We start from the raw sequence: 72,089 nt of genomic DNA, 5'->3' as shown, positions 1-72,089 counted from the left end.
CCTGATCATCAGTAGATTTCTGTACACCTGAAGTACAGACTGAGGGCTTGCTAATGAGTCCCTATTTCGATTACCAGTGCCTCTGGAACAATTCAGTACATTAGTTCTATTTTTGTCTCCACAGGCACTGCCTGACCTTTTGAGATTTTCAAGTATTTTCTGTTTTTATTGTAGAATTGCAAAATTGACAAACTCCTGGAGTCTCCAAATTCCATGGTTTTATTCACCAGGATATGGGAAAAAGCATAAAGAAATGACAGTGCAGATTGAGAAATATTAGATCATGTCGTGCAAATGCTGGAGCTTGTAATCCAGCCAGATTTAGGGTTACTGATGATAAACTCTTGTTGAAATCTGGAGAATTGTACTTTCAAACTGTGTCCTTGCTCAGAGGTGCTGAGTGAAACATTGCAAAATATTGAATTAGTCCAGTTTAGAGGATAGAGTATCTGACAACAAAAGTCTCATTACATAGAAAAGTGGCTGCTACCATTGACAGCAGAATACGGAAGTGAGCAAGTGTTGTAGCATTTGGAGAGCTGAAATGGGTCAATATCTTTGCATTAAAAAGATATATAATTCTGACCATTTTCTTAGTCATTTGAGATGTTTTAAATTTGGGTGGAAATAAATTATTCCTTCCTAGTATTTTGATCAGGAAACTTGGCTGGTGGTGGGTTTTGTGTTTGTGCATCAACATATGAAGCAAATCTATTTTATATTTTAAAGGAATATGCAGCAGAGCACCAAATTTGTGCTCAATCTCTGTCTATGAGTTATGTTATGCCCCAATTCTCTTTCCCATTCACACTAACTCATATCAACAGCCATTAAAACTGTCTACAAGTGAATATAATTATAATTAGGATGTTCGTCATCTGAAATGTCTCAATGTCAGTCCTTTTTCTGAGTGTTAGCTGGTGGCTATATCTCTTCGTGTGCAATCACTTAGCTGCAATGACATGTTAAAATTGGAAAGAAGATCAAGAGAATATGTTAAAGCAACCCCAGGCAGTTTTCTAATTGTCTTGATGCATATTAGTTTGCTAGCTATAATGAAGCTGATAATTAGGAGAGAGATCTAGCAGTATTAAACACTTATTATTGCTGGCAAAGATTTCAGAAAGGATTATCTCTGCAAAAGTAACAGGTTTGGAAAAGGGAACCATAGTTTAAAATGGCCTATCGCACTTTGATTGCCAGGTCTTATAACATTAGAAAGAAATGAAAGAGTAAAATCACCATATTCTTTGAAAAAGATTGTATTTATTAAGGCATGCATAATATAAGGTTGCATTAGCAACAGCAGCATGTAAGTGCTATGAAGTAAGTAATTTTGCTAAAATTTGGTCTAATGTAGAGCATTATTCACAAAGCCAAAATGTAGCCAATGCTGTGTTTGAAAACCTTCTAAGATCACAGATCACATGTTATCAGCCTACTGAAGATGGACTTGGAGATGTATGATTTTGTTAAATGGTAACAGAAGACATTATGGTAAGGAGATATTCAGTTTCTCTCCCAATGTAATATTCCTAGAAGTGGATACATAAGTGGCTTTATTGCTCATGGACCAAAAGGTGCAGCGCAATTAATTCAATTAAGAGTCCAATTGACATCCTCTCTATCTCTCTGCTGACACTGGCATGGACTCCTGCTGTGTGGAAAGACGGTGTGGTACATGCATTTTGATTCTCTGGAGAGCAATTAGGACTCTAGGTATAACTGAGGAAGAAACCTACCAATTACAGTAACCATTCCTGTAATGTGCACTCCCACTGGAGGATTCATCGCTCCAATCTGAGGGGTGATGTCGGACACAGAAAATATTTCTTACCTAATCTTCAAGGGTGCCTCTAAATATGGACATGCCTTCTGCTTCTTCCTGCAGCCTCAGCAGTGGTTGCTATCATTAGTGGTGTTATCAATGCTGCTGAGCTTCTGGTCTCCTTATTCAAATCCCTCCAATCTTATCTCTCTGTCCAATCTCTGTAATCTCCTCCATTTCACAACAGAGCTGTCTCAGCTAAACTCTTGATTATACTTTTAGCTACTCAGATCTTAAGCTCTGGAATATTTTCCTACACCTTTTTGCCTTTCAATTATTATCACCTTCAAATCTACACATTGGGCTAAGCTTTAGGCTTTCAGACTTAATTTTCCATGTGGTCTGGTTTCATACTTTGTTTTATTATGGTCCTGTGAAGTATCTTGGATTATTTTTGTTCTTTAATTTTGCTATATAAATACAGGTTGTTATGTTATAAAATCTAGAGTGTACTCATATTATAAGAAGCCAGTTTCATTTCTGATGCGTTCTTGACCATATATTACTCAAATGTTCTGTTGATACAAACCAGATTGTTATTATGTATATAGATTAAACTCCATGTATTCATTACAACATAGCCTCAAAAATAATTTACAATAGTCATTTACTATGTAAAATATTCAGTGGGATTACAAAGATGTCACAAACTAATGTTTCTTGTCTATAAAGCAGTAAATACTGTTACAATTCATTTATGCAAATATTACATTTAACAAGCATCATATCAATAACGGAGCATAACCTTCTCGTTTTACAGTGTTTACAGTTTCCAGGTCCCAACCCTACACAGGTCAGAATTGCTGAGGTGGGTCAGGCCACCTCTGTGCTCTAAGCAAACACACAGCCCTGATGCTGTCGGTGGTCAGTGGTCGGTGGTCGGTGGCCCCATTGGAGGTTGCAAGTGTTGATGAAGGAGGTAGGGAAGTGCAAAGATGCTTCAAGCTGGTGACGCCCCTGCAAACCTGCTGAAGATTTAAATCATCAATGTGAAGGGAAACAGCCCAATCTGCAGTCTTTGGCTTGATGGGGGCTACTAAAATGAGGAAGTGCTCAATTTCTTGCAAGTCTCTGTGGGCTCTTGACTCAACAGAGGACCAATTCTGCAACTGGAGAACCTCAGTATCTTCTCCATCTTGGACAATACAGAGAATCCTTACTTAGCTATTACCAGCCTTTATTGGGTGAGGATTTGTCCTTTAGAGCCTCTCCATGGAATCAGTCAGCATTGGGAAACCAGCTCGTTAGAACTTTATCCCCAGTCTCATTCATAAAGCCATCTCCGCATGGGTGGGAGAATGCCGCCCAACAAATTCAAATGCAATTTTCAACCACTTTCGTGAGTTTTCATTTAAAAAATTACTAGTCTGGGCATCCTTGTTCCTGCTTTTTTTCATTAACAGTGAGCCATCATGATTGGGTTCCAGGCCAGACAAGTCTATCATAGGCTCTGACATAGCCCACAAATCTTGATGTTGTTGTGACTTTGAGGTTTATTTGATGCGAAGAAAGAAGATAAATCTTTGAATGATTCACACTTTTAATCAAAAAAGAAACAGCTTGCTCATCTCTAATTTTCACAAAGGTCAAAACCCAGTTTGGCAGTAAGAATTTGGCGTTTACAATATAATCTAATTACACACCAAATTGAAAACCTTGCTTTTCTACTCTGTGATTAAAACCAGGATGAAATAATTCCGTTATATCACTCAGTAGTCTTCCATTTAATTATACAGAAAGTTTTGTTTCCTGGCAGTTTTGTCTTTCTATCTCTCTTTCTAATTGAGCCTGATGTTTACGTGTGTTCTTTTCCGCACCTGTGAATCTCTTGTTTTTACGTCACTGCAGCATCTTCACTCGCTCTGTAAGTCGTGACCGTTTGAACTCCAGTAGCAATAAGTAATATCATTTCTTCAGGTAATCATGTTATGCCATAGCATGTGCAATAAGCAAATATCAGAGTTTCTTGGACGGGAGTTCCTTACTTATGATAAACGAGATAGGTTACTCGATATATCTGGTCATCTTTAATAGTTGTTAGAATGCTGGTGTAAATTTAGGAGGGATGGCTGCCTGACGTGTCATTTTTTCCTACACTAGAGTGTTGACAGAGGAGAATGGCATGCAGCATTTGAAGGGATTTAGCAGGCTTCTCAAGAAGTAGTTGATAAAAAATATATTAACGATTTGACATATAAGTTAAATGCACATTGGTTCAATTCCCATAATTATTGAAAGGCATCGGGGGAATATTGAGTCAAACCTGAAAATGAGCATGGGGATCATAATAAGCCATAAATATCCTGTGGTCATGTCTGCTACTAGTAGCCTGCAGCCCAGCACAACATGGTGAATGGCTTCATAATTTGCAGAGGGCTAAATTTTGTGCACCATTTAAAGGTAATCAACATTGTTAGCCTACTAATTCTGACTGCAGTAGTTATAGGACTTGGTTGCAGAAGACATTCCGAGCAGGAAGAAGGATGGAAAAGTCGCAACAAGATAGCATGCACCAGGGTTCTCAGGCACATTACTGAAGTCCTAGGCACAGGAGAAGGACAGGAGAGAAGTTCTCTGTTGCAGGAAGCCCACAAACCAGACCCTTGGATGGCATTCAGAGCAGGTGGCCACCCCTTCAATGGTAACAGTTTTGCCTCAGAACACATATCATCCTATTAACCTTCCATGGCACCATGCCAAATGTATGCCCCACGTTTCAATACTTCATAATATGTCATGACTCATGCCAAGATATACTCTGGCAAAAAAAAAGACATGGTCCCTGCCATGATATGGCACTTCCATGCTCTGTACACTGTACAGAAGCTAAGAACCCTAAAGTGGCTGGTGATGTGTCAGGGAAAATAGAACTTTAAAAAGATACACATTTAATTTTTCATTGTGTGAGAAAACAGTCTGTTTTGCTCCAGGGTAAACAATCCAGACCTTTAATCTTTCAATACTTTAAACTGAGCCATTTGAACTAAATGAGCATTATATTAATAACTACTGTGAAATTTCATAGCGATCAGCCATCCAGAGATGTCAATCAAGCTGGGGCTCAGAATTTTCAGCTCACTAACAGTAATAATGTCACAAACTTTCCAGAATATTGGGGCAGATTTTCGCTCAATTCAGTGTGACTTAAGAAATCTTGAAAGAATGGTGAAGAGTTATGAATCTGGGATCCCTAATCCCATTTTCGAGCTGTACAGTTTTTCAATCAAGCAGGATTTTTTAAAATCTAAAATTAATGAGGCCTGTCCATCAAGCCTTACTATTAAAAGATTTCATTACTTCATGGAGCCATTTTTATCGCAAAAAATAGGCTTTCATTTCGATATCTAAATGATCAGAGGCCCAAAAAAGTGTACATTGTCAATTGAAGTGATTCAAGACACTGTCATGGCATACATTTCATTGTCTGCATCACTCTGTCTCACTTAATCTTACAGATTGTGCATGACTGCATAACAATTATTTATAGTGGACAATGTATCATCCCATGTTATCAGTTATCTGAGAAAGAGAATTCTTCTGCTAGGCCAAGTTGGAATTTATCTGCAACGTAAACGTGATAATTTTGAGTTTTCTGCACTGTTTGGTAACTTCTACTGGGATAACTAAAATCTCATATTTCTGATATTAAATACAATTGTATTTATTAAGTTCATTAAGCTCAGTTTATTAAGGTTTCAATTCTCCTTTTGGATTTAGACCATAGACCATAGAACAGTACAGCACAGAACAGGTCCGTTAGCCCACAATGTTGTGCCGACCATTGATCCTCATGTATGCACCCTCAAATTTCTGTGACCGTATGTATGTCCAGCAGTCTCTTAAATGTCCCCAATGACCTTGCTTCCACAACTGCTGCTAGCAACGCATTCCATGCTCTCACAACTCTCCTTGTAAAGAACCCGCCTCTGACATCCCCGCTATACTTTCCTCCAACCAGCTTAAAACTATGACCCCTCGTGTTAGCCATTTCTGCCCTGGGAAACAGTCTCTGGCTATCAACTCTATCTATGCCTCTCATTATCTTGCATACCTCAATTAGGGCCCCTCTCCTCCTCCTTTTCTCCAATGAAAAAAGTCCAAGCTCAGTCAACCTCTCTTCATAAGATAAGCCCTCCAGTCCAGGCAGCATCCTGGTAAACCTCCTCTGAACCCTCTCCAAAGCATCCACATCTTTCCTATAATAGGGCGACCAGAACTGGACGCAGTATTCCAAGTGCGGTCTAACCAAAGTTTTATAGAGCTGCAACAAGATCTCACGACTCTTAAACTCAATCCCCCGCAAATGAAAGCCAAAACACCATATGCTTTTTTAACAACCCTGTCCACTTGGGTGGCCATTTTAAGGGATCTATATATCTGCACACCAAGATCCCTCTGTTCCTCCACACTGCCAAGAATCCTATCCTTAATCCTGTACTCAGCTTTCAAATTCGACCTTCCAAAATGCATCACCTCGCACTTATCCAGGTTGAACTCCATCTGCCACCTCTCAGCCCATCTCTGCATCCTGTCAATGTCCCGCTGCAGCCTACAACAGCCCTCTATACTGTCAACGACACCTCAAACCTTCGTGTCGTCTGCAAACTTGCTGACCCATCCTTCAATCCCCTCATCTAAGTCATTAATAAAAATTACAAACAGTAGAGGCCCAAGGATAGAGCCCTGTGGAACACCACTCATTTCCAGGCAGAATATTTTCCTTCTACTACCACTCACTGTCTTCTGTTGGCCAGCCAATTCTGAATCCAGACAGCTAAGTTCCCCTGTATTCCATTTCTCCTGACCTTCTGAATGACCCTACCATGGGGAACCTTATCAAATGCCTTGTTGAAGTCCACATACACCACATCCACAGCTCGACCCTCATCAACTTTTCTAGTCACATCCTCAAAGAACTCGCTAAAGTTTGTGAGGCATGATCTCCCCCTCACAAAGCCGTGTTGACTGCATTTAATCAAGCCATGCTCTTCCAGATGGCCATAAATCCTATCCCTCAGAATCCTTTCTAACACCTTGCAGACGACAGACATGAGACTTACTGGTCTGTAATTGCCAGGGATTTCCCTATTTCCCTTCTTGAAGAGAGGAATTACATTTGCCTCTCTCCAGTCCTCAGGTATGACTCCAGTGGAGAGCGAGGATGCAAAGCTCTTCGCAAGTGGCAAAGCAATTGCATTTCTCATTTCCCAAAGCAGCCGAGGACAAATCTTTTCCGGGCCTGGTGACTTGTCAATCTTAATGTTTGACAAAATTTTCAGCACATCAGCTTCCTCTATCTCTATCCATTCCAGCATGCACACCTGCTCTTCAAAGGTTTCATTCACTACAAAGTTTGTTTCTTTCGTAATTGATTGCATTTGCTGATCTAGATGTGGCTATCCACTAACTAGGACTGAACACACCAGTCATTCATCTCTGGAAAATCCTTCAAGTTCATTGCCCAAAAATAAATGTTCTATTATTGTTTGTAGTATTGATTGCAATGAGCTTTCATATCACTAATCTCAGCCTTTAATTGTTTTGACTTTGGGGTCTCTGTTTGCCTTTTAATTGTTTACTGTTTGAATGAGTTTGTTCTTTATTTGCATCGAGGATTATGAAGTGGAAAAGCTCACAGCACACTGCCTTTGTGCTTCCTGAATGATGTCGGCATTGAAACACATCTTCAGAGTGCCAACTATTACCATAACTTGCAAGATTGCAGAGATTTAGCCTGGATTCTTTTCATTTCTATCTCAATAAAAAGTTGCCCCGATTTATAAATTGGCTGCAGAGGCTGATTTCATCTTCCTGATACCTTGCAATCTACTTGTATCGAATTTTTATCAGCTTCTGTGTTCAAGGTGGGTAGATTGTGTCTAGTGGACCAGAAAGCTATTTATACCATTATCACCACATGCTCATATTGTGCAAACTCCCTGCATAATCCATTGCATGGCAGAAAATGAGTTTTGAATAATATCTTGCATCTATTTTTATTATCTTGCTTTAATAATTGAATTTACAATTTTTTGTAAACGTAATTTGTTAAAAATTCACTTTCCTTCTATTATTCTACAGAACTGTTAACTATATCAGGCTTCATTCCAGGAAGATAGTATGTTGAACCACTGGGTGGACACTTCCAGACTTAGTCCACCAGTATCATTTGCCAGCCAATAGCCCACTGGTGGAGAATTGGGATTAGCCATTGTTCTTTTGCTGGTCTATAGCATGAGGATTCCACTTCTGGATATGTATTACCATGCGTTACAAGATTTCATCAGTGCTTGAATTTCTGAGGCTGCAGCCACCATGGGATGCCAGGAAAATCTATCCCTTCAAGTATCTCACTCTTACCTGGAGTTTCTCCTGTGAGATCTGAGGGACTGAAATGTTGTAAGTTTTCCCAAAGTTAGGATAAAGAGGGCATCTTGTCCAAACATGGAGGCAGAAGAGATGGAAGTGTTTGAGGAAGTCAGTTGCAAAGACACCATCACTTCAAACTGGAGACAATGCAAAAATAGGATTGCAGAATCAGATCAATGGCATAACACTTCCAGGCATCAAGCCCCAAACTCCAACTACCTATATGACTTGTACCAATGCATGCTTAAGCTCTTTGAATACCTCACATCACCCTCTGAGCAACCAATCCACAGTTTCCTCCTTCACCCATTGCTGTCTTGCACCAATTCTCATAATACTCTGCATAAACGGTGTCCTTCATTCCTCTATCGATAAACTGTACTAAATAATCTCTTCTCTGCATTGGCAAGTGAGAAGGAAGGAGAGGTCAATCCCCCTTTTTACAACAATAACTGTGCATTCAGGTATGTTTTAATACAGGTTTCAAGTCTTTCAATAAATGACTAATGGATGGGTGGGTGAGCTGCGTAGGTAATGTGTTCAGGGGCAGGGAGTTACTAAGATAGTTCAAGGTAGTTGGGTCTTATTGGATTGTATTTGCGTGGCTAGGGAGCTGGTTAAATCTGGTTGGGTTGTGTTTGGATGACTGCAGAGTGGTTGACAGATGAGCAGATGTGCAGTTGGGGTCAAAGTTTAGTAGTCGGGTGTTGTTGGGTAGTCAAGGGAATACTCAACGTCGGTGGTGGTGATGGGGTGGGAGGAGGCGTGGTCATGGATTTGAGGGATGGTCAATCCTGGTTGCTGTAAAAGCCAGGTGGTCCGGGGAGTTATGGTCTTTGTTGGGAGCCTAGTTGGCTCAGGATCATTGGGTCTACTGACTACTGGTCAGGTGGGTGGAGGACCTAGTCAAGTCCAGTTTGGGGGTTTGTAATTAATTTTGGTTGGAGAGGTTTGTCAGATCTAATAGGAGTGGTGGTGGATTTCCACTGTTTGCTTAGGGCAGTCTCTGTTAGACTGTGTTACATTTCCTGAGTTAAGTGTCCAGTTAAATGTTTCTGGTGTGGAGCTTTGGCTCAGATGTTTGCAGAGTGTACTAGGCAACAGGGAATCAGGACTTCTGCTCGATCAAGACATTCATCGCCCAACTTAATTCCCACCTCTGATGATGTGAACACCTGAAGATCTGAGTCAGTCTTGTCTGTGAATCTGAGATTTTGGTCCAGGAAAGAGACAACTTCTGCTTTTTAGTTTCAATAAGTATGCACTTTTCTTTACAATTTATACTTGTCTAATATTTGCCACTTTGGTGATTCTTTTCTATTTTTGGTTATGTCTTTAACTTTGAATTGCCTATATCACTTCCGTTACTTTCACTTTGCCTACCTTCTTCTTCTGGTGCAATGTTACTATAGGAAATGACAGTCGACAGATGTTTTTCTCAGTTCAGTTGTCATTAAGTGTTAGATTTTTGTTGGTGTGATTGTATCTGTCAGCACATAGTGTAGCTACATCACGTTCTTTTTCTCTCAAGAAGAATTGATATTGATACAACTCACACTTTCATGACCAGAAAATAAATCATGCATTTCTCTGCACCAGGCCCTATATGCAGAGATTCTGTGATTTTCCTGAGTTGGCCACAAAAAGGTTTAAAATTTGAAATGATTCCATTCTGTGGAATTGTGATAAGATATGATGCATTTGTAATCAATAGATCACAATCTTGTTTGGTTTTCTTGCTTAAGCAACAACTTGTCATGAGCAAGCACTTTTGTGAAACCATCCTGTTTCTAATTCAATTTAGTTTACTCTCCACTTATGGAATCAACAACTCAGTAAAGTGGTTTTAGACATTCATAACTGTCAGCTGAAGAGATAATAATTTACTTGGCTATCAAAATCCTATGCACACTGTGAAGGCTCTCTTTCTCTGCTTTACATGTTTCCTTCTTACTCACTCATTCTTCATGCTCTTCCAGCCCAAATTATGCTATCTATGAGCTTCATCCCATGTTATTGGCTATTTTGATTGTTGAGCCCTCCTATGGTCCTGAATCTCAGAGCTGATTTCTCTTCCACTAACCTTTGTTCAAGATTTTCTGACCTAAGTCTTATTCCCCAGAGGGTATTTATTGAAACTTTATGTAAGCAAAACAAAATAGTTTTCTCCCATTTTCTTCGGTGCTACAAGCATGTATCAAGCTCCAAAATGGCATTGACAGCATATACACATTGGTGGGCTGAATCACACTGGATGCTGTGTTGGTGAGGGCATTAACATCCATTTAGTGAACACTGGTTTTATTATGCAGAGCAAGAGGGTCATGGCATCAATCAGTGTGCAATTTTGATTTGACACCAGTGATGTCACCCTGCTCAGTAGTCAACACAGCACCCTCATAACGTCACCAAGCTAAACAAATGTTCAGCAGCAGGAAGGAAACCTCCACCAACACTACTTAAATGACCCATCAAGCAATTACAAATGAGTTGCTGCTTGATTTTTCTTCTCTTATGAATTCTTCAACTGTTTGGCAACTTTAATGAACTTTAGAAAGCACCAATATCTATAGAGAGTGTATCGGTAGTAGTGAGGAACTTTTGCTGACTTGAAGGCTTCTACATGAAGCAGTTGTTCCCAGACACGTGTGCTATAGTAGACATTTCTCCCAGAATTAGACTGGGAAGTTGAAGAGATGTCACACACTGTTCGGTTTTCTGCTGGAAGAGTGAAGAAGACTGTCAGCTAGAGATCGTCACTGCCCAAGGTTATCAGGAATAATTCTCCAACTTGGTTCTCAGTAATGGATAATGTGTGAGATGTTTGCACTTCAGTCAGAATGCCTTCACTGAAACTCACTACCAACACAGCTACAAATACTGTCATAACCCAATGCAATGATGCACCTGGTTGTAGCAATGACTAATAATGAATTTTTATACATCTGATTTCTTCCAGAAATTCAGATAGTCTATTGGCACACAGATTTATGGACTAATACTCTGCAAGCTCCATTGTGGGTGATGATAATGATGGCAACATCTGAGCTAGCGTGAGAGTAAGCCCACCTTGCATCACAGAACCTGAGTTTCTACTGTAGCATTCAGGCACTGGCAGTGTGCTATTTGTGCTGCAAAGAAAACTGTAAAATCAGCACAAGATGAGTGTGAGTAAAGTTGGCCAATGGCTTATAAACTTGATGTGAAAGTCTCCAAACTCAGTAGAAAGCCCTGTGACAAGTTGGCACAGAATTCATTTAGGAACTTTGACATTTACAGTAGCCTTTCTGGTCGGCCTGCAAAGTCATCAAGCATTTCATTGTGCATCGCCCTAAGTGTGCTCCTGTACAATATCCCTTGGCATCTGTGTCTTCTGCAGCAGAACTAATATGTGAACATATGCACAGGAACCAGCTCTGCCTTTGTCCTATATCCCAGCTATTCTCACTTATGCTCAGTCTCTCAACATGCTCAGATTGCACTTCAACGCTATTATTTAGTTTATGCGCAGTATCGCTTATTGAGTTGATGACTGTCAGTGTAAAATTGAGTGTTTTTTTTCCTCATCATTACTAGCTTCTTTCTCCACTATCTGACCAGGCTCCACTTCTTGGATCGCTGAAAGGAGAGAGGCACCAGAGGACAACAGTAGCACGCAGAGACAGCTAAAGTGAGGGCGATATGCTGGCATCATCTATAGCTTGTAAGTCATAAGAGATAGTGGGATAAGAGATATCATCGTACATAATCTATCACCTTCAATGGTGTCAGCATCTGAAAACTATGGAACCCAACATCCTTCCCAAGTGGTGCTACTTGTTGATATTTTCTCTATCAATTTGTTTTTACATATTCAACCTGTCCAGCTATGTTATGAAACACCACTAGTGGGGTGTGGCTTGATACAGGGCCTTCTGGTCTAGAGGCAGGGACATTACCACTGCACCACAAGGGTCCCTATCTAAGTCAAATTCACTTCCTAAGCTAGTTCCAACATCAGCTCTGCCCATATCCAGTCTAACCATTTAAGAATCAATAAACAGTATAGACAAGTTGCAACTTGTCCTAACCCCTGCTGATGTATCTAGCTCATCAACAGTGTGGCTGCTGTTAGCTGGAGGTTGAAATCAATAAAATGAGTAAGCAGTATGAAGTTGGCATGCCACCTGCATCACAATCAGTGGGCTGGTTAAGCATGCATTGCAATGCCTGAAACAGTTTTCAGACTGTTTGCTTTCCCATCTCAGTGTTTTTTTTAAATCTTTGTTTTGGACTCACCATGCTGCAAAGCATTCATGGACTTTTTACTTGGCCCTGAGTCATTTTTTAATTAATGGCTCTCTATGGCTAACTGTGAGCATTTGTTGGTACAAAGATGGTGCTATCAATCTTCTTTCGTTTGACTGCGTGTAAAGACCTAATTGGTTTACAGTGGAAACGGATCACCATTTCTGTGTCTTGTTTAGCTGCAATGACTTGGGGTCATATAGCGCTGTGCTAGTGCCCCTTCTTCTAGACCAGCACCTCTAGGTTCATGTTCTACCTATCCTGGAAGTATGCCATAAGCAGGTTCAAACAGGTGGATTTTAAAAGAAATGTACAGGCTTTTGTCTTAAGATGTAGTTTATTGCATGATAGTAATTAGTTACAAGATAAGATTCAGCTGATCAATATCCTCCGACACTTCCGCCATTTACAATCCGACCCCACCACCCAAGACAATTTTCCATCCCCACCCTTGTCTGCTTTCCGGAGAGACCACTGTCTCCGTGACTCCCTTGTTCGCTCCACACTGCCCTCCAACCCCACCACACCCGGCACCTTCCCCTGCAACCGCAGGAAATGCTACACCTGGCCCCACACCTCCTCCCTCACCCCCATCCCAGGCCCCAAGATGACTTTCCATATTAGGCAGAGGTTCACCTGCACATCTGCCAATGTAGTATACTGTATCCACTGTACCCGGTGTGACTGCCACTGCCCCCTCACAGGCCCCACTCTTACCGGCCACTGCCTGCTTACTGGCCCCACTCTCACCGCTCTCTACTGCCCCCACACCAGCCCTGCTCTCACCATCCACTGCCCCCTCACCGGCCCCATTCTTGCTATCCACTGCCCCCTCACCAGACCACTGTCACCAACCACTGCCCCAACACAAGCTCGTTGTCACTGCCGACAGCTGCCCCCCCTCACCAGCCCCATTCTCACCGTACACTGCTGCCCCCTCACCGGCTATCTCTCACTGGCCTGCTATCACCGCTGAACTGGCCTGCTGTTGATTTGCCGCCATTGCTCTGGCCCATACTCAATCCACCGTCACTACAGGGCACAGCCTGCGCGTTCAGCTCTCGCCATGCAATTCCCTGACTCCTTAGGTAGGTACTTAAAAGGGTTGGGATGTGGGAGATAGAATTACTGCAGAGACAAGACAGACAGGAAGAAGAGAAAAAGAAAAGAAAAGAAAAGGAAAGGGAATCGACTAGCAGAGTGGAGCTCCGAATGGTGTGACTTAGGACCTGGGCATGCAGGTGTACATTCCCTAAAAAATGACAACACAGATGGTCAAGGTAGCTAAAGAGGCATATGGCATGTTTGCCTTCATTGGCTGGGGCACAGAATACAAGAATTGGCAAACAATGCTGCAGCTATATAAACACCCTTGTAAGGCTGCATGTAGAGTACTGTGAGCAGTTAGCATCGCCACACTACCAGAAGGATGTGGAAGCTTTGGAGAAAGTGCAGAGAAAGTTCACCAGGATGTTGCCTAGTCTCAAAAGCATTGGCTATGAGGAAAGGCTAAAAAGACTAGGAATTTTTGCACTGGAAAGATGGCGGATGGGAGGAGACCTGATAGATGTTTACAGAATTATGAGAGGCATAGGTAGGGTGGATAGTCAGAGACTTTTTCCCAGGGTAGAAGTTTCAATTACAAGGGGGCACAGGTTCAAAATGCAAGGGAGAAAGTTTAAATGTGATGAGCAAGGGAAGTTTTTCATTCAGAGATTGGCAGGAGCATGGTATGTACTGCCAGAAGAGATGATAGAAGCAGGCACATTGGCGACATTTTAAGAGGCATCTGGGTGATTACATGAATAGGGAGGGAATCATGGGATACAGACTGAATAAGGGCAGAAGATTTGTTTTTTAGTTTAGACAGGGCATGATGATCAGCATAGTCTTGGAGGGCTGAAGGGTCTGTTCCTGTAGTGTATTTCTGTTTTGGTCTTTGTTCTTTTATTCGTAGAGGGCCATGAATATCAGGTACGAGTCAATATGTGAAGTTTTAACACATGGGCAAAAGAGGACATTGGACCACTGGAAAATGACAGTAGAGTGATAGTAGTGGGGAACAAGGAATTGGCTGAGGAACTGAATAATTACTTCACGTCAGTCTTCATGGTGGAAGACACGAGCAATATCCCAAAAATTCAAGAGAGTCAGGGGACAGAGCTGAGTATGGTGGCCATCACCAAGATAAAGGTGCTGGTAAAACTGATTGACCTGAAGGTGGACAAATTACCAGGACCAGATGGACTACACCCCAGAGTTCTAAAGGAGATAGCTAAAGAGATAGTGGAAGCGTTACTGGTGATCTTTCAGGAATAGCTAAAGTCAGGGACGGTCTCAAAGGACTGGAAAATTGCTAACGTGACACCCCTGTTTAAAAAGGAAGTAAAGCAAAAGATGGAAAATTACAGGCCAATTAGCCTAATCTCGGTTGTGGTTAAGATTTTGGAGTCCATTGTAAAGGATGAGATTTCTGAATATTTGGAAGTGTATGGTAAAACAGGGCAAAGTCAGCATGGTTTCACCAAGGGGGAGGTCATGCCTGACAAATCTGCTAGAATTCTTTGAGGAAGTAACAAGCAGGGTAGACCAAGGAGAGCCAATGGATGTTATCTACCTGGACCTCAAGGAGGCCTTTGATAAGGTTCCACACAGGAGGCTGCTGAGTAGGATAAGGTTCCACTGTGTTACAGGCAAGGTGCTAGCATGGATAGAAGGTTGACCACCTGGCAGGCAGCTATCTCTGGGGATAGGGGTCTTTTTCAGGATAGCAGACAATGATAAGGGTCAGTGCTGGGACCACAACTTTTCACTTTACACATTAATGATCTAGATGAAGGAACTGTGAACGTTCCGGCTAGGTTCACAGATGATACAAAGATAGGTGGGGGGACAGGTAGTACTGAGGAGGTGGCAAGGCTGCAGAAGGGTTTGGACAGGTTAGGAGAGTGAGCAAAGAACTGGCAGATGGAGTACAATGTGGGAAAGTGTGAGGTCATGTACTTTGGTAAGAAGAATAATAGCATGGACTATTTTCTAAATGGGGAGAAAATTCAGAAGTCTGAAGTGCAAAGAGACTTGGGAGTTCTAGTTCAGGATTCTCTCAAGATAAACTTGCAGGTTGAGTCAGTAGTCAGGAAGGTAAATGTAACGTGGCACTTATTTTGAGAGGACTTGAATATAAAAGCAGGGATGTACTACTGAGGCTTTATAAGGCTCTGGTCAGGCCACATTTGGAGTATTGAGCACAGTTTTGGGTCCCATATCTCAGGAAGGATATACTGGCCCTGGATCAGGTTCAGAGGAGGTTCATGAGAATGGTCCCAGGAATGGAAGACTTAACATATGAGGAACATTTGAGGACTCTGGGACTATATTCATTGGAGTTCAGAAGGATGAGGTGGGATCTAAATGAAACTTTCAGAATACTGAATGGCCTGGACAGAGTGGATGTTGGGAAGATGCTTCCATTGGTCGGAGAGACAAGGCCCTATGGGCCCAGACTTAGAGTAAAAGGAAGACCTTTTAGAACGGAGATAAGAAGAAACTTCTTCAGCCAGAGAGTGGTGAATCTCTGGAATTCACTGCCACAGAAGGCTGTGCAGGACAAGTCATTGAGTACATTTAAGACTGAGAAAGATAGTTTCTTGATTACCAAGGGGATTAAGAGTTATGGGGAGGAAGCAGGAGAATGGGGTTGAGGATGTTATCGACCATGATTGAATGGCGGAGTGGACACAATGGGCTGAATGGCCTAATTTCTGTACCTACGTCTTATGGTCCTATGGTCCTATGGAGTTGGAGTTGAATGTTTTTGTAGAAATCTTGTGGAAAGAGTTGTGGGGATGTGGGATGAGGACTGAATGGTAGGGACAGCTTTAGTAGAGAGATTTAGCTAAGCGATAGTAGAGAGACAGTTGTAATGGGCTTCTGCCTTATGTCTTCATTTTTTAGAGTCCAGTGTTGGATGGTTCCAACGCTAATCAATTCAGGGATTTTTTTTAACTGAAATTATGGAAATTTACAGCACAGAAAAATACCATTCTGCCCATCATGCCCACACCTGCTGCCGAGGATGTTCTGGTGATCATTCCTTATGGCCTATAAGCTTTAGAGGTTTAAGGTTTCATTTGTGCAGGTCATCATCAAGTGTCCAAACCCTTACATGACGCTGATAATCAGTCTGTTTAACCATCGGAAACACCGGTCAAACTTGATCCTACCTTCACAAAGCTCTTATACATGATTGTTTTTAACATGGAATTGTTTACCAATCCAAAACCTTGACTAACCAAAATGTCCTTAATCAGGAGATAGAACTATTAGCAACACCTTGACGAAGGTCAAGTTAACAAGATCAAAATAACAAGACTTAAGTTGTTCACTGAATAAACGAATCATCAAGCCACTTAAAGAAATTTGTTGTAAATTTGTGGATACCCATTATAGTGGAAACTTACTCTCACATTTGCTATACTTGGTAATTCAACTACTTAAAACATGAGTACAATCTGGAAAACATCTATATTTAAACATATTTATATTTAATAAAATAGAATATTTTAGATTTTTTTCAACATTCTGTCCATTACAAAGAGTTTTTAACCATATGATTTTTTAGCTGGGAAGCTGAAAGGCACCTACTATTTGGACTGGTAATCAAATGACTTAGGGAAATAATCAGAGCATTCAAAGAGATAAGAGATGGAAATCATTGTGTAGCAGGTCAGAGAGTAAGGGAGGTGTTGCAGAGACTGCAAGATGATTTCATGAAATCCAGTTTTCAATGGATGTCTCTGAGAACCTGATAGAATTTCCAATTACTAGCCTTTCTGTCCAGCTGATGATCCCCAACTAACTGTGACCATTTTCTGGTGACTTAAATCCAAGTTAGTTAGAATCAGAATGAGATATTCATGATTAATGTGTAGTTGTCAGCAGTTTGTCTTTGTTAGTAGGGAAAATTGGTTATGAGAAGTTGTTATATTCTATTCTGTGTTTCCATTCCTTTGGTCCACAGAAGTTGTTTCACAACTTTACCTTTTTAAATAACAAAATCATCTCTGCAGTCTTGTGTGGGTTAGAGGGATGCAGATTTAATTTCCAGAAGACAGCTGAGGTGTAAATCTGTAAGTTGTAACTTGCTTCAAGAGAAAGTTTTGTTTACGATAAATAGATTATCTTGGTTTCATTTAAGAAGCCTGGTGAATGTTTCTTTTATTCTGGGTAGTGTCCAAAAGGTGGAATTGGCCATTTTGGTAATTGAATCAACACATTTACATGAATGGTGTGACTGGTAGAGTACCGTGGCTTGATAATCAGTGCAGTCTTCCTGTGACAGTCATAACATGACGTGATAGCTGATTGCAATTTATTCAAGTGTACCTCAGGAAGCTATCAGAATTCTGCACATATTAACGAAAAAGTAATCGATAATTAATTCATTTCCTTAGAGATGGACTGATTCCTCACTCAGCTCAGAGAATTGGTGAGATGCCCAGCTTTGGGATCACTTTCAACAGCTCAAGGATGTTTCTAGTGTTTGTAATCTCATACTTTCTATGATAATAGTCTACCTCTGATCACTTTTAAGGCTAAACGTGCATATCAAAATCAATTCGGTTAGGAAGCGTAGTTACAACATCTAAACTAATGGTATTCTGCAATCTGAGCCAATCAACCATCTGAATAAAATGTTGGTAATATGGCACAATTAATTTTGTTATTCTCCTCTCCCTCTGCTATCTATGCTCTTCATGGGCAGTATGATACAAACTTGAACTATTTTTGGTTCCTGCAAGTTTCAAGGGAATAATCTCGGGAAATGGTCAGTTAAGAGGCAGCTCCCCATTCACTGTCCAATGGTGGATGGCAGATAGGGTCTCGAGGTGGGAGCACTGGATATTGCAGTATACTCCAGTAGAGAGAGAGGCTGTCCCCATTGTGAGGCTGGAGGGACTGATGCTGAATGCTGGCCTTGGAGGATAGCTGAGAGGCCAGTACAGCTGATATTAGCATTCATAGGCTAGCTAAGAAGTTTCATGTATGTGAGCAGACAGCAATCTTAGTATTTTGCTATCACTGAACTCTTCCATGGCCTGAAAGCTTATAAGACTCTGACCTCCTGCATTCTAATGATTTGGTTCAAGCTCTCTAATCAATATCTAAGTTAAGCTTCAAGCACCTACCTGCTACTGCCAGGTAGGTAGCAATGCTGTGATTAATTGAAAGCATTTACCATTACAGAAATACAACCAGGTACAGAACTTTGTAAATTTATTCTTGCCTTCAATTTGCTTCGTTTCTAAGATATGAACTCTCACCAAATTCCTTGTATGAACTGGAGCTTTACTGGATCCTTTTATTGTTACTGTTTACTACTTGTTTCAGTTTCTTTAACCACAATAATTGGAGCAGGAGTAGTTTATTCAGCCTGTCTAGCTTGCTGTAACATTCAGTGAAATGGTTGATTTTGTGGCCCTACTCTGTACACCTACCTTTGGCCTCTATCCCTTAATACCTTCACTTAACAAGAATTTATCTATCTCAGAAATAATCTCCAAGCAGTGAAAATTGTTTATCTTTATCTACTCTGTGTTTCCTGCTAATAACATGAAGGCTTTGATCAGATCACTCCTTAACTTTCTAAATTCTACAGAAAACCAGCCTAATTTGTATAATTGTTCCTTATCACTTAACCCCTGAAGGTCATGTAATATTCTTGTAAATCTATGTTGTACTCGCTCCAAGGCCAACATATCCTTCCTAAGTATTCACAGACTTGACTCTCAGCATTATGAGTAGTAAGTGCCTACATCTTGTCAAACATTAAACAATTGAATACAACACATTTTCCTCATTGTAAAACCAAATTACTTTATTTTAAACTTTCCTAAGTATCAAACATTAGACACAGGGCAATTTGTTAGATTTGAGAGTGTTTATTTTCTCGAAGTACAAAAATCATCTTTGAAATATGAAGGTCGCTGATTGTGGTTCTGAGCTGTACGAACTTGAGCTTTTCTTTTGTGTATTCACCTTGATGGTGAGCACCGTTAACATAATCAGAAAAATACTTTTTCTTTATACATTCAATGGATGTAGGCTGTGCTGTCTGGGCCATACCTAATTGTTCTTGTGTGGATGTTGATGGCCTTCTTCAAATGCTGCAGTCCTGGTCTTGCCCCAATCACAGTGAGGTTAGGGAGATAATCCAGGATAATGACCCAGCAACAATGAAGGAATGATAATGTAGTTCCAGTTGTGAATGGCGCATGGCTTGGAGAGGAACTTGTAAGAGGTGGTGTTTCCATATATCTCCTGCATTTGTCCTTCTAAATGGTAGAAATCATAGGTTTGGAACTTGTTGCCTAAGGAGCCTTGTCAAATTTCTTCAGTGCGTTTTGTATATGGCATACACAGCTGCTTACTGAATGTTAATTGTGTAGGCTGTAAATATGTATGTATGTGCCAATCAATCAATTCATTGCCATATCCTGATGTAACTAACAATGTAAATAACACTTGATAGTATGGAAAGTGAATTTTCTTCCATAGATATACATATGTCATTGTTACAAGTATAAATGGAGGGGTTAGTGCTTTCCAGTCTGAAGTAGAATAGTTGCATTGCATTTCAATAATCACTGTAACATATCTGTGGTTGGCCGTTCACTTCCTTCAATGTACTGTGAAAGTACAGCTCCAATAGAATTTGCTGATGCATCTGCTGTGACATATGGTTCTGTATTAGAGTTGTCATGAATGAGGATGGCTATCTTCAACTTCAGCATTTTATAGTTTGCTGTGTGATTGTCTGTTCCTATTGTACTCCTTGTGTTGTCTTTTCCAAAGGTGCCCTGAAATCTCTGCATACTTAGGAACAAATTTGTGATAGAATTGATGGCACTGAGGTATAATGCCAACTGTTTTATTAGTTGGAATTGGAAGCATGTGGATGGCCTGACATTGTTGTTTATAGACTTTACTCCTGCCGCTTACTATATCCTAAGAAATCAAAATGGATGGGATCAAATTTGAAATGAGCATCAAATTGTGTTATGTGAGTCATGTGAGTGCCACTGATAATCATTGATTGGTTCCGTTTTGTTTCTTCATGGATAATGACAGCATCAAGTAAGTGGAGTCTTCCCTCAACCTCTGACAAAGCTAAAGAAACAATCTGCTAGAACGTGTTATGTTCTAAACTTAGTCCATAGGCTGTTTTGTGATACAACCACAGCATCAGCTAAACTTCTTAGCTAGCCTATGAATGCTAATATCAGCTGTACTGGCCTCTCAGCTATCCTCCAAGGCCAGCATTCAGCATCAGTCCCTCCAGCCTCACAATGGGGATAGCCTCTCTCTCTACTGGAGTATACTGCAATATCCAGTGCTCCCACCTCGAAACCCTATCTGCCATCCACCATTGGACATCAAGATAGCATAAGACAATCAATATTGAAGTGTCAGTCTGAAGGAACAGAGCCAACATCACTCAGATAACATGTGACTTAGATCCGTAATGGGCTCAGAATGATGTGTAGGCAAAGGTGGAAGATATTAGCATTGCTCTACTAATGCCACCTGAAGATAGCTCCATCACAAGCTGGGCTTCATGTAGACCACGAAGCCACAAAATGTTGCCAAAATTTCTTGGATTCTTGGAGATGGACACTTGTCTAGAATTATTACTTTGTTAACCATCTAAAGGCCATTTTTATGTTGTACAATGACTCATCTTGGGGATGAATCTATTTCCTTAATGATACTGTCTGCTTCAAGTCACTTTGGAATCCTATGACACTTCAGCGTGATCACAAATGGCAGCCATCTTACATTTTACAACAACCGACAAAACATTGTGTCAAAATGAGGAACATGTCAGGACCCATTTTTCTCCCCAAATCCGGTAAATAAAAAAGGATACTGTGATTTACATGAGTGCGTTCTCCAGCAGGGTTTTCTAGTTTGAAGCCAACCATTCTGAAAAAATTGACTTACATATTGTTTCTGCCACTGGTTACATACTGTACAGCATGAAATGTGACTGTTCACAAAACATAAATTATCGAGACATTGTAAGCTTGAAGAGTTTCTGTTGTAGGAATGAAAGTTGCAAAAATTCACGATTGTACAGTTTGTCACTTTTTATAAATACTTTCACATCAACATTAATAGGGTCTGACACTGAAGTGCCCATGACCTCAACTGAACAATCTTTAAAATGGCCTGGTGCTTTGCCGTCAGTGATTGGATGTAAATGCTGCACTTCACCCTCAAGAATACATTTCTCTATATGTCAAACTGAGGAAGTTTTCTTCACTCGCCTGCCCGTCATGATGAATAGATTCCTTTTTGATTTGAGCACTAACAATATTATTTCACTCGAACTGGACATGGTACTGTGAACCAACGGATGCCTCCACAAATTGGACATAGTTTTGGAGGTAGCTGACCTTGATGGGGCAAGTGTGGATGAGACTGTTGAGGCATCTTTATCCAGAAACTTCCCATTTGAGCTGCTTGAATAAGGTGTGTTTGTAACTCTGAGACTATGGGTTTTTTTTTCATTCATTCACAGGATGAGGGAGTCGCTGGCTAGGCAGCGTTTATTGCCCATCCCTAATTACACAGAGAGCAGTTAAGAGTCAACCACATTGCTACTGGCCTGGAATCACACGTAGGCCAGACCAGATAAGGATGTCAGTTTCCTTCCCTAAGGGATATTAGTGAACCAGATGGATATATCAGTGAATGCTCTTTAAATAAAACCTGGCAGATACATTCTGGAATGATATGGCCAGAGCTTTTTCCAAGGTCACACCAACATCCTCCATGAGCAGACATTCCCAAGTTTATGGAACTGATGTTTTCAAATAAGTTGGTCATGAATTGGTTCATTAGTGTACTAAATCAATACACAGAAATTGATTGTCTCAATGCTTGCATATATTGTTAATGGGCTCACCATTTCCCTACCGTGTCTGGCAAAGTGTGCTTCATGAGCACTTGCCATCCATGTTGAATGTGGGCATATTTTCTGTATGTTTCAGAAAGATGTGTTGGCCTTTTTCCTCAAGACAATGGAGGAGCATTGCCCTTTGGCAGGTTGCTGTCACCTGCAGCCCATCTATACCTGTCAATTCCCACAGTTTGTCTGGTTAATTTTAACTTAACAGAACATAGAATGGTACAGCACAGTACAGGCCCTTTGGCCCATGATACCTTCAGCATTTTTATTCATTTTAATTTTCCTTTGGTCTTTTTCTTCCCACAGGGATTGTGTCTACATAAAAGCCCTCTAAACCTTATCAGGCTGATAAACTTACCTTCCCACTGCAACACAAACTAAATCCTGAACTTCCACCTGTCCTATCTTTAAATCTATTTTCTTTTTAATTTCTTTGGCGGGTAATTAGTCATAATGGAGATCTGTAATCTTATTAAGAATTTAAATAAAACTATTTTTCTTGAAAACTCAAGCATATTTGTAAAGTTGTGTGTGTTATTTGAGTGGACTTACACCTTAGAGTCAAGGAAAATCTATATTACAGGACGTGGTTTGATTCTGACATTCAGTGTGTAACTACAGTAAGTGAATTTTGGAATTTGTCCTGTGCTAGATAAACTATTCAGTCAAAGACATCAAGATAGCATAAGACAATCAATATTGAAGTGTCAGTCTGAAGGAACAGAGCCAGCATCACTCAGATAACATGTGACTTAGATCCGTAATGGGCTCAGAATGATGTGTAGGCAAAAATCAGTAGATCAAAGCATGCTGATGGCATACATTCTCACAGGGTGACAGACTAGGGCATGTCATTTTGCTGATTCCTGTTGACTGGCAGTGCTTGGGGAAACAAAATCTTGTTTCCACTTCTTAGCTGGAGGTACAGTACTGTCGTCTTTAACTGGAGTTTGCATCTTATACCTTCTATATTCTCATTTCTTTCAACTCGTTTTAGAGATAGCTGGCAAAAATTAAAGGTTTAATGTCCCTGGCTAAAAATAAATGATCCAAACAGCTGGCTGACATTTGCCTTTTCACTGTAGGTGTAGATAAGGTTATAATTATATCTGCACTTAATTATATAATGCCAGTAATCTTCTTGAAGTGCCTCTGCTTTCTTTTTAAGCTGGTTGTATAATTAAGGGCTTGTTATATTTTTTAAAAAAATGTTTCAGGGCCAGTTACAAGGAGTAAGGTGAAACAACATTGTGACAAACATGCAAGTATTTCCTGGAATTTAAACTTCTGACAGTTATTTGGTGACTTCATCTGTATAAAAGAACACTGACTCAGTTTTGATAGTTTAAAAATAAAGAACATCAATGAAATAAATGAGTTCTGTGCTCATAATTGTTATACAAGTCTTACTGCACAACTTTTGATGAGGAAAGGTTTGGAGGCGTATGGGCCAAGAGCAGGCAGGTGGGATTGGTTTAGTTTGGGATTATGGTCACCATGGACTGGCTGAGCTGAGGGTCTGTTTCCATGGTGTATGACTCTATGACTCTATGATACTAGGATGTAAAATATGCTCAATCCACCTTGAATTGTGCAATGATTCATGAGTTGGTAAAGAAAGATGACCAGGTAGAATTGAAATGAGTAGGTATTAATAAAATACGATGGACTAAAAATGACTTTCCTCCTGTTTTATGGCACAAGGGTTGTGATTCATCTCATACTGTTAGGGCAGACGATGAATACAGCTGTCTCAAATGCTGGTTGTAACATTTGTGCAAACATACTGCAGGCTGAGTGAATGAACAACAAAGGCTTTAGTCAAATGTGTGACTGGCACATGTTCCATTTGACCCAGATCTCTTAAAGGGGAACAACGCTTATTCCAAGAAAACTGCTACTTATTGCAACACAAATAACTGCAAGTAAAAGCTGAACAAATATTGGGCCAGAGTTAGAATTGTTTCAGAGATAGTCGGAACTGCAGACACTGGAGATTTCTAAGATAATAAGGTGTAGAACTTGATGAACACAGCAGTCCTAGCAGCATCAGGGGAGTAGGAAAGCTGACGTTTCAGGCCCAGACCCTTTTTCAGAAATGGGCTTTGGCCTGAAACGTCACCTTGCCTGCTTGGCCTGCTGATTTCATCCAGCTCTACACCTTGTTATCTCAAATATTGGACTGGCATGAGTTTCAATCCTTCATAGATTGATTTGATGCTGGAAGTCTGGGCAATGAAATTTGAAGGGAGGAGACAGATCAGACTTCTATGGGGGAGGGCCATAAAAACCTTAAATAAGTACAGTGAATGCATCTTGCCATGAGGTTTCCTATCCCACCCAGCATCAACCTTTCGCAAAGCTCAATTGACCACTTCTACATCTCTTACTCAGCAGCACCCCAGAGCAGATAGGATTCAGCCCTAAAATTTAGATATTCCACTTAATACTTAGATGTCTCCCAATATTTTGTAACCTTCATAGACCTCAAGCTCTTTGTCTCTCTGGCACATCACAAACACAGTGCTGTACACCCATATTAGTGTTCTATTTTCTTTCTCACTGGAAAAAGCTCCATAAAATCAGAAGGATCAGAGATACATTGATGGACCAGGTCTCAACCAGGTGAAGGAGATATCAAAGGCTAGCTGTGAGAGTTTGTGTTCTTGCTTCAACAATTCAGCCTTTGCCCCTCTGTTTCACCATACTTATGCAACCACCGATTTGCTCATCTTTACCTTTTTGAAGTCTTAATCCCTACTACTTTTTTTTACCCTGACTGATACCCCAGTACATCCTTGCCCTCTGCACCTGCCCGCCTCCCCCCCGCTTTATGACTGAGGGACACATATAAATATAGCGAGCAACTGATTCATACATTCATTGCCAAATCTGATTGGGCTGCATAAGAAATTATCATGTCCTGCTCATTATTCCAATTCTGGCATGCAAGGATAAATCCAATATTTTTTCTTTGCTGCAAATCATCTTCACAAACTCTTGTCGCCAGTTTCCTCCACCATCAATTCGCTGTTAAGAAGAAGAGTTTGTATATCTCCTAAGTCCACTACCCTTCCACCATCAGCCTCACTGAATCAAATACTCTCTGGCTTTACGCCTGAACTCGCTTCAGTTTGTCTACTCACCTGAGTGGTGACAGTGACAGCCATTAGAATAGTTCTTCACTGGTGATCCATGCTGAGGAAGTGTTAGACAGTCGGTTTGAGGGAAGCCTGAGCAAGTGCAAGGCCTATGGAGTTGACAGAGAGTTAGCAGCAAGGGATATTTGTGTTTAGGGGGCCATTAAGACAGATAGGCTGAGCTTTAGACTCACTGTTCGAGGAGCAACTGTTGTTACCTTCCATTGTGCTGTAAATATCAAGGATGCAACAGAGATGAAAATGGCTGCAACTACCCCAGGATTGAATAGGGAGTATGATTCATTCTGTGAGGGAGGAGCTTCAATTTTGAGCAATTTGAAGCCTTTCAGAGGGGAAATGGCATTACGTAGGCAGCTATACAATGAAGTTGAAGTAAGTTACACATACTTTGAACTATAAGCATTAACCTACACTGTGTAGTCACTCCTTCTATACCTAAAATGGCACTCTTCATTCTTTCAGCAAGCATGCTGCTGCCAGTTGATGACAACCAGCACCACCACCTCCCCTTCACAGTCTGACCCCTTTCCCTCTCACATTGTATTGTCCCTCCACCCCTTATATGCTGTTCAGTGTTGTAATCCCTTCTGCATCCCAGCATTCTGACTGCAATCCACAATTGAGTTACCCAGCCGCCCTCCCACAGCTGTGGCCTCTGATAACCTCATCTCGACTACATCCCGATGCTTTCCCAGGTTCTGAGCTGAGGTAGAGGGAGTCTGCCTTAGAGTGGAGCCCATTGGTCTTGCAGGTTTGGTTGGGTGAACTTGGAAATGTTTGTTTCTGGAGGGCCTAGACCTGTTAAGTATATATCGCCCGGAGACAGGTGCAGTCTCCTTGATGCACTCTACAGAGCTGAAGAGTCGAGGCTGGGTGGAGTGGAAGACCCCTCCACCCCTGGAGTGCCCTGAGAAGAGAGCTGTAGAGTGCCACTGTGTAGCTCCCACTCTGACTTTGTGCCTAATTGAACCACCGTCTCCACTTGAGAGGATAGGCCACCTCGTGAAAGTTCAATGTCCCTCCTCCCTATGTAGTCTTGCTGTTAATGCTGAGCACCAATGGACAGATGAATAGTTAATTAATAATAAACTACCATCCTTGTACAGTAATCATTTTTATTTAAAATGTGAAATCTTGTGGTATAGTTCTTTTTGCTGTACTAGGAGCTTATATTTTACTTTCAACAATTGCTGGGCTGAATGGGGCTTGTAGCAAAATATACTGAATTTTCCATATATCTGTATTTTCCAAATGTTCTCATATTTTCTCATTGTGCTTAGAATAAATGCACTTATTTCCACTAAAGTATTGTGTAGCATAGACTTTGAGTCTCAAGACACCTCTCAGTCGGTAGCCTGCTCTATTCTCTATTGTTTCTCTATTTGTGTTTTTTGGGCTCTCTTCCAGTCAATTTGAGCAATGTGCTAGTTCAACAGTTGATTTAATTGTGATATTCCTAAGAGATTAGACTTTAGGAAAATTAAGTTGTCTTCCTCCTATTGCTGATGAAACGGACTTTCCCTGTATAAAGTAAAATCCATAAGGCTTTCTGAAGGAATGCAAACACAGATCAGGGAAAATCTAATGCACTGTCTTTTGGAAGTCTGAATATTATCAGTTAAGTATGGGGCTTATGACAGTAAGTTCATGGGTTTGAATTCCATAACACTTATTCAGTCTTTAATTGAACAAAAAGTAGATAAAAGTTAAATAAATGATGAACATTAATTAGGATGGGTCCAAAACAAAAGACCATGTAAATTGCTTGCCACATTGTTGCAGTATCCGCTGTTGGATACTTATGATGTTCAGCAAAGGAAGTGGCATCAGAAGAAACATACCGTCTGTGAGTCTAAAGGAAAGTTACCTCTATGGATTAACATATTTTAACTTCTAGTAGTTCTAAAGAACAAAACTTAGGTTTGAATAAACACATTATATACGGTATTGCATATATATGATCTCTATGGTACCATCTCTTCCCCCAAGCTCCTAATTGTAACCTAACCACTGATTTGTCTGTTTACTCCAAGTCCCTTGTATTAAAATCTATTCTTGCTTTTATCAGCTTTATCAGCTCTGTAATTTTATAGGCATCTAATGAAACTACTATATCTTTTATTTTTGAAATTGTTTTACCATTTAGTGTGCAGTTTCTCTTCTTGCACTTTCATCTGAAATATATTGTCACTGTCGCAAGAGCGAAGCTATTGACAGGTTAATTTATTACTTAAGTGACTAATTATAAAAGGGAAATATATTTGTTTCTCCGGTGTCCATGGAGAGGGAGTATGCGGTGTTCACTCATACTCTTGATACTTGCAGTGAGAGATGAGCATCGCAGTTTTTTGCAGTGCCCTATTTTCCCCTCCATCTCCATTTTGATTTAATCTCCTCCCTCATTGCCCCTGTTGAGCTTTGCAGGTGAATTGATTCATTGGAAAAGCAAATGATTTAGTGGTAGTGGATAAAGGTCCAAAGTAACATCTTCCTTTAATATGCTCTGCATGTAAATTGAACAACTGGAAACACGTGAGATTTAATGGTGGTGGTTAATCGATGAAAATTGCCACAGATGATTTAGGAAAAACCATTTGGTGTGCATAGCAAGTGAATATATGAAGAAAATACAAAGTAACTTCCTTCTCCCGGATGGTGCTCCCTGGTAATGTATTTCTTTTGTTGGCTGTGTGACCTCAGTCATGACACACAACTCCTGTTCATAGACCACAACGGTCAGTAGGTCTCCCTGAGGATGCTGCCTATCTTTTACGAGAATCTGATCAATGTCTGGAACATGGATGATTTGTGCAAGGTCTGGACTAACAACTATCATCAGAGACCTCCTGCTCAGGAGTCCGTATCTCCTCCATTGCAGGTTCGAGTGGCTAGCAGAGGGGGATGCCCTTCATCCCACCACCCAGCCACACCTTGGTGTGTGTTTTACAGCTAGGTGGCAGTATTGCCAGTGGAGGGCTCCCTACACAGAAGAAGTCCATCAGGGATGGGGAGGGTGTTACGCACACTGCAGTCCTTTATAACCACAAATTCTGGCTGTACATTGCCTCCTAGCGCACCTGTTTATTTTGTGGTGCTGTGGAGTCTGTCAAACATGTATATATTGGTTGTGGGTGGTTGCATTCCCATTTTAGTTACTTGAAAAGTCTTTTGGTTGTACTTCAGCCTCATACTCCTGGTGTTTCAGCATCCATTGAGGAGAGATGTAGGCATATCAGAGGATCTCCTTGTAGGTCCACTGCTGGGCTCGGCCAGACTGGCTATAAACAGATCCAGGCAGTGGTCTTTAGTGGGGGGCATAGTTACCAACTGCCTGCCTCCCTTCTATTGCTATGTTTGTGCCCGGGTATCCCTGGAGAAGAAACATGTGACATCCACCAATAAAAGCACTTACATGCAGAGGGTACAGTGCTTTATCTCACCTTCCAATTCCATTTTGATTTAACACCCTTCCCCTCCCCTTTACCTTTGGTCGTCTGTATTGCTCTTTATGGGCTCTGCATGTAAATTAATCAATTGGAACATGCGTAATTTAGTGGTGGTAGTTCAAAGACAAAAGCTAACATCGGTGATTTGGTAGTGGAAAAAGCCATCAGTTTGGTGTGATAACACTTCTGGATATATAAAAAATTTACAAAGCAACAAGGGCAATCTAGAGATTGGAAAATTCAGTTGAGCATGAAAGCAATTCTGGATATATATATTTAAAAAGGGGGACATATAGGTTTCTTGTGGTGCAGTGGCAGTCTCCTTACCTCTGAGCCAGGAGGCCTGGGTTTAAGTCCCACCTGCTCCAGGGATATATCATAACATGTCTGAACAGATTGATTAGAAAACATCTGAAGGGGAAGCAAATGGCACTCTGCATGAACCAAGCTTTGTATCTGAGTATTCAATGAATTCCATTTAGGGGAAGGATAGGCGGGATGGAGAAAGGTAGATGCAGGTAAGTGGTTGGGCACTGGGAAGGGTGGAGCAGATAGGTGAGTCAGAAGATGGGCAGGTTTTGGGAGGATGCATTTTGAAGCTGACGAAGTCAATATTAAGGCCATTAGGCTGCAAGCTCCCAAGGCAAAATATCAGATGTTGTTCCTCCAGTTTACATTTGGCCTCACTCTGCCAGTGGAGGCAATCAAGGATGGACATGTTGCCAAGGGCATGGGCGGGAGAGTCAAAGAGGATGGCAACCAGAAGGTCAGGTTGGCTGGTGCATGCAGAGCTCAGATGTTCTTATGAACTGGACCCCAAGTCTGTGTTTGGTCTGTCTGATATAGGGGAGACCACATCAGGAGCAATGGATACAACAGATGTGGTAAGATGAAGTGCAGTTGAATCTCTGCTGGATATACATGGATTGTTTGAGGCCTTGGATGGAGGTGAGAGGGGAGGTTTAGGGGCAGCTGTAGCACTTCCTGCAGTTATGGGGAAAGGCACTGGGTGTGGTGGAGGGGTTAGCCGGGAGTATGGAGCTGATGAGGCAGTCACAAAGTGGACAGTCCGTGTGGAGAGTGGATGGGGGTGGGGAGGGAAATATCTCTTTTGTGGTGGGATTTGATTGTCAGTGGCGGAAAAGTCAGAGGATGATGCGTTGTATTTGGAGGTGGTGGGGTTTATGTGAAGACTAAGGAGATTCTTTTCCTTCTTGTTGTTGAGGGGAGAGGGTTTGAGGGCAGGAGCGTGAGAAATGAGGGAGATGTGGTAGAGGGCATCCTTACTAACAGAGGAGGGGAATCGATGGTCACTAAAATAGGAGAATATCTGGGAAGTCGGAGAGTAGAATCCTGGGAGCAGATGCAGCTAAGGCAGAGGAATTGTGAGTTTGGGATAGCATTTTTGCAGGAGAGTGATTGATTGCGAAGAACCAAATTTGAGGTAATTGTAGGAGTCAGTGGGGTTGAGATGGATGTCAGTAGTGAGTCAGTTAACGGAGATAGAGATGGAGAGCTCCAGGAATGGGAAGTTTCAGAAATGGTCCAGGTGAATTTGAGGGCACAGTGAAAGGTGTTGGCAAAGTTGATGAACAGTTCAAGCTCCTCACGGGGGTACAAGGCAGCACCAAGACAGTCATCAATATAGTGTAGAAAGAGGCAGGGGTTGATGTAGTTGTGGAAGAGGGACTGTTCCATAAACCCTGCAAAGAGGCAGGCATAGCTCGGGCCCATATGGGTTCCCACAGCGACCTCTTGGTTTGTAGGAAGTGAGAGAAATCAAAGGAAAATTTGTTGAGAGTGAGGACCATTTCCACCAAGTGAATGAGAGCATCAGAGGAGGGGGATTGGTTGAGCCTATGGGACAGGAAGAAGAGGAGGGCTTTTAGGCCACCCTAGTGGGGAATGCAGGTGTGTAGGGATTGAATGTCCCTGGTGAAGATGAGGTATTGGGGGCTGGGGAATTGAAAGTATTAGAACAAGTGGAGGATGTGGTTTGTGTTCTGAACGTTAGATGGGGAGCTCCTGGATCAAAGGGGAAAGAACAGAGTCAAGGAAAGAGGAAATGACCTTGTGGGGTAGGAGCAGGCAGAGACAACTGGGTTGATGGGTTTTGGGTAGGAAATAGAAATGAGTGGTACAGGGTTGTCAAAATATCAGTCTGGAGGCTGTGGACGGGAGATCTCCGAAAGTGATGAGGTTGTTGATAGCCTGGGAGATGATGGCTTGGTGATCAGGGGTGGGGTCACGATTGATGGGTCAGTAGGAGGTTTCAGAGAGTTGGCATCTGGCCTCAATGATGTAGAGATCAGTTCGCCATAGTACCACTGTGCCCCCCGGGCACCCCCTCCTTGTCAGTTTGTTTAATGGTGAGGTTGTGGTTAGAGTGAAGGGAGTGGAGGGCTGTGCAATCTGATGGGGAGAAATGTTGAATAGAATTGGTGAGAGTGAGTCACCCTGTTTGATTCCCTTCTCAATATATATTTCTTTAGTCTTAGTTTTGCCCCCTTCAACCACTGTTGTATTGTTTGTATACAAGTCTTTGATTAGTGCTATGAAATTGTCTGGTAGATTCATTCTCTGTAATGATTTCAAAAGTAATTTTTGCCCAACTGAGTTGAATGCCTTTGCCAGATCGATGAAGAGAACTGTGAGGACCTTCTTGTTGTTTTTTGCTCCCTCACTGATATTGTCAAGTGCTGCAATATTTTCACTGCAGCCAGGAGTCGCTGCTAAGAAACCCTTCTGCCAACAATTAATCTTGACTGCTTTGCTCAGTCATTTCAACGTGATCTTGGTAAACAGGCATAGCGGCATTGGGTCAATCATTATTGGCCATCAGTTTCAATGTCTTTCATACGTCCTTGATCCTTGCACTTGGCTATCAAGTCAGTTTTTCTAATGATATTCTTCTACTTTAGTGACCATTGATTCCCCTCCTTTTTTTTAATGACTCTGGGATTGTACTTGACTTCAGCCACAGAAAGAAGAGTCGTGGAGGCCTTGTGTCAACTCATTGTGGATAGTCTCAATGTCTTTCACTCGCATGCCATCAGGACCAGCCACATTGTGTGCATCAATACCTTTGATGGCTTTGCTGACCTCTTCCTCCTCTATTGGTTTTAGCAGTGAACCATCATCAATTGTACCATTGGATGTTGTGAATCTGTTGGGGTTCGTCTTATTGTTTGGTTTGGAGAGCTTGTCTCTGAAGATCCTTTCCAATTCCTCTATGGCTACTGGGCATAAGAGTGCAGTTGGTGTCCCCCATGATCCGTTGAGCAAGTTGCCACTGGTTTGTACCAGAGAGCATTTGGGTGGGTTTGAACACTGCTTTCTGCTGAGCCCATCTTTTTCACTCCAGTGTTAACCATTCCTTTTAAAAATTTCCTTTTCTCTTTCTGCCACGAGGAGGACGTTGCCTCTTTCCCCTGGTCATCAGTAGTTTGGTAATACTCTCTATTAGCCTGATTCCCAGACCCTGACTTTCACCCTCTGCTTCCAGGAGTTTCTCTGCTTGAGTCAGCTGGTCATTCACATCCCTATGGGTTGAGATGGGATCCGGGAATCTGATGATTCTACCTAGATGTGTGACTCTTTCCTCGGGGTTACTAGACTCCCCTTCTGGTTCAGCCTCTGAGACATGCTTCAAGAGAACATCAGTTTTTTGGTCCTGTGTCTGGGAATTCTGCGGATTCTGTGTTTATCGGAGGTCTGCATTACAGTTTTTGTTTTAAGGATGTTAGCAATTTCCTCGTTAATAAGCTTGCACCCGGCAAATCTCGCCTCTAGCTCCCTGAGGTATGCAACCTCTTCCTCAGTTCATCTGTGGGCTCTCCACCCAACCGCCCTCCTCCACCCCAGCTCTGATGTTGCTTCTCTCGTTTGGAGGCATTTCTCATTTGGCAAAATGGGATGCCTGTGCATCTCATGCTGGCGAAGTCTGGATTTTGTTTTGAACTGTAGCTCACATTTGCTGCACTGAAAGGCACCATCCAGGCTTGGTTGTCTTGTCCCCTGATATTTTGGATAGTAGCAAGAGGTAGAACGGTACTCTCCACTCTTATTGCAGCAGGAACATCTGGTCTTGATGTTCTTGATCTTGGTCAAATGTTAGTTAAACAATCTGACGGAGGAGAGGAGGGTATTGCAGAACCTACAGAATAACCCGTCAATAGGAGAGTGGATTATCACCTCTTTTACTGATGACCTGTCATTTGTCGGCGTGAGCATGACCCCTTCAGTGTAGGTGGCCGCTTCAGGTTGTTTGGTGATCATGATGTATTTCAGCTCGTATGGACAACATTTCCATTCCCTCTTGTACTGAAGTTAAAAACATTATTGTGGAAGGTCTGTGTTTCTGCTATAATCACATTTCCTGCTGGGTGGGCAGGCTACACTGGCTCTTCTACAACTGTCTCTATGTTTGCGTCATCCACTACCAGGCCTGCAGGTCCTTCCGGCCTGGCACCCAGACACAGCTTCCAGTCAGGAAGGCACACCCCTCCCTCTATTATTTCTGAGCTACCCTCCCCCTTCCTAGCCCTGACAAATGGATTCAGCCCAAAATGTTGACTTTCCTGCTCCTTAGATGCTGTGTGACCTGTGGTACTTTTCCAGCTCCACTTTTATTGAATCTAGCTTTCAGCATCTGCATCCTTACTGTCTGCAATGAAATGTACCTTGGGTTCTATTTCACCAACAGGCATGGATCTGAATTGTCAATGTATCACCTCAATTCATTTTCTACGTTTCCACATGCCGTTGCATTACATTTCCAATGGTTTTGATTTTATTTTTGCATTTCGTCTCTTGAATGATTTTGAAGCAAAGGGAAGTGGCAGGCAACAAAGCATGAAGCAGACATTCTACCAACCCTATTGAGAAACAAATTCATGCATTAGGCACAAATCTCTAGACAGGCCACGTGGTTTAGCCATGCTAAATGTAGGGTTATGGGGATAGGATAAAGTGCTGGGTCTGGGTGGGATGCTTTTTGGAGGGTCAGTGATAACTCAGTGAGCTGAATGGCATCTTTCTGAACTGTAAGGATTCTATCATCCTTTATTAAAGAGAACTCCAATTTGCATATAGAAACTAGAATTTTTGTGTATTTAATGAAGTTTACTGAAATAGAAAAATTTGGATAATTTTTTTAATGTTCTGAGGGTCAGTGTGGACTTATTGGGCTGAAGGGCATGTTTCCACACTGTAAGGATACTCCGATCTGAGCATACTACTTTGGCTTAGTTAAATCTCTCCTCATGCATTCAATGTCTGTTGCTTTGGAGTAGTGTAATTGGCGAAGAAACAAAAGAACAAAGGGCTAAATTTTATGCTTTGGGAATTTTTGGGACACCTTGCTACAAGACCCAGTGTGTTTTCTCATCGTGTTTTACCAAAGTTACTGCAATAATTACCAACCGCATCCTTCTGGTGACCATCATGTCTAATTTTCTCTTATCTTTCCACAAGCTTTCACCAGAGCAACTTACCACTTAGTGGATATCTGCTGTAAGAACAGCATCTATCGTGTCCTCACTTTTTTTGTAAACCTGCTGCACACATGGCAAAGTGTGGGCATTTGCCAACTGCCCTGGTAATATTTGGAGATGGCTGAAAAGTAGATGCTGGCATCGAGGTTCTCCAACCAAGTTCTGAAAGTCCAGGTTGTGCAATAGTGCAACAAAGGAATGTCCTCTTCGCAGAGGATTGTTGGAGAATTCTATTGCAGCAGATGATGCCAGCCTGGTCAGAGATCACCACCCAGGGGTTGTTGCCATTTCCAGGGTGTGCAGGAGTGGCCTGCAGTGCCGGAAGAAGCTTAATGGCCTTCTCTGTACCCCAGCCTCAGTGCCGTAGTCTGCTCTGTGCCACCACACTTACCTCCCACCAAGGCTTATGCTCTAACACCTCTCTCTATTCACTTGCACTACCCTCATGCTCCCGCACCACAAATCTCACACCTCCTCCATGCTGCTTCCTCACTCTCATAAGATCCCTCAAAATCCATCCTCCACATCACCAGCACTGTTAGCCCTGGAACCAACTTGAGTCTTACTCATTTGCCTCCTCTATATAATTACAGGAAAGGATAACCCATGCACGGCAGAATGATGCTTCATATCTCAAACCTACGAGGGCAGAATTCTTGTCCTTGCAGGAAAAGAACAGGACTGAACTAATGGGTATTCAGACAGCTATGCCCTAGAAACCAACCATGTAGGTCTTGTCGCTCCACTGTGACATTGACATTCACCAGGCAGTGAGTGTCATATGTCGAACACCATTTCTAACCACTGGCAACAACGCATTCTACCTGTTAAGTCTAACACATGTAACCAGCCACCTGAGTACATTTGTGTAGTGTTGCCCATCATCTCTGAAAGAACACCTCAACCTCTATGGACAAAGGTGCTCTATGGACAGAGGAAGCATCAGTAAGTCTGCAGTCCCCATCAGCTCCAATACTGACACTTTGGCAGGATCAGTGAGTCCATAGAATGTGGGAATCTGGGAATAGTCGGGCTTGATTTCCAGCTTGTAACCTGAGTGAGGTATAGCACTGTGCCAGTGCAGTGCAATACAGAGGGAGGGTCAATGCTGCAGCATGGCCAGGGGGTAGATGGCCTGCATGCCTGTGTCACAACCAGTGCATGGATCTCCAGTCAATCTTGTTCCCCTGCTAGAGCCCAATGACCAGTGGTAGCTGCAGCCTCCTCCCTCAAACATCAGCTCCCTTACTCTGCCCATTCCCAGGGTGCTTGCCATCATTTTCTACCCCATTGTGTACTTTCCTTTCGCCTCATGATGGAAGGTGACAGGGAGCAAATATCGGCCAGTGACCTGCAACCTCAGACTAGGAGTGCTGCTGAGATCAAACACATCACCGACTCCTTCCTCAATGCCCATTCCATCAACCTCACGGGCTTCACACGTCCCTATATCCTGACTCAAACTGTACACATGTGCCTCTGCCCACCTATCGCCTCTCCCATCCCACCTTAACTTCAACTCCTGCAAATGTAACACCTCATTTTGAGATCAGCAAACCTGACAATACAATGGGCCTCACTGGACTTTTCATCCAATTCTGCCACCCATCCCACCATAGCCCAGGCCATTTGAACACTTATAAGAGTCTACCCAACATATTACATGTTCTAACAGAGACAGTATCTCAGATAAGCACAGTGAACCTTTACCAGGGCAGTTATATATCATTCCTCGGTCCAACCAAATGTGGAAAAGTACAAGCTTTGTGATTGATTACAGAATATGTTTTAATGTATTCCTGAAAGTTCTGGAATTAACTCATAGTATGCCTTTATAACAGCTTAAAAGTAAAACAAAAAGTCTTAAAAATAGTTTGACAATTGCTGAAATGACCTTGAATGGTGGTTAGAGGACATTTACAAAACAGACATCATATGGAGGTGCCTGATCTGGCATTTCGTTTTTGCTTGAGGTCAGTTTAAGGTCTTTTGGCTGAGATATATTCCCTCATGTCCACGCGCATTACCAATTAGTGACATTGTCAAGTGCAATAAAGATGACATTGCACATGACATCTGATGAATTTCATTGTGCTGTTCCCTTAGAGATTTTGTTTTACCTTGTGCCTTTTAAGCCAAGCAAGAAACATTATTACTGGTAATGTAATTAAATCCTAACTTTATAGTTTATCTTGTGTCTCACCGGCCTCACCCTTACTGAAGAATTGAGTTTCATGCTAGAATCTACCTGGAAAGCACGGTATTGGGTCACAAGTTTTCTCCTCTTTCTCCATTGTTTTGCTTAATTTCACCTTTCTTTTGCCTAAAGTTGCTTGCTCTTGGCTGGGGTACATTTTTAGTTCAGGACCGTCAATGCATCACCGAAGTGGCTAGTGTTAGGGTACAAATTGCAATAGGGAGCATTGTCAGGCTTTACCACATTGAGTTGCTAGTTAAGCTTGAACTGACTTTTTTCCCCAAGCTTTGTCGACAGTGGTATGTAATTATTCCCACTGAACTCAAAGACACTGCAGCCATTTGTATCATGTCAGTATGCTGCAGATCCTTTTCAGATTGGCTAATCTTAACCTGGGCCATTCCTGTCTCTAAAGGCCCTAACCGTCAGTGGATATACTTTTGTAAATTCCCTTTTCCATAAAACAATAATAACTGAAATAATCTTTCATAAACCTTAATCTCTAGCCCTGTAAGGACTCATTTAGTGAAAATCTGTGGAACTTATTTAATGACTGCAACTATCAACTGACTCATTATCCACCCTGTGATAAAACTCCCTCACAGGACACCTTGAGTGGAAACCTTATCAAGTACCAAGAAAAGCTGCTGCACCCTTATGCAGTCTCAATGCCATGAGCTGCCACGTGCACATTCTTAATCTCTCTTTTGAACAACACTGACTTACTGCAGCTCAAAGATGTCATAGTCTAGAGTTTGATTTCATACCCCCAGTCAGTACTTTAATATAAAAGGTGCTCATGTTCCTTTTAGATGCAAAGGAATGCAAGCTTCACCAACTCATATACCAAACCCATCTGGATCCTTTTCCCTCCTTCATGAGACACACTCCTTGCAGTGTAACTATATTGCCTTCTAAAACCTGAAGACCCTGTCCTTTGGAAAGGTTTCAGCTTCATTTTGCATTCCATCCTCCATGAATTTTGAGCTTGGCACATGCTGAGCACTTCTTCCATCGCTTCCACCTCCAGGTAGACTTCTTTGATCAGGTCTCCTCCCAACCATCCTGCAAAAAACAAAACCATTCACCCATCATTGTTTTTTCACTCTACCTGGGCTCCTTCCTCTGACCTGTTTGCCCCTCTCTATTTTGAGAACCTCCAGTTAAATCATTTCAATTAAGCCATCTCAACTTCTCTGTTCCTCAAATTCACTGTAACACGCTTCTGAACTTGCAGCACACTATTTTCTGAGGCCCATCGTTAATATTAACATCAAACATGCTGACAAGGCTGAAGCTGTTGTTGTTTGGCATACTGATCCCTTAGGTTGATCACCAACTTTCTGATGCTTCTTCTTACCTCCTCCTAGACCATGATCTCACTACTAAACATCAACCTATTATATCAAGACTGTCACTGATCTCATGTCATCTGGAGACGTTCCATTCACTACCTCCAACCTCCTAGCTCCCCAACTACAAGCAATCCATTTCTTCCTTCTTCTCTAGATCCAAACAAGGTTCCCCAGTTTGCCTATTATTTCCACCTGCTCCTGTCATTCTTGTTATCTTAACGCAATAGTCTTTCCTCTTGTACAGTCTTTTACAACTAACAATCATGACTTTTCTGATGCCTTCCATCAGTTTCCTGATCTGAAACACTTTGTTACAATGAGCTGAGAAAAGATGTAAGTCTATTGATCCTTTCAGTTCCATGGTAGATTGGAACAATGGTTTAAGGTCATCTTTTGTAAGCAGTGACAGCTTTCTCCAATTAAAATGGAGTTAACTATTTTTAATTGCAGAATAGAGCCAATCACAAAGTTGTCTTGTATTTAAAAAAGATAAAAAAATTTATTATCTGCTAATCCAAAGAAAAAGAAATGTTGCAATGTTAAACATCCAGTTCCTATGCAGTCACTTAGATCCTCATGCAAGCACACAGGTACAAAATTCACAGGGGATAGTATCCAGGATTAAAGAGCTTATAATTTAGAGACACCTGGGTGTCTTTTGAGGTGTAAGATTTTAACAGAACAAAGTCTCAAACAGTCCACATTTCATCACCACCTTCCTCTGCCTGACTAAACATGTTCTCATTCTAAAGGACTGTTCCTTCAGTAATAAAAATGAAGTGCTCCAGGTGCTAAAGATCTGAAATATAAATAAAAAGTGCTGAAGAAACCCTGGCATTACCTGTGGGGAGAGAGAAACAGAGTTAACATTACAAGCCCAAAATGACTCTTCTTCAGGCTGGAAGATTGATAGTTTGATGCTGTAGAAAAGTGGGGAGGAGGAGCAAATGGAATATGTGGGAAAGATGCCTCAGAGCAAAACGCTGATGGAGTTCTAATGGTGGGAGAGACCATATTCTTGAAATGTAGGTATTGGTGATAGTTTATTCTTAGCAGATAATATGTCCACTCTGCTTAAAACAAACTCTTTCAAAAACAACAGAGATAGGGAGGGATATGATCAAAATGGAGGAGGGGGTTTTGGTCTTGAGTTGTTGAACTAATTACTGAGCCTGGAAAGCTGTAAAGTGCCGAATGGGAAATTAGTTGCTGCTCTTCCAGCTTGCATTTTGCTTCACTCAAACACGATAACAGGCTTGAGACAGAAATGTTATTATGTGAGCAAGATATTACATTAAAATGGCAAGTGACTGAGAGGTTGTGATTATTTAACAGAGCAGAGATGTTTTTATGTATGGTCTAAATATGGTCTAAAGGTTCTTTGCCACACACCTTAGGGCCGACAACAATTGAGAACAGCTTGAGCAATTATGTCAAAAATTAAATCTTTTTGTACAGAGCGTCTTTGAAACTGCATTCCCCTTGACATGAAATGAATTTCACATTTAAACTATAAGAACACACAGCAGTGGTTCATAACAACAAGCAATAGCTCATATCATGTGACAAATTATGTTTCACACAGATCAATTCCATTGGATGCTTAAACTCCAAAGCAATGGCCTTCTGGCAGAATATGTGCAATTTGTTGCAAATAGCCAGAAAACAGAAATGTGGCCTGTATGTATAAGAACTGACACAAGAGTGAACAGTGGTGTCACAGATGGACCACTGCAAACTGAACTTACATTTCTGTGTTGGTCAGGTAATGTCAAAAACAATTGAAATAGCACAACATAGTAGGCAGATTTGAGTAAGAAAAACATATTGGGATTAAAGTGATTTTCTTAGACAATAGTAGTCTACTCTTGACCATAATCTATTAAGAAAAAGCTCTGTTGCTGCAGATGATTGAGTGAGATTATTTGAAGGAAAGCTGCTAGCAGGAGATTGTTTCCCTGCTTTTGGAGTTTGGGTCAAAAAATTAAATCATGCAGAACTTGCTTTACAACTTAACAGCTCAGCATGAATTGGCTATGTGCCACATGTCATTTTGCCTAAGCAAACTCAGAGCTAACATTTATTTCAGGTCCTTTCTAATATTCAGCCATGAGTGATCAACGTATGTGTACTGTGATCAGTTTTCTCAGGAGCTATGTAGCCAATCTAATGTTTTTAAAAAGATCTTCTTCCCTAATAGATTCGAGTTGGTGGTTCATCATTTGCCATTATTGGGCGTAAGACAACCTTTGAGCCTTCAAGCCACCTTTGCAGTAGATTGAAGACATTCATCAGAGATTTATTCTAAAAATGGCATTCCTCTTTACTTTTGAAAAAAAACCTGCTCCCGCACAGTGTCAGTAGGGTTATGATTAAAATAATCAGGTAAATAATCCTCCATTTCCATGCATTTGTGCACTACTAACTTTAATTTGAAGTGAATTCTAAATACAATTAATTCTGCATTTAGAAGCATAGGATGTTAGACTTAGGAGCAGGATTTGGCCATTAGTTCTTCAAATCCCCTCAGGATTTTATATGTCTCAATTTTTAAAAAAACTCTTTCTCCTAAACTCCATTGGGTACAAGCACAACATGTACAATGCTTCCTGACAGGATAACCTTCCCATCCCAGGAAAGACTCAGGGAAGCCTTCTTCGAACTGTTTCTAATGAAATTGCATCCTTTATCAAATAAGGAAACCAGATGTGGACTAACCAAGCATCTATGCAGCTGCAGAAGACCTCACTCTTTTTCTATTCTATTTCCCTGAAATGAATGATGACTGCCATCTCCCTCCTCATCAATTTTTGTGCCCGCAGATAACATTTTGTGATTTATGTACCAACATAGTCAGATTCCTGGGTACCTCAGAGTTCTACAAACACTCTCCATGCATTACCTTCCATCTGCCAATGTATTGCCCACTCATCCAATCAATCTATATCCCTTTGCAGACTCTCTACCTCCTCTTGACAAACCTTTTAACCTAAATATCTTGGTGTCATCAGCAAATTTAGCTATTGCACGTTTAGCCCCTGTAGCTACATCATTGGTATAGCCATGGAGACAGATTGTAAATAGTTGAGACACCAGAACTATTCATTGTGACCCTTCACTATTTACATCCCGCCATCTTGTAAAAGACTCAATTATTCCTATCCTGTGCTTCCTGCTTGCTCAATGTTTCTTCATCCATGCTACTCCATGTGGTCTTACTCTACTTGACATCATTTACTCCGTCTGATCACATTATAATTTTCTAAGTATCCTGCTATGTCCTCCTTCATAATGGGGATTCCAGCAATTTCCCTACCAGAGATGTTAGGCTACCTGGATTTTTTTTTAAAATGAGAATGCAACTTGTTGGTAATGTCACCTTTTTACCAAAGATCCTGCTGAGCCTTATTAACATACACTTATAAGGCTGAATTGAGTTATTTGTCAGTTTTGGTTGACAACAAATTGTATTTTGATCCATTTAATGTGAATACGCTGAATTCTTCATTTTAAAATTCAGGACATAAGTCCAAGTCGCCAATCTTGTCCTTTCTTTGATCTTTGTTTCCCTTGAAGACACTGACAAATTGCACAAAGACAGTTTTCCCAATTGTTAAATACAATATTGGGTGTCAAATTCTTCTATGAGGACATAGAAATTATGCTAGCTCTTGATTTTGTGTCTAAATGTCTGCTCTCGTATTTCTGACTGGCACATTTATGAGTTTGCATACTATTTTATGGAAAGGTCACATAAAACAGATTGCTTGTGTTTCGTCAATGAGCACAATAAAATGAAGAAACATTTATGATTTATTCTGTTGTCAAGGCAGTAACTTCAACTTACAACAGTGGTTTTGGCATAGGGGCTTGTTCAGATTTTGAGATATTGGTGTGGATTTTAATTTCAGTTTCCTGTTGGGAGCAGCGGTCCAGATGAATTACTTCTGTCCATATGTGATTCCATTTACATGCTTGTTGCTTCAATCTGTATCCAGACTATCCAACTGCAACACAGACACTGGAATAGGAGTATCCCATGACTTCTCAGTATGCTTAGCTGATAAATGAGGGCTGGAGGAGCTCAAGTCAAAAAGGTCTTGTCATTACTAATCTCCCATTGAAGATTAGCAGGTTGTCGATGACAGTGAGATGTCTGTGCTGTTCAAAGTAGTGGTGTATTATGAAATTAATAGGCACATAATCTGGCAATCCTTTCAAAAGATATTTCTTGATCTGGTCTATTCTTGTCCCCTTACGTTTCACAAATCACTTGTAGATTCTGATGTTAATCCCCTTACACTACACGTGCTTCATACATGTTTGTGATGCCTGTGATAACAGGAGTTAGCTTCTGTTAATACACAAATTCAGGTCCTTACATCAGCTTTAGAAGTATGATTGAAATTCATTGCTATTGGGTATGCTAGTTGTTCTGCATCCCAGTATTGCATCAACTAATGAAAAATGACAATTCCTGTACTGAATGAGTTATCAAATTATTGCAATTTATTTAGCACTTTGTCACTTGCAAGTATATAGCATCTTATTGCATTGCTCAGAACTATCCCTAAGGGCTTTATTTATAATTCAGTACTTTAAAATGCAGTTATGGACTGAACAAGGCCGTCACTTTGGGCACATAGAGTGCCACAAACAGCAGTAATGAATTATTAGAAATCTACTCTTGGCATTGCACCTTGAAAAGAAGTTCTGTTCAACAATAGTGCAAGTACTCCCTGCTTTAAGTAGTGACATGATTCTAATGTCCACAGATTTGACAGGCCCTGGATTTAATGTCCCACTGAAGGATCAAACATCCAACAATGAAGTGTTTCTTCAATTTCGTTCTGAAGTGTCATTTTAATTATTCATTCTAGTTTTGGAATAATGCTTGAACCCACAATCTTCTAATTCAGAGCTATATACGCTGTTATTTCATTCATAGAAATGTTGTACATGTGTTTTATTTGATAAACATAGTGTTTAAAATTAACAATTATATCTAAGATTTAGTTACAGCTTACGGTATAAAGATTCAACACTGACTATTGTAGCTGTGACTGACAACTTCGTAACTGCTGATTTATTTTCTTATAATAATTGGCTCCATCAACACAAAAGCATTTCACAATTGGCATAATCATAGGTTTAGATTGTTCAAAAAATACTTAAACAAACCATGGCAACTAACATTATTTCCAAGAGTTGATGATAGCTACAAATCTTAATTATATAATTTTAGTGTATTACTCTTATCCATAAGTTATATGAAGATTATATGTATGATTTGATGTATTAAAGCTGAAGTTTAATGCCCAGCATCTTTAAAACATCACCATGATGTGCATAATTAAAATGTTATGAATAGTGAATTGCCTGGTGACACTGTGGGCTTGAAAAATGACCTGGGCCTGGGAGGACAGGTAGGGGAGAGTCTGCAGATGAGAAACCCAAAAGTAAGCGTTTTCCAGATGCCCTGAAAATTGAACAGCTGAAATTATTTTTTTAATAACTCAACAAATTTTACAGTTAAAATCAATTCAGGACTGTTAGTAAGAACTTAAACATTAGAAATAGAAGCAGCAGTAAGCCATTCTGCCTCTGAAGCCAGCTCATGGCTGATCTGCTGTAAGCCCCAACTCCTCTTTCATGCCGGGTCCTCATAGGCTTCAATTCTGAATCTTACAAAAGAGTTATCAGCCTTTTTTTAAAAATGCTTTCAGTGATCTAGCCATAGGCCGGAAAGCTGAAAAACAAATGGCAAATAAGTTCAATATCTGATGAGTGGAGGTCATTAGAGATTTTGGGCTATTGAACATTTCTGGAATACTGAGCATCACAAGTTGGTGAATGTGGCAGGGAGAGAGGGGGTGTATTGAATCTGGGAAACAGCATTCGTCAGGGGGTGGGGAATCAATCTTACAGGGTGGGTTGAACATTGTGGGTGGGGATCAGATGATTGGGAGTTTTCAAAAGCAACGTTTGGTGGCTCAGAAATCACTCCTCCTCCTCTTCGCTCACATGAAATGCAATAAAGTACTTCCCCTATGGACCCAGCATGTCCACACTGTGGAAATTAAGTCTAAAACATCTGTTAACATGAAGATGCACATTTCTCCTTTTAATAACTATTCTGCTTTTTGAAAGCGGATTGATTTGTCTGTACTGAGATAGCAAGAACAGAAGATGCTGGAGTCGAGTCAACACAGTATGGAGCTGGAGGAACACAGCAGTTAGGCAGCATCAGAAGAGCAGGAAAGTCAATGTCTTGGGTTTACACCCTTCATCACTGTGTATGAGCCCTGATGTGTCTTTATTGGAGACAGTTTGGTTTCAGTGAATCATGGAATAGAATCCCTACAGTGTGGAAACAAACCATTCAGCCCAACAAGTCCACATCAACTCTCTGCAGAGAGACTCTTCCCCTACCTCTCTTCCACCCAGACTCACCTCTCTACCCAATCCCTGTAACCCTTCAATACCTGTGGCTAATCCATCTAGCCTATACATATGTGAACACTATGGGCAATTTAGCATATCCAATCCACATCAACTACACATCTTTGGACTGTGGAAGGAAACCAAAGCAACTGGAGGGTCCCCACACAGACGTGGGGAGAATGTGCAAACTCCACACACAGTTGCCCAAGTTTCGAATTGAACCTGGGGTCCTGGTGCTGTGAGGCTGTAATGCTCACTACTGAGTCTTGTGCAGCACCAATCTGCTTATGCAGTATGTAAGTACTGAATACACACCATCAAAAGGGTGTGGATGCTTTGGAGAGCGTACAGAAAAGGTTTACAGGATTTTGCTTGGCATCAGGGATTTTAGCTATGAAGAAATGTTGGATAGACTGGGTATGTTTTTGCTGGAATGCAGGAGGTTGAGGGGTGAGCTAATCAAAGTTTATAAGATTGTGAATGCCACGCATGGAATGGAAAGTATGAGGCTTTTTCCTAGGGTGGGCAGGTCAATTACTCAGGGACACAGGTTCAAGGTGCAAAGAGGGATGTTTTAAAGAGATGTGCGAGGCATGTTTTTCATACAGAGGGTGGTGAGTGCCTGGAATGCGTTGCCAGACGAGGTGGTGGAAGCAGACACAATAGCAGCGTTCAAGAAGAACTTGAACAAATATGTGAATAAGAAGGGAGTAGAGGGATATGGATCCTATACGTGAAAACACTATTGTTATGGAAAGGCAGAATGTGTTGGGGCAGGCTTGGAGGGATGAAGACCCTGTTACTGTGTTGCATTGTTCTTTGTTCTTGTCTAAGAAAGGGTGTTTGCACACATAGCAATGCTCATCAGCTACAGTAACTGTTGTACCATGGTACAGCCATGGTAGGTATAAATTCATTTCAATTAAATCCATTTCTGAATGAACAAATTCATGAGTAGGAAATATAACCACATTGCATAGTTCAGTTTTGAATCTGGGAAGGGTGTTTAGATTACTGCAGAGTGTCTTAAGCTACATGTATAGATGAAAAATGTTGTTTCAGTAGCATGATCTAGCTTGTTGCAGTAGGATCTTCCAAAGTGAGCTGTGCTAATTTTTTGCCTGTATTATTGTATTTCTCTCAAACAGGTTATTAATTATTTTTGTTCTTTAGTATTAACACTTTTGGATATGTCCTCTGGGCTTTATTTTTGTTTGAACTAATTTGTTCAAAAATGACTACGTCTACATAAGCTACTATGTTTGTTAAAATGTCTTATCTTCTCTTACAGTAGAATTGACAACACAGTACCTATTCCTTAAAAAGCAGACAGTATGAATCAATGCTGTCTACTCACATCACTCCCTTAAAACGTCAGCACAGTTGCTCCGACGCCCACAATATAATTGGGGTAAGAGATAGGTGTCGTGTATGCATGAGGTCAGAAATAGTGTTACATAAACCAGATACCAATTCAGTTATAAGCCAAGGTCTTGAACCTTGCAGTTTCTGTTTCCATGGCAGCAATTGTACTGTGGATATATTACTTAAGGCAGTGTAGAGGCCAACGTTGAAGGTGACCTATTGAGAATTTGCTATATAATGGGGTTAGTCCATTGATTAGCAGTGATGAATTTTGAGACAAAATTGGATACCAAGAGTCTTTTCATCCATTGCAAATAGAAGGAACAACAGCTGTTAATGTAAATGTATGTTTAAAGTACATCACCCATACCACCAAAATCAAACTTCAGCAGCATACACTATTAATGATATTTTTAGCATTAAATCAATGGTCTTGTGCGGTTTAATACTGTCAGGCCCATTAGTGTGTGTGCATGTGTGTACAAGGCTGTGGACAGCAGTAACACAGAAGGAACCTGTTCCTCTGGGAACTTCAATTAGACAGTTTACTGAAAACTGTTAATTAGGTTCAGTTGGTGCTCTCTCCTCCTGAACAAGTGTGTATTCTTTTTCCTGCTTAACAGACATGAAAGTTCTCAAATGAGCTTAGTTTATATTAACTGTTAGATTTCTGACAATTCTGTGAATCCTGCATTTTATAATTGAGCTATTTATAAAAGATTTAGAAAGAGGGGTTTTCAGATTCTGCAGGAAAATGCTGGAAAATCTGGTACAGTGATCATAGGCTCAAGGTTAATGGCAAAGCAGCAATGCTCACTGCTGACCTTGGAGAAAGCTACTCACTAACATCAAGTGATCTCTGTGATGTAGATTTTCCTTTCTGAACAGTGGTCTGAATCTAATCAAGGAACTCTTATTGCATCAGCAATGGCGCTGTCATCTAACAGGTTAAGCAACTCATCACATTGAAATATTCTCATAAGCAGCAAAATGAGAAACAAAACTATTCAATTCCTTCATTTTAAATTTTTATAAGCTAATTTGGTAACCCAGAGCCTCATGTTAATGCTTTGGGGTCATGGGTGTAAAGCCTATCATGGCAGACTGGGAAATTTGAATTGAATAAAATGTGGAATTGTAAAAAAATTAGCTTGTCTCATGTTGGCCATGTAACCATTAATAATTGTTGTAAAAGCCTATTTGGTTTGCTAATGTCCTTCGGGGAAGAAAATCCGCTGTACTTACCTGGTCTGCCTACATGTGCCTCCAGTCTGTGGAAACCTCAATGGTTTATTTTCTGCAGAAGCATGGAAGTACTGACAGCAACGCTGAATTTCTGTGTTTGAATGCACATATGCAGATTTTGGAAGTTGCTGTCAGTTTCAGAGAATAATGATTGGGAATACTGGTCATTTCCCTGGAATTACTGCTATTTTTTGTGTATAGAAGAATGGTCCCACTTCTCTCTCTGACTGGTTCTACTGGCCTAGTTGGTTTATAATCGTTCAGGATGAAATTTCTGCTGAGCCTTAACAAATAGAGGCCCTTGTCTTAACAATACGTAGGTCATTGCATTATAGACGTTAGCTACAAATTAAATTTGTTCATTAGACATTGATACTGAGAGAATTTGCATACCTGTGACTACTTGAAACTTTAATGATCCTAAGACATCTTGCCTTATCTGCCTCATCTGCAACCAAAGCCTGGGTATGTGCAGCTTCATGCAGTATCCAATATTAACTCTTGCAAAACTCTGACCTTTTACAGCAATGGCACCCATCAAATCAAGGGTAATCCTGAGGTGGCAGGATAGCTTAATTTTGAAAAATGTTACAATTTAAAATAATAACTAAGATAAAAAAGTAAAAGAAAAACATTACTCCTGTTTTCCAGTGAAAACATTGTATTCCCTGTAGTTCTTCCTCTGTAGTTCAAGTTGATGACATACAAAAATGGATATATCTCAGTTTGTGCAAATGGTAACTTACAAAACCAGGGAATCCACCCCGGTAAATTCAAAAACACAAATACAATTTATTCACTCGCTAACTGTTGGTGTACTTCATATAGTCTAACATTTTGTGTTCACACAGTCTTGGCGCCCATTTGGTTTTGAATTTCTTCCCTGCATTGTGAGATGACAGAACTTGTGGCTTGGTATTTTCCACAGTTCAATAATGTACTTCTCAACCAGTCAATCCGCAACTAGATCAACCTGCCAATTATCCTGTAAATACATCAAGAAGTAACCATCGCTTGTCATGATTCTAAATACCACAAAGCAATTGTAATGTATTTTTGAAAACTAAAATAAATTAGTAAATTAATTCAATATGCAATAAAAAGGCAAATCACCAATGAAATGGACTTGCATAACTCACTTGCATTCTGGGTATGCATTATCTATCTTACAACATTTGATAATTTATTTGTTTTTATTGGGAAATGACCGAGCCCCATCAGATATTCTGTACTTAAATCACCTTACTTTACAGGATGATGAAGAGATGTTATTTACCTACATAGCAACGACTACCTTAGTGATGGGGAGGTGATGGCCTAGTGGTATTATTGATGGACTGTTAACCTAGAATCTCAGGTAAAGTTCTGGGACCTGGGTTTAAATTTGGCCGTGACAGGTGGTGGAATTTGAATACAATGAATATCTTAAATTAAAGAGTCTAATGATGCCCATGAATCAATTGTCTAGAAAAACTCAACTGATTTACTAGTGTCCTTTAGGGAAGGAAACTTCCTATCCTTTACCTGGGCTAGCCTTAATGTGACTCCAGATCCACAGCTATATGATTGACTCTTAACTGCCCAATGAATAGTAAATGCTATCTGACCAGCAATGCCATTATCCTGTGAATGAATAAAGAAAAAGAATTAATTACAGGTGGCAAGTTATTAAATTGGAAGAATTTCTCACCGTGCATTTTTGAAACCATTCCATTTAATAGATGATAGTGATCCTGCAAGATAGTCACCAGGTCAGAGCCCATCTAAAAACAAACACCGTTACAACATCCAGCTGGGTTTCATTAAAAATATATATATGGAAACATTCTGACAAATCTGTTTAAAATTATTTTTAAATTCAGTCTGAAGACACAGTAGTATAGTAAAGTAAAACACTGTTCTTTACTGTGACTTGTTCAAATTCAAACCGGGGGGAGCTGGAAATGTAATGTTCCCATACAAGAAACTTGCCGCATGAGTCAGCAGTGGGAGTGCTGGGAAGGGAACTATTATAATCGTGCATTGACTAAACCCGAAACACTGCGCGTAATGTCTCCCGCCCATCTCCTGCTCTAACCAAAAAAAAACTGTGGAGGGTTGGAAAGGTAAGCTTTTTTTTGCTTTATTCAAGTGGAACGGCCCAAGTGAGGGTAGGCAGATCAGGGATAGTGGAGAGAACTTGTGTACAGAGTCGGAGGAGGTAGGGAAGGTCTTTAATGAATACTTTGCTTCAGATTCACCAGTGAGCACAAGAAATACCATAAAGTTGAACTTTATTTCTATTTTTTTACATTTATGTTCTATATTTTGATTTATTTTTCGGTACTTTAGATTAGACTAGATTCCCTACAGTGTGGAAACAGGCCCTTCGGCCCAACAAGTCCACACTGCCTCATGAAGCATCCCACCCAGACCCATCCCCCTATAACCCACACACCCCTGAACACAATGGGCAATTTAGCCAGGCTGATCCACCTACTCTGCACATCTTTGGCCTGTGGGAGGAAACCAGAGCACCCGGAGGAAACCCACGCAGACACGGGGAGAATTCAAAGATCCTGAAACATGGGGTAGTAGAAGGGCTCTCTATAACACAGATGCTTTAGCATTAATGTCGGTCAAGGGCAAGGTTTGCACATACACTTTCGATCTGACGGAGGTGAGGAGCTCAGAACCGCAATTGAAAGGAGACATCCATGAGCCCCTTTGCCACACCACTGGAACAAGAGTTGCTACTGACAGGCGCCATCTCACCTCCACCGTGAGTCCTCGCTGGGCCTCACCAATGCCAGCTGCTGCCGATGCTGCCGGCTCTCATACTAGCCCCAAACTCGTCTGTGCTGCTGTTGCCATGAGCCTGTGCCAGATGCAGACACTGCAGGGAACCCAAACTCATCTTTGCTGCAGCATCAGCTGTGAAGCAGCATGGGCCCACCTCATCGATATATACAATTGCTGTTCATGTTTCAGTTTTTTGAAGATAACATTGCTCCTGATGGTAATGATCCACCAGTGATAAAAAGCAGAGTTAGCAATATTTGGCAGATGTGTGCCAGTTTTGTGAAGAACACGTCCATGAATTGTTCATGAGCTGCTATTGTTTGGGAATAAAAAACATTCTAGAAGAACATGGTCTGAAATTGATATAAGGAACTCCAAGTTCTGGAGCACTTTGGACAGGAATTTCCACTCCTCTGGGTAATGCTCATAATAGTGAGCATGATGAGTTAATCAGGAGAAAGTCTGAAAATCAGATTGTCGTCATCCAGATAAACACTTGCAATTAAGTCCTCCCTACTTAAATGGTGAGGCTTTCTCAGGTAGTGAGAAGTTGATGTACATTTATTTGCATCCAACAATGACACAATGCTCTGGAATTAACTTTCCATTCCCAATGACTGTCTGACCGATTGAGATACTGGATGCTTCAGAAACTTGATGGCATAAACCAAACATGTACCTGTCAATTTTACACTTCAATCTTCATTGCAAGTGAGCAGATAACATTGGCTGCCTCTTTGGTGGAATCTTCTCAATGCTCCTCATTTTTGCTTTCACTTTAACCTTTATAACTGTAATCAATGCATCCATGAGGACTGGGGAGGAATGTATCCCTGGCCCACCATATTGTTTAAGATTCAACTTTGTAATATGCTTTCAATATCAATGAAGCAGCCCTCAAATTGAAGGGAGTAACTAACAGTTTTCTGAAATATGGCACATGAAGCCGCCAAAAGGTCTATTTGACTAATGAGTTCAAATTTACAGTTGTATCCCATATCCCTAGCTCATTTGATAAAGAAACTCTTAATCTCACAACCATAGGCTTAAGTCCCATATTGGGTGTCAATTTTGCATTGGGTCTTGTGTGAGGATATGGCAGTCACAATTTCACAGCTTGCAATCCTGCAACGTGGGGAAGATGGCTTATTAAGTAAATGTGCCATGTTATTATTTAATTTTCACAGTTGGCTGCCAGTCCTCTGCTTGTTGTGTGCCACATTTCTCAAGAATTGAGCTGTTTTACTGTTTGATTTATTCATGTAATAAAACATTGAAGTCTCCTTTCAATTGCGGTTCTGAGCTCCTCACCTCCGTCAGATCGAAAGTGTATGTGCAAACCTTGCCCTTGACTGACATTAATGCTAAAGCATCTGTGTTATAGAGAGCCCTTCTACTACCCCATGTTTCAGGATCTTTGAACCAAAAGTCATATTATTCAAATCTGGAGTCAATTCCCTCTTGAAAACTATTGAGCTTCTCCTCATCCTAAGACTGCTCTGAATGTGCGTTAAACCCTTATTATCCCTGCCATGTACAAGGTACCAAAGCCCTTCATTGCCATGTCTGAGCATCTTCAATGACAATGTAATCCATAGTTTCAGGTACCGAAGTGCAGATTTATCTCCCCCGCCCCCCCCATTCAGCTCCACAATTATAGCAAAATGGTGTGATTTGGCCTTTGTTGACCTCACCTTCTCCATGTGGAGAACTTCAGATATGGAACAGATGTTTCCTCCTGGACCCTGAAGATGGGTAATAGATTTTGCTATTGTTCCATAAGGCAATTTCGCAAGGCTCAATAATATGCCATTAAAAGGGTTTTTTTCCCACTCCACTTCCCACTATAAGCCTGGCATCTGCAACTGATGTGAATGGATCTTCCTGAATGATATGTCCTGCTAATTTGAAGACTATGCAGATGTTATCTGGAGCTATGGACCTCAAGGGACCTGGCCTGCTGAGATTGTCCTGTACAGGTGCCACAGGCAATGTGTTCACTGGCAGATACAGGTTGGAGAGCTAGGGTACAGCAGGTGTGTCATGAGAAGAAGCTCTGAGGGTACCTGTACATCACAAAGCCTGTTGGTCGGTACTTCCTGGCACCATTCTGTATCCTTGAGAAAAAGGAGATCTGGGGTGAGATTTAGGTGTCTTGTCCTAATTTTGCCATGTCACTCAGGCCTATGCACTTAGGTCTAGCTCAAAAAAGTACAGATTCAAGCATATATCCACCAACCATTCAGTGTTCTCATGGATTTGGGACTCTTTGAGGCAGCCAAGTGCTCATACATTGGAGATAATGGGAACTGCAGATGCTGGAGATTCCAAGATAATAAAATGTGAGGCTGGATGAACACAGCAGGCCAAGCAGCATCTCAGGAGCACAAAAGCTGACGTTTCGGGCCTAGACCCTTCATCAGAGCTCTCTGATGAAGGGTCTAGGCCCGAAACGTCAGCTTTTGTGCTCCTGAGATGCTGCTTGGCCTGCTGTGTTCATCCAGCCTCACATTTTATTATCTTGCTCATACATTGGAACCATCTTTGTAGTGAAAATTCTCTATCTTCCAATTCAGTGCGGTGAGGGACTCTGGCATCACATCTGGTTTGGACATCATGTGGGAGTTTGGAATGCATTACCAGACAGTGCCCTGTGAAGCAAAACATCACACTCAGTACCATATAAGGAGAGTGTACTAATATTAATATTCCCATTCCTAACACATATGTTCCTGGAGTTGAAGTTTCCATGGAAGCACTGTCTATCATTTCTTCCAATGTTTGATTTCAGGCATGTCCAAAGTAACAAAACTTAACCCTTAACCTGAAATAATGAAAGTTAGACAACAAACTAATATTGTTATTTGGATTTTTGTTAGATTTTAGTCTGAAAATTTAAGTATTTTCTTTCTACATAGCCCCAGTCACAAAACAAGCACATTACTACCATTAGGAATTGGAATTGCCAAGGATGGAATCAAATTTTCTGATGAAGGGTCTAAGCCTGAAACATCAGCTTTTCTGCACCTAAGATGCTGCTTGGCCTGCTGTGTTCATCCAGCTCCACACTTTGATATCTTGGATTCTTCAGCATCTGCAGTACCCATTATCTCTGGAATCAATTCCTTTGTTTTGGATTGTAGACTCCTTTCTGTTTGATGGTGTTTAACTTGTTCGTTTGTAGCAAACCTAATGGGGAAAGATATTTTTGCTATCACATGATATTTGTAAGTGCAGTAAGGAAATGATGTATTGAAGGTTAACTAACTTATACCATTCCTTCCCTTGGTAATTTGTCATTAACATTTTGGTAGAACATCTTTTACACAAAGAGAATATTTCTAATCCAATTTACAGAAGAAAATCCCAAGGAACTGGCAGAAATGATTATGTTACTTTGCTATGAAAGCGTCCTCATTACTATTGTACCACAACTGAGAAGTTTTGCAAGCTATATGGGAGACAGCCACAAACAGAATTCCAAATGCTAAATCATTCAGAGACGCAGTAATCCCAATTCAGAAGTATTGCCTGTATTGGAAGGCTTTATTCACTAGCATATAGCAATTTGTCCAGTTGCATTTTATTTACTGAAGCTCTTGCTTTCATGTTTCTTGGACTGAAGCACTTTTTTCTCATAAAACAATAATGATTGCCTCTAGCAATCTGTCTTATTGGAATTGAATGTACACTGGAGCTTCAGTTGGTACACATTCATAATTCTTACATTGTGAGAGGAAAGAACAAACTTCGATGTAGAACTGGAATAAACAGACGTATTGGGCTCAAATAAGGGGAAAAAAAATAACAGGAGAGTTGCAAAGATGAAATGAAAGAAATGAAACATTGTGGCTGTATATACAAGAAACTAATCTTGAGATTTATTTGTCTTACAAATAGAGTTTTGAACCATTACATGGTACGAAATCTAAAACTGTAGGAAATGATGATATGAAAGTATTCAATTTGCATCATGTATCTTTCAAGAGTTTGAATTTAGTAGCTTATTAATCAACCAGGATAGAATGCCAATTCAGTGTGCCAGTTGGAATAAAGTATTGTCAGCAGTAGCAGAAAGCACAGTCAAGCATGATGTGAGGGATGTTTTTTTTTCCTAGGTTTATTACACAAGTGTTTAAATTAATAAAAACACCCAGAAAGCCTTCCTAATCTCAATGTATTTATCAAAATGGTTACAATGGAGGACAGTGACAGTAGAAGAAGGATGGCTAATTCATCAGCTCTGACACAATTTGCTCTGACATATCAAATGTAGCTTTGGTATAATGAGCAGCTACAGCATCAGTTCTGAACATTTCAACATAGTACAATAGCAAAATGAATACTTCTAATGAATAGTGGATTACGCCCAGTATACATTTAACCAAATCAGTGTTTGGTGTTCCAGATGTGATTTTTTTTATATATTGGACATGGTGCACAATTAATAGAAGAGCCTTGGTATTTGTTGTTACTTTTCTTCACTGCTGATGCATAGAATGAAAACAATAGGGCATTGTTGTAGAAGGTAATTTGCAGATACTTTCTTCAGGACTGTACTTGTTAGTTTGGAAACAGGAGTTAGAATTTTCATTTAGTAACAATGGAAAATGCGCTTAGCCCTTGATGTTAAATTTACAAAGCTCTCTTTTGGAAAGTAAGGACATTTTAAGTATCTCCCATTCATTCACTACAACATGAAGCAGCAGAACAATGGCATTAAGTGACATTTTTGACAGTGTTCCAGGGCTACTGCTGTACATCGGCTGAACTTACTGGGATGAGTGGGAGAAGCTCTACAGAAAGATACACCATGGTTCCTTTCATCATTGAAAACTGCAGAGGGAATGAGAACAAAGTAAATATATTAAAAGCTTAAGGAAATAGATGTGGGCCATTTGGCCCCTACAGCCAACCAATATGGTTGTGGCTGATCTGGCGCAGGCTTCAACTCCTCTTTCATGCCAGTTCATCACAGCCCTCAATGCCTCACTATTTTGTAAAATCTATTTACTTCCTCTTTAAATACTTCCAGGGATCTATCCTCCACAACTCTCTGGGATAGTTCCAGACATTTGCCACGCCTGGGAGAAGGCATTCCTCACATCTCAGTTTTAACTGAATTTCTCCTTATGCTGCAACTATAGCCCTTAGCTTGAAATTCCTTGCACTTGGGAAACGCCTTCTCAACACCTCCCCTGTTAAGTCCCCTCAGAATTTTGTATGTTTCAATAAAAATCACCCCTCATTCTTCTAAATTCTAACGAATGAATGGCTAACTTGTTAAGTTGCTCTTGATGAGTCAACCCCTTCATCGCAGGAATCAACCTAATGAATTTCCTTTAAGCTGCCTCTAATGCTGACAATCCCTTCTTAACTACAGGGATCAAAGCTGTACACAATACTCCAGGTGCAGACTCACCAACATCCTCGACAGGTGTAACACAACTTCCTGACAATAAATTCCTACCCCTTAGCAATAAAGGACCATTTGGAACTCTAATATTACTCTAATAAAGATTTAAAGAATCATTATAAATGTCCATTAGCAATTCTACAGTTAGTTCAACCACTGAAAGCCACTAAACTAAAGCATATATGTGGTGACATGACATATCTTCCAGTAAGTCCATTAGGTGCATTTAACATTGCACATGAGATTTCTAACATTACATCATACCCTGCAAGAAGTCTGACTGATTGAGAAAGGATACCTCTTTTACAAAATTGATAAGTGCTTGTATAGTTGATACATTTTTAAGGAGAATCTGATTATCATCTCACCAGAGATGGTAATAATTAATGACATTGGGACATGCTGCCAAATGGAAAGAACATAATGCTGCCTCATTCACCTACCAACTGTCCACGGGGAAATAGAACACTTACTTATTCTTAAAACAAAGCATAAATGACCTACTTTTCTTTTCATTCAGTTATGGATGTGTGTGTCACTGAAAAAAGTTGATATTTATTGATCTTGAGAGCAGTGGTCAGTCACCTTCTTGAATCACTGAAATCCATGTAATGTGTAATATTCCATGTCATATACTCTAATACTGCTCTTCCAGAATATTGACCCAGTGACTATAAAGCAAACTTGATTTATGGCCTATGTCTGCTGCCTTTGCTCTTTGAAGTGGTTAAGGGCATGAGTTTGAAAAGTGCTGTAGCAGCAAATGAGGTGAGTTGCTTCAGTGCATCTTGTACATAGCCATGCTGCAGTCAGAATGCACCAGTGCTTGATGTGCTGGCAATCAAATGTGCTGCTTTGTCCTGGATGGTGCTGAACCTCTTAAGTGTTATTGGGGCAAAACTCAATCAAATAAACGGAAACCATTCCTTCATAGTCCTGACATGTTTCTTGTAGATGTCGAAAAGGTGTAGGGTATCAGGAAGTCAGCTACTTGCCAGAAATTTCCCGGTCATTAACGAACTCATCTAACTTCTCAATTTATGAGGTTAGTTCAGTTAACATTCATGTCGGGATGTTATTGGTGCGAGATAATACTGGTGAATGTCAAGGCTTTCTCTTGTTAGAAATGGTCATTTCCTGGAACTTATGTGTCATAATGATTATTTCCCACTTATTAACCTTTTTCCAGAACGCTGTTCAGGTTTTGCTCCATGCAGATACAAACTGTTTCATTTTCAGAGGAGTTGCAAGTGGTGATAACCACTGTGTAATCATTAGCGATTATCTCCACTTCTTACCTTTTGATGGAGGGAAGATTACTGATGAAATAGCTGAAGGTGGCTGAGTCTGAAGAGCTCCTGAAGTCTTGTTCTGAGATGAAGTCAAGTAGTCCCAAAAATCACAATTATCTTCCTTTGGGCTAGCTATGTCTTTCCGGTGAGTGGAGAGATTTACTCATGATTTCCATAGGCTTGAATTTTACTTGAATCATCGGTGTCACACTCTGTCAAATGCTTGATTTGAAAGCCATATCTCCCATCTCAAGTGCTCATACCACCTCTCTAGCATTTTGCTCTTTTCTCTTTGGGTCAAAAGTTGGAATGAAGTGTGAAATCTTATACTGGTTATCATTATCTCAACCACTGGTTGGAGATCCGGGATGATTCCCCTACTTTGCCCCCATTTGGCAAGGACCATCTCATCTTGTTTCATTTAGACACTAGAAATGACAATAGTAGACCAGCTCTCATGATAAAGGACCATGGGCATAAAGATCCTGTCCACTGAGAACTGTTTGTTGCATTCGCACATTGACAAGCCCTCCATCTGTCAGTGAACCAACAACAGTGGTGGTGGGATGAGGACTGTAAGATGGCTTTAATTGCCTACTAAAGCCTTCAACTGGCATCACGAATAAAGCTGTCCACTCACTGGAGAGTCATACCTAGCCCAAAGGAAGATGGTTGTGGTTATTGGAAGCACTTGGCTTCGTCTCAGAAAGTCATTCACGAGCCTTCCCATCATGACTTAATCAGTTTGACGTCAGGATAGTACGAGAGTCCCCACTTACCACACTCCAGTAAAGTTAAATGTCCAATGACATTAAATTTTCCAAAAGCAAAGGTGCAGAATTCCACCAGAGTCTGGTGTTACGTAATTCTCGTGGAGTGGTTACTAAATACAACTTAATGACACCGTCAATGACATTTTCCATCACTTTAGCATTGATTAGAATTGATTGATGAGACTGAATTTGGCTGGATTAAATTTTTCCTACATTTTGTTCACAGGCTATACCTGGGTAATTTACATTTAGTTGGGTAGATGCCACTGTTGTAGCTGTACTGGAATGACTTAGGTAGAGGCACTGCAAGTGTTAAATGCCACCCAGGGGAGTACAGGTTTTAAGTACCGCAGCTGGATATTGTCAAGGCTTTGCTCTAGCAATTACACTCAGCTGCTTCTTTAAATCATATGCCCTGAAATGAAATGACTGAAGGTTGGCATCTGTGATGATGGGGTCTTTAGAAGGATGCTGAGATGATGAACACTTCTGGCAAACACTTCAGCACTGTCTTTTGGACTAATATGCTAGGTGTACCATCATGGGAATAAGAAAATTAATGAAACTTCCTTCTCCCTTTAATTATTTAATTGTCCACGGCTATTCCTAATTGGGTGTGGCAAAACGGTATCACTTGCATTGCCTATACCATTCTGTTTGTGTATAGTATGCATGTAGATCTGTCTTATATCTTCACCAGGTTAGCGTCTCATTATAGCATGCTTTCCTGCTTTGAATTAGTTTTGGTTGTTTGACTTGACGGTAATGTGAGAGTGATCATAGAATCCCTATAGTGTAGAAACAGACCCTTCGACCCAAAAAGTCCACATCAATCCTCAGAGCATCCCACCCAGACTCATCCACCCATAACCCACCTAATCTACACATCCCTGAGTACTATGGACAATTTAGTGTGACCAATCCACCTAGTCTGCACATCTTTGGACTCTGGGAAGAAACCGGAGCACCTAGAGGAAACCCACATAGACATGGGGAGAATGTGCAAACTCCACACAGACAGTCGCCCAAGGCTGGAATTGAAGCCAGGTCCCTGGCACTGTGAGGTAGTAGTGCTAACCACTTATCCCAGACCATTAGATTTTGTTCTGTGATGAAGTACAATTCTGCACGCCTAGATACCCTACTTTGAACTATTAGATCTGTTCTGAATCTGTCCTATTTACCTAGTTGTGCTAATGCTACACAATTCAATGGAGGCTGTTCCTTAGTGTAAAGAAAAGGACTGTGTGGTGGTCATGAACAACTGGATCTGAAACAAGTTAATTAAGTGAGGAAGAGATAAAGTAAAATGTCCCCTTGTATTAATTCTCTTTATTGCAGCCCCAGTCTGGCATCTATGTCATTCAGGGCTCCATCAGCACCTATAGTGGTGGTGCCTATGAGTGATCAAGTTGAAGTTCCCCACCGAAAGCATGCTTTGTCTGTTGTTCTATTTGAGACACGGCTTACTAGAATACTTGGATTAGGGTTAGCAGTAACTGAAGGAGGGCAGTGTTGTGCTTATAACAAGGTCAGCCAGGTGAGCTGCATAGAATATGAATTCCCTGACTGAGGCTGTTAATCTTGTCCAATCAGGGAGTCCTGGCTGACAGATAAAAATAGGAGTGTCAAACATCCTGTCACTTTAAGAGTTGGCTCTGAGGAAGCCAGAAGAGTGTTAAGGACGTTTTGCATGTGAATAAAGGGATACCGGCTTCTGTGGAGTTATTTCAGGCAGTGAGTGACAATCAACAAGAATTTTCCTTATGTAGTTTGACCTGATGCCCTGAGCCTTTGAGCTGACTGAATTCAACATTGATGTCTCCCAATGTCATTCCTTCCTGGCTCTATACCACTGGTACCACCACTTCTGATGATAGTGATTGAGAATTTGGGACTTGGGCTGATTGATGATTGAGTTTTTTTTGTCAGGCTGATGCTAAGATAGGTAACATAGAAGCACTTGTATTACTTAAATTCTAATTGCAGCAACTTAAAATCTATGGCTCAACTCTTTTATTAAAAGTTAAGCTGTCAATACAATAATCTTACTCTGTTATTGATTTTAAGTCACAAGAATTAAATAAATGAGAGATAACACAGTGTGGAGCTGGAGGAACACAGCAGGCTGGGCAGCATCACAGGAGCAGGAAAGCTGACATTTTGGGTGGGGACTCTTCTTCAGAAATGGGGAGGGGGAACGGAACTCAGAAATAAATAGAGAGAGGAGGGGTGGGGCTGGAGAAGATAGGTGGGATGGTGATCGGTGAGTACAGGTAGGGAGTGGTAGGGATTTGGTCAGAGAGGTGGGAAGAGTGGATAGGTGGGAGAGAAGATGGGCAGGTTGTGTCAGGTCAAGGAAGTGGGGTTGAGAGGGAGGGTTGGTCGTGGGATGATGCCGGAGGTGGGGAAATTTTGGAACTGATAAAAATCCATGTGGTCCTGAGGCAGAATATGAGGTGCTGTTCCTCCAGTTTGCGGGTGGTATTGTTGTGACACTGGAGGAAGCCCAGGATGGGCATGTTGTGGTTCCCGACTGGAAGGTGTTGTCGTTTGTTGTGAATAGAGCGCAGATGCTCTACAAAGTGGTCTCCAAGCCTCCACTTGGTCTCACCAATGTAGAGGAGGCCACATCGGGATCAATGGAACCCCTGTCTAATGTGGAAGGTTTGTATTATGGCCTGGTCCTAAGATGCTGCTTGGTCTGCTGTGTTCATCCAGCTCCACACCTTGTTATCTAGGTTTGTATTGAGCCTTGATTGGAGGTGAGGCGGTAAGTGTAGGGGCAGGTGTAGCACTTCCTGCTATTGCAGGGAAAGGTGCTGGGGTGGTGGGGCTAGTATAAAGTGTGAAGTAGATGAGGGAGTGGCAGAGAAAGCAATCCCTACAAATGGCAGATAGGGGTGGGGAAGGAAATATATCTTTGGTTGTGGGATTGGATTATATGTGGCGGAAGTGGCAGAGAATGATTCCTTAGATGCGGAGGTTGGTGGGGTAATGTGTGAGGACGAGGAGGATTTTGTCTTGATTTATTTGGGGGATGGGATGTGATGGCAAAGGTGCGGGAAATATAAGAGATGCAGTTGAGGGCATTTTTAATCACGGTGGGGGGAGGTGTTTAAATCCTTGAAATAGGAGGACATCTGGGATGTTTGGGAGTGGAACACCCCATCCTGGTAGCAGACAGCAGAGGTGGAGGAATTGGGAGTAGGGGGTCGCATTCATGCATGAAGGTGGGTGAGAGAAGATGCAGTCTGGGTAGCTGTGGGAATTGGTGGGCTTGAAATAGATGTCAGTTTCGAGGCAGTTACCAAAGATGCAGCCACCTGCAAACTGGAGGAGCAGCACCTCATATTCCGCCTTGGGAGCCTACGGCCCAATGGCCTAAACATGGATTTTACCAGTTTCAAAATCTCCCCACCCCTGGCCTCATCCCATGACCAAACCTCCCCCTCATCCCCGCCTCCTTGACCCAATACAACCTGCCCATCTTCTCTCCACATATCTGCTCCTCCCACCTCTCTGATCAATCCCTGCCACTTCCTACCTGCACTCACCTATCAACATCCCACCTACCTTTCCCAGCCCCACCCTTCCTCTCTATTTATTTCTGAGCTCCCTTTCTCCTCCCCATTTCTAAAAAAGGGTCCTGACTCAAAACATCAGATTTCCTGCTCTTCTGGTGCTGCCTGACCTGCTGTGTTCCTCCAGCTCCACACTGTGTTATCTCTGACTCCAGCATCGGCAGTACTTACTGTCTCAGACAAGAATTGAAAATCCCTGTTTGCCTTTAAATGTTGGCCTCTTTCAGGAAAGAAACAGTAAGTTTTACACTATTTTTCTTCAATGTAAATGTTACCACCACACACATGGATTCATAAAACAAAAATGTTCACTTTTAGAAACTGAGAAAACTGCAGATGCTGCAAATCATATACAAACACTGAAAACGCTGGAAAACCCAGCAGGCCTGGAAGCATCTGTGTTCTGAGGAAGGGCCACTGAACTCTGATTTCTCTGCACAGATGCTACCAGACCTGCTGAGCTTTTCCAGCAATTTGTGTTTGTTGACACTTACTTTCACCACCAGACAAGAAGCTAGACAAGTAATGTTCAGTGGGAGGAAACTATACTCGATCTGACTTGTATCACTGCTGCTTGAGACTTCCTAACATTGTTTAAGATATGTGTTCTTAAAGGTATATACACATCGTGTCACAACATGCTCCATTTCCTTTTTTTCTAACAATTGGTTGACCTTTAAAGAATCAAGCTATTCACTTGATAAAATAAAAGTCTTGCGTCTACTTGGACTTTAACAGAGCAATACAAGTATCTGAAACGTATTAGGGTTTGTTTCTGGCCCAGAATTATTCATGGCTATTTTCGTTGGAGTTTGCAGTGTGTTTTCAAAATGCTGTTGAGTGTTGCTATGCTCATGTTGAGGCTGAGAGTTGTGGCATTGTCCTAATTCAGTAACTGTTTTGTTGCATTGTCGTGCCATTTGTGTGTGTAGTTTGGATTTCATAGGATTACGATTTTGAGCATATGCTAATGATTTCTACTGAATTTCGCATGTCATCGGTTGGATGTTATACTTGAGCATTCTGTCATGTGCTCAGTTGTGCAATTCATTAATCACATGCTGGCCATGGGGGGTCTTTTATTTTTCCAGGGACTGATCACTTAGGGAAGTTTGTTCACATTTGTTTGCTGAATAGCAATCTCATGTCAATGCTGCAGTTTAATAAAGTATGTATATTCAGGATGCGTATGCATGTTTGGTTAAAACAGTATCATGAAGCCTTATGGTAGATGATCTCCGTAACAGCATTAAGCGATATCTTTCTATTATAAACACAGGGTTTCTCAAGCTGATCTATGGCATTTGTCATTGCCTTGACAATATCATGGATAGTGACCAGGAACAGGTTCTTGTACGTAGGTAAGTTTACAATCATTGAATGTATGGTTTCCATAATATAGGCCAGCTGAGGGGATGAGATTGAGCTAATGTAGCAACAGTTGGGTATATTGGATCTGAGGGATAGAATCTGTTATTGTTTGGTCAAAACATTGCTTGCCACTCTGTGATACTTGCATACCAGTATTCAGTAAAGAAGCATTTGTAACTATACTGACATCTTCTTTTCAAAATACGTTATATTGGGTCCTTTACCTTTGGACATAAGATAGTCTCAAAGACTTCCATTGATACCACTGTACTGTTAATCTTTATCCACCATCCTAAATGCCTGCTTACCTTGTGTGTCGATGTTCAGTTTGTTCTCGTCATCTGACTATATCATTGCTGCATATTTCATGCTGTTTGCTATGTTCACTTCACTGCTTATTATTCAGTCACTGTCCAGCCTCTGCTTGTGGCAGCTTGTGCCCACTTGTTTTGGCCTATGCTTCCGACACCCTCTACTGCCACATGCTTTTGAACAAATAATTAAAAACTGGGCATTTTCCTGGTGCTTGAGTGAGACTGCACCATCTGTACTTTCTACTCAGGTAGTCTGCATTGGCTGTTGTACTGCTGGTGGACAAACTATGCACATAACCTGTGGACTCTGTCTGCACATCAAGCAGACTGAACATTTATGTTTGTTTTGTAGCAGGGCTATGACAGTGTCATCTTTGGGTTTGTCCAAGAATCTTTCTAGAACACTTCCTTTTGGGTCGAGATGAGCATGAGTTCGATTATTCTGGCTATCTCTACTGCTGTGAAAGCTCAAATGTGCCCATTGACTCTATCTATTTATGATTCGATTAATATTCTCTGTTAGTTGGTGACAAAGGGACAGAAATTCCAGTGTACTCAGGAATTGAGTTTTTGTCATAATTGATCTTCAAGTGTTTAACGTGTTTATTCTAGCTTCTGAAGATCAGCATCAGATGGAGTTGATGTGTTCAGTCCTGTGGAAACCTTTATTGCCAATAGCAATTTAAGTTTTAATGGGTTTTTTTGTCTGGTTTGGAGATAGAGGTTCAGAAAACACAGCTGATACATTATCAGAACAATGTAAATTCAGAATGGAGATACTTTGCATTTCAATTGAGTAGTGAAAAATTTATGGTCATCCTGCAGCTTTTTGTAGATTTTCTTTCATGCTGTCTGGAGTTTTTATTAGTTATTCAAGTTTCTTTTTAATTTTCTACTGTTAACTTAGCTCTGAGCCCTCGAGATTTAGTGGCCACTGTCTTTGCAGGGCAAAAGTCACTGATTACAATGGTGGGTTTGCTGAGTCTTTTCCCCCAGTAATTCTGAGGTTTGCTGAAGCTCTAGCCGCAAAACTGATTTTTTTGTCATGAAAATGGAGCTGCCTATTTCACCAAGTAGGTTACATAATAAATAATGCTATTTTCATATTCTTCTTTAGTTGCTAGGAATGGTCGTATGTAGTTTCTTCCCACCTCAGTTTGCAGTATGTAGCTTCAACGGTAATGAATGTTCTTCTGTGTGGAGTTTCGTCACAGTGAGAACAGGCCTGCAATCTACTGTGCAATCTCTGCTCATGCACAAACTTCACAACAAATAGATCTGTAATTCCCGAAGAATCCCAAATTTCAGCTGTCTCACTGTAACTCAATGCCTGTTGACTGGAATGAAATTTGATCCTGGAACGAAAGTACAATATGTACAATCCCTATAAACCCGCAGAATTCTTACACACATTGAGAGTTGATTAGATATTTCATTTTTGCATTGATTCTTATCTCTTTTCTGCATGTGATAGATTTAGGCTTATATGTTCTGCTCAATCAAATCTTGAAAATCATGTTGCCATCATGTTATGAATGATGTACTTCAAAACCTTTTTTCAGAAACTACAAACTGCCACCGTATTACATCTGCTTCTTAGCTGTAGACAAACACAAGGACTGGTGAAACATTAATGTGGATTATCTATTTGATATACAATAACTTTTAGTGAGAGCTAAGTATAGTGTTTCTGCCTTTAGAAATTGTTGCTTCAGAATGTCTAACAAGTAATGGGATGAGTGCATCATATCCTGTCAATGATAGTTTACAATATGCCCCGTTGAAGATATATTCACAGTATATCACAAGAACAACCAGATTTCCCATCCACTTTTACAACCCTCCCCACTGTCCATTCTATGTCATTACACCCTGAGGCAATTGTAAAACATTGTATTATTTAGACTCAATCACATTTGGGAGATGATATACTTAGTCCTGGAGATTAAAGACGTTGATATTAAGGAATAGGACAATTTTTTTACTTCAGACACTGAGTGCTGGCATTGCATTCCAGGTCCATTGTAAAGTTCCCATTAATCTGCTCTGTTAACATGCCTTAATTGCAGTTTTGGTTGATTTTTCTGTCATTTGAAACTGTTTATATTTTTGAAACTCCATCACTACCACTGAAAACTCATTTATAATGCCCACATTCTGCTTTGCTAGCCTCTGTGTCATTGGAGCATGGTTTTGATGTTTCACTGGGACCTGTTGTGGTGAATGTAGCAGTTAACCAGCAAAGGTCAAATTTTTGACTAGTCAGGGTGTTCAACTGTGATTATGCATTAGCTTTGCCAATACTCACTCCAAAAATCAACCCAAAGGACTGTTCAGTCAGCAATTTGAAAGTTAAGCCACAGATGCTTTGTGCAACCCTCATGTATTTGTTTTAAAAAGATTGTTTGAACTGTTTAAATACATGCCATAAATTTTATGTTCAAAGAGAACTAACTATTCAAGCTGAGAATTAAGTGTTTGGGAGCAGTCAATATACATATTGAATTTCAACAAATCCTTCTATCTTTTGCATGAATACTATTCACCTCAACCATTGCATATGAATATTTATTTTTTCAGCTTCATAAAATTTAATATATTATCGCTTGCAAAGTACACAGGTCTCTATTATACCACAGTGAAACTGTAAATCACACCCAGCTACTTAATGTGCGTGTCTAGATTCATATGGTAATTATATAGTCTAAGCATTTGGAGCAAAAATTAATATACAATATAACATACTTTAATCAGCAATTTCCCCAATGACAGCATCTGTCAAATTGGCAAGGTACGTAACTTTCATTGATAAACTTGGTCCGAACTTAACAAAAAATTATGATTATGAATTAATCATTTTAATAAAAAATTTCTTTTTCTATTATTGAAACAAGCAGAACAATATTGGTTCATTTTAGACCTTGATGATATATTGCTTGTGTTTGTGCCTTCCAAGACACTACTTTTTTAGGAAATTTAACACAATTTAGAAAACACTGTTTTGAGATAACAAACAGATTTTTGGCTAACAAAGTGTAGCGCTGGATGAACACAACAGGCCAAGCAGCATCAGAGGAGCAGGAAGGCTACCGTTTCAGGCTTAGACACTTCTTCACAAATGGGGGAAGAGAAGGGGAATCTGAAATAAATAGGGAGGGGGGAGAGATGGATAGAAGATGGATAAAGGAGAAGATAGATGGAGAGGAGTCAGACAGGCCAAAGTTGGGGGGAGAGTGGAGCGAGTGTAGATGGGGAGGTAGGGAGTGGATAGGTCAGTCCAGGGAGGACGGACAGGTCAAGGGGGTGGGATGAGGTTAGTAGGTAGGAGATGGGTGTGGGGCTTGAGGTGGGATGAGGGGTAGGTGGGAGGAAGGACAGGTTAGGGAGGCGGGGATGAGCTGGCCTGGTTTTGGGATGCGGTCGGGGCAGAGGGGAGATTTTGAAGCTTGTGAAGCCCACATTGATACCATTGGGCTGCAGGGTTCCCAAGCGGAATATGAGTTGCTGTTCCTGCAACCTTCGGGTGGCATTGTTGTGGCACTGCTGAAGGCCCATGATGGACATGTCGTCTGAGGAATGGGGTGGGGAGTTGAAATAGTTCGCAACTGGGAGCTGCAGTTGTTTAGAGCGAACCGAGCCTAGGTGTTCTGCAAAATGGTCCCCAAGTCTCCGCTTGGTTTCCCCAATGTAGAGGAGGCCACAACAGGAACAGCGGATGCAGTATACCACATTGGCAGATGTGCAGGTGAACATCTGCTTGATGTGGAAAGTCTTCTTGGGGCCTGGAATGGGGGTGAGGGAGGAGGTGTAGGAGCAGATGTAGTACTTCCTGCGGTTGCAGGGGAAGGTGCTGGGTATGGTGGGGCTGGAGGTGAGTGTGGAGTGGACAAGGGAGTCGTGGAGAGAATGGTCCCTCCAGAAAGCAGGTAAGGGTGGGGAGGGAAAAATGTCTTTGGGGTTGGGTTGCAGATGGCAGAAGTGTCGGAGGATGATGCATTGGATGAGATGGTATGTGAGGACGAGGGGGATTCTGTTTTGGTTGTTATTGTGGGTCAGAGTGTGAGGGATGAGTTGCGGGAAAAGTGGGAGACACAGTCGAAGGTGTTCTCGACCACTGAGGCGGGAAAGATGCAGCCCTTGAAAAATGAGGACATCTGAGATGTACGGGAATGGAATGCCTCATCCTGGTAGCAGATGCAGTGGTGAAGGAATTGGGAATAGGGGATGTGATTTTTGCAGGAAGGTGGGTGGGAGGAGGTATATTCTAGGTAGCTGTGGGAATCGGTGGGCTTGAAATGGATATCGGTTTCTAGGTGATTGCTGGACATGGACACAGAGGTCCAGGAAGGAGAGAGGGGTATTAGAGATGGTCCAAGTGAACTTGAGGTTGGTGTGGAAGGTGTTGGTGAAGTCGATGAACTGTTCGAGCTCCTTGTGGGCGCACGAGGTGGCGCTGATGCAGTCATCAATGTAACGGAGAAAGAGGTGGGGTTTAAGGCCAGTATGGCTTTGGAAGAGGGATTGTTCCACATACCCTATAAAGAGGCAGGCATAGCTTGGCTCCATGCGGGTACCCATGGCAACTCTCTTTGTCTGTAGGAAGTGGGAGGAATGAAAAGAGAAGTTGTTGAAGTTGAGAACGAATTCAGCTAAGCAGATGAGGGTGTCAGTGGAAGGGACTTGTTGGCCTGCGGAACAGGAAGAAGCGGAGGGCCTTTAGGCCATCTGCATGGGGAATGCGGGTGTATACGGACTGGATGCCCATGGTGAGAATGAGGCGTTGGGGACCAGGGCATTGGAAGTTCTGGAGGAGGTAGAGGGCGTGGGTGGTGTCACGGACATAGGTAGGGAGTTCTTGGACCAAGGGGGATAAAATGGAGTCCAGATAGGAGGAGACTAATCTCATCCCACCTCCTTGACCTGTCCGCCCTCCCCGGACTGAGCTATCCCCTCCCTACCTCCCCACCTACACTCACCTCTACAGGCTCCATCCCCGCCCCTTTAACTTGTCTGTCTCCTCTCCACCTATCTTCCCCTCTATCCATCTTTGATCCACCTCCCCCTCTCTGCCTATCTATTTCAGAACCTTCTCCCCATCCCCTTTTTCTGATGAAGGGTCTCGGCCAGAAGCATCAGCTTTTGTGCTTCTCTGATGCCACTTGGCCTGCTGTGTTCGTCCAGCTCCACACCTTGTTACCTTGCTTGTAGAACCTGTCTTGTTTTTGGATGCTTCCAAAAGAAGGCTGACATTAGGTGTGAAACAGAGGAAGGCACAAATCTATGGGGTACATGTCATTTGCAGAGGGGAGGAAAAACGGTCGCATAAATTTAAGAAGAATTAAGGGCCATCGATGATTTAGCTGTTATTCTCTTCTGGATCTAGAAATATTTGAAAGGTGAAAATTAAATAAAGTGAACGAATATGAGATTGAAATGAAGCAAGGATTATAAATATGCATGAAAGGAAAATTTCATAAGAGTCAGTACACATATAATGGTGATCACAATATAACTCAAGACCCTGTAATTACAAAATGCAAATTAAAATTCATGGTAACTTAAAGGGAGAGATTCTACTAAATTTAACACTATCCTAAATTATTTAAAAGCTATCAGGGAGAAATCTGTACTCCTCCAAGTACATTAACGTACCTCCTTGTTCTGATGCTTTTTCGAACTATACCAGATGCAGCCTAGGGGCAGATATTTTATGTAGCATTTCCTCAAGCAGATTCATGAATCTCTCTAATTACCTCATAAATCTGAGGTGCTATCCCAGTCTTCCATCCTCCTTCACAATGACACGAGACAGGCTGCCTCAGGTTTGCAATTTGGAAGTATAAAATGAAAAATCAGTGAAAATTGGAAGATTACAAAATGCTATTTTGGTAATGAGGAGGATTATGTGAAAATCTGGTATAAGAGCTTTTCTTACAATAGGTATCCAAGAAACAACTATCCCATTGGGAATGTGGAATTGTACAATACTACTGTAAATGGTACATGATGGCAAAGAAATAGATATTTGCCAATCCTTTGTCATTGTGAATAGATTATTTATTAATCTAATTTGATCAAAATGATACTTAATAAACCAATATTGCATCCACCAAAAGGCTGATTCTTGCATCTCTTTTCTAAATATCCCATTTAACAGCATCCTTTGATTTAATATATTGTATTCTAAACTTTCTCTGTCCTATCTGAATAAAGAGATATGCATCTGAAATTTTTTCCTCTGGCTCTTAAATTGAATTCAGACAACAGTGTTTACTTATTTCACAATTGAATAAATAGACTATCAAGGTTTAAAGACCTTTCTTAGAACTGCTGTGTGATTTAATTGGCAGTCAAGGAATCCTTTCAATGAGTAATGGGTGATGAATTGATAATTCTGATTCATAGCAGAGAATAGTAAAAGTAGTGCTCTCTTGATTTAGCGTAAATAAGCAGAAATGATGAATGCAGAGAACAGCAGTGAATAAGCTATAATAACATCCATTTTAGAAGCAAGATTTTAATATTATAATCAGTTGATCAAATGTGGATTATTGAATTTTATTTTTGCAAAAATTTTATTTGGGGAAAATGCATATTTCAGAAATTAGCTTCTGATTTACATGGAAATTTGTAACAAAATCAACATTTCTGACCAAGAAACCTCCTGTATAACACTTCTACTGGAACCAATTTTATAACATGTTCCACAGACTTTGTGACTCAAATTGTGAATTGGCAAAACAGTATATTTCAATGGTTTAAAGCTTGATATCGCGTAAACTGTTTATTGCAGCTTTCATTCAGTTGGTGAGTGATGCAAAATGTAATTGATCAGCATTTATTGACCATATACAACCTGCTCAAAGTCTGTCAAGCCTTTAATTTCCCTATGGTACTGTAAGAAAGAATTCTATTTATCCTCTGCTTTTAATATAAATGGTTGAAAAATCTGTAAAGCCACATTATATATCTCGAGTTTAGGAAATGTCTTCAAATCTTACTGCACACATTAAGGCTGACTGTCTCATTTGTCATTTCTTATTCCAATTTGCACCTAGATAGTCGAAGATTAATAATAATAAACAAAAGGATTGATGGACATAATCTCTTGATAATTTAGCATTTGCTCTCCTCACATCGTAAAGGCTATTGAAGAAAATCACTTTTTTCTCTTCTCATTGGAACACCTATTTGTAGATTTCTACTAAATAGCAGCCTTTAGTTATCATTTTTAGGGTTCAGACAGATCAACGAGCATTTAATCATACAATTTTGTTTTCTCTGACATTGTAAACATTCCAATTAAATGAACTGTCAGATTTATTGTCATCGAATCAAAATGAAAACACTTTTCAATTATCTGTTCATTTATACACCCAGGATAAAATTGGGCAATATTTCCTCTGCTGAAATACCAAGAGGAATGTCTGATTTTACTTGTAATTTATGAGCTATTAACAGATTTATGGGAAGATTTGAGATGTGGAACCAGCAGTTCCAGAGAGTACAGTTCCTTCAGCGATAATAAAGAAAATAACAATCATAACACGGCTGCATCAGCAATTCTTTAAAACAACTTACGCAGTTAATAAGCCACTTAACTGGTGTAAAATGGAACTTTTGTTAATCCAGCTGTGCATTTTGCAAGGGAAATAGCTCAATGAAAATTGAAAAAAATTCTGATTTATCCCAAAGGCTCTGTTTTCCAAATGTATATCCACTGTATTGTTAAAAGAATCAGATTTGAATGCCCACAGCTCTCTTTTAATGAACTATACTCTACCAGAAACTCAGTCACTATTCAACTTGTTTGCATTTTACAAAGTCGTGAATTAATTTTTAATTTGATTTAGCAAAGGAACACTGTTTTGTGGCTTAATTTCAATCTAATGCACAAAAACTCAGCCAGGCCTGACATCTGATTTTTGGAAATCAAATTGTTGGCAATTGGGATGTTCCATTCAAATGATCAAATCTTCTCTTCTTTAACAATTTAGCTTTTGGTTGACATTTTTTTTTCTCCCCAAGCGTCTCCTTTAACGTGAATTTTAGTTCAGTGTTTATAAAGGAAAAGTTAACTATTTTTTGGGTGTCAGATTTCATGCCACATTTATTAACATTCCTTACAAAGATACAGAGAGATGAAAGCACTCTTACACTGGTGCATTCTTTCAGAAAGCCATGGCAGATTGACTTGAACAGAGATTCTGGGGAAAGTCTGTGTATGCTTCTGTTTATAGTAATTGCCTTTTGATGGTACCTCGTTTAGTTTGATGTTTCTCGCTCTCGCTCTCGCTCTCGCTCTCGCTCTCGCTCTCGCTCTCGCTCTCGCTCTCTCTCTCTCTCTCTCTCGCACTCACTCTCTCTCTCTCTCTCGCACTTACTCTCTCACTCAGATAGTGAAACCTATTAAGGGAAAAACTAAGTTAAACTTAATTTTGAGGGTAACTAATATAACCCTACTATTTGAAAAGGGAAGTAGAAAGGAAACATGGAATTATCTAAAAGAATGAAGAGGGATCTCATAGAAATCTGTAAAATTCTAACAGGAGTAGACAGTAGATGCAGGAAGGATGTTCCTGATGGTGGGTGAGTCCAGAACAGGGGTCACAGTTTAAGGAAAAGAGGCAAACCTTTTAGGACTGAGAACAAGAGAAAAATCTTCACCCAGAGGGTGGTGAGCCCATGGAATTCAGTCCTACAGAAGGTGGTAGGGACTAAACATTGTGTTTTCAAGAAGGAGGTGGATCTAGCCCTTCTGGCTAACGGGAGCAAGGGATATGGAAGGAGGGTAGGATTAGAGTATCGAGCTCAATGATCAGCCATGATCAGATTGAAAGGTGGAGCAGGCCAGAGGGGTTGGATGGCCTACCCCTGCTGCTCCTCCTATGTTTAATATAAGTGGTGGAAAGATTTAGATGGAGGTCTCTCTGTGGTGAGATTTTGGAGATGTAACTGTGAGGACCACAATCACATGAGAAAGACAAACCAAAAAATAGTTTTCCATTTTTACTTGAGGTATGAGTTAAATGAGAAAATGAAAAGGACAGAAAGGGTGTTGGATAGATAGAAGGCTGGATTTTTGTCAATGACAAAGCGCCACTCCTGCATTGTAAGATGGGCAGACGAAGATGAAAATCAGAAAACTTGATGCTGAATGCAGCACTTAAGATGGAGGAAAGCATTAACTATACTTTTACCATTATATTGGCCAGTAAGCATGTAATTAAGGTGATATGTCAAGCTGACATTAAATCACATGCGACTGGGACCCAAGCGTGTAGGGGTTGCTGCTTCCATTCATTTTGGATTTAAAAGACCTGCGATGTATGAAACCTGACACAAAATAGAAGATAACAAAGTGTGAAGCTGTATGAACACAGCAGGCCAAGC

Source organism: Stegostoma tigrinum, chromosome 18 (genome assembly GCF_030684315.1).
Source record: "Stegostoma tigrinum isolate sSteTig4 chromosome 18, sSteTig4.hap1, whole genome shotgun sequence".
In the NCBI taxonomy this organism is placed as follows: domain Eukaryota; kingdom Metazoa; phylum Chordata; class Chondrichthyes; order Orectolobiformes; family Stegostomatidae; genus Stegostoma; species Stegostoma tigrinum.
The sequence above is the reverse complement of the archived record's forward strand: the minus strand, read 5'-3'. Positions refer to the sequence as shown.